Raw genomic sequence first — 72,089 nt, 5'->3', positions numbered from 1 at the left:
TTGTTGCTAGGGAAGAAATAAACACATTACGAGTTCAGTTGGAGACACAGGAATCTGAGGCTGCTAGAGCAACAGATTTAGCTAATCAAGATCTTTTAAGATTACAAGCCCTGTTAGAAAAATATCAATCTAAAGCACTAGAAACTGCTGTTACCAGTCTTATCATAGCCTCAGCAGGTTTTTCTGCTGAAGTTTATCATCAATTTAGGATGTTAGAAACTCTCCCTAAGTGGGATGAACAGAAGGGTATTTTTAATAACATGATTACATTTGAAGCTTGGGTTCTTAAAACTGTAGGCACTGTATGGAATGATACACTTGAACGTTATTTCTGGAATTTTATTCCTCGGGGTTTTATGGCTTATATTCAGCAAAAGCAGTATCCAATACAAACTAAACACCTAAGAATGACAACAGTATTGTTAGCATACACAAGGGCCAATCTCTCACACCAACACTTTTAGATCAGTTTCAAATGACAGTTTGTGATTCTTTAGAAGAACAAACAGACCATTATCAGCTGGCATATATGCTAGTCAATGGCAGTGATGAAAAAGATATGAAAGATGTCAATTTTCAAATAGCTGTTATGGTCTCCTTTTTGGACCATTTGGAAGGTGTCCCGGGGATATCAAACTTATTTATGAGGAATCTTCAAACACGCTCACAGAGTTAGTAGATAAATTTCTGCGAGCACGTATTATGTGTAAAGATAATGTTATTCATAAGCAAAAGATTTACACTCCCCGTTCTGCACCCATTGTTAGTGAAGTAAGGGGAAGGTGGTGTGGGAGATGGATTAATCAAGGATAGCAAGTCCCACAGCAGGTAGCAGGATAATCATGTTAAGGGCAAGTTATACAGGGGCAACAATGGGCAGCCTCAGCTCCCCCAGCTACTCAGTTAAATTCTCAAGTTACTCAATCTATAGAGGGTCCTCAAAAGAGACAGCCTGTTAGTCCTGTAAACAGGTAGGTCATACTAAAAATGATTGTAAATATTATCGTAGATGGCACCAGGAACAAGAGGCAAAGGGTAAGTTTCTTACCGTAAAAAATTTTGATAAGCCACGTGCACCATGACAGCAACAGGTAATGCAGCCATAAGTACAAACACAACAGTACACTTCACAGCTATATGTGACAGAGGGTAATAGGGGACTACAGCAACAACCCCTATATACCACAAACACTCAACAATCAGTATTCCCAGTACAGCAAAGGGATGGTGTGATACCTAGTGTCAATGTACAAGGTAATATTGTAAGCACACAGGATACAACTGTCCCTTCTGACTTTGTTCTTGATGGTCCAGTAAATCCAGTAAATCCCAATTATCAGCAGCAAACAGCCTTACATCATGAACTTAGCCGATTTTCTTATGTTGACTGTGAAGAGGTCGAGGAAACACTGCAGTTATGTCCTCTGCAATCCAATACCACTGATGATTCAGGGTGGGAAGTAGATCTACTATAGGGGTGTGACCCCTCTACCCAAGTCTCTTTCTTGACTAACTTCAAGAAAGGGAAAGATAGATGACCACTTATCAACATTTGGGTAGAGGGAAACCTGTGGGTAGATGTTCTTCTAGATACAGGAGTGGCTGTCTCAGTGACAGGTAGGCATTTGCCTCCTGACTTGTCTAAACATACATGTATTTCATGTTTTAATGGCTTTGGATGTCTAGCCATAGGCAGTAAAACTGTACAAGTACAATTCTCTTCTCAAGGGGAACCTGTGAAAGGTGTATTTTTTGATACATAATTCTTGCACTTCAACAATCTTGGGAATGGATATATTGTCCAAAATGGGAATTGTCATAGACCTTCCTAATGGCATTATATGGCAAGGACAAGGTCTCATGTTATGTATGAATGAGGCAATACAGGTATCAAACAGTTCTGAAAAGGGCTGTACTGTCAGCCCTACTGAAAATTAAGTATGGTTAAAAGTAAAACAACAGTTCCCTATGTTGTGGTCCCATGGGCTCACAGACTGAGGGAAGCTACAGGAAGTAGTTTCTGTAGGTAGTGATGAGGATTTTATTACACCATTTCAAAAACAGTATCTGATCCCAAAAGAGGCAGAGACAGACATGCAAAATTGCATACAATGATGGCTTGATGTGGGAATAATTCAAAAGGGAAATAGCCCTACAAATGCACCCATATGGCCAGTTAAAAAGAAAGATGGCACTTACTGATTGGTTATTGATTTACGAAAAGTGAACCAATTCACTAGTCCCCAGGCTCATCTGATTCCAGGGGTCCCAGAGGTAGCAGCAAGAATAAAACCACAAAGTCAGTGGTTTACGGTCATAGACTTAGCTAATAGTTTCTCTGCAGTACCACTGCAGGAAAAAGATTGGCAAAGGTTTGCCTTTACTTTTCAAAATGAACAGTATGAGATGACGTGGTTACCACAGGGATTTTACAACAGTTCAGTTATATTTCAGCAAATAGTTTGACAAATACTACAAGATCTAGAATCTGATGATTCTGTTCTGCATTACATTGATGACATACTAATACAGTATGAAACAAAAGAACAGCATTTAGCTAAAGTGACACAGATCCTTCAAACAATGCAGGAGGCAGGGTTTAAGGTTAAAAGTGAAAGGTACAATTCACGTCATCTGAAGTAAAATTTCTAGGTACTATTTTACATCCTTCCAGGCGTACTCCTTGTTCGGAGTGGGTGCAGGGAATTTTGCAAATGGATAAACCAGTTACCATTCTGGATTTGCACAAATTTCTGGGTATCATGAATTATAATCGAGAATTTATAGAGGATTATGCCAGCATGGCGGTTCCTCTGTATGACATGCTTTCTAGTCAGAAAGAATTACCCTTTCTGAAGTGGGGACCAAAGGAAAATATGGCTTTTTGTGATTTAAAGGCAGCATTGGCCAAGGCTACAGAATTATTAGCTCCAAGTCTAACATGTCCTTTTGTATTAACAGGCAGCAGCTGGACCCAACACACTCTCTGTTGTGCTTTTACAGGAGTGGCCTCAGGGCTCTGATTCTAGAATGGAAAAGACTTTACACCCCATTACATTTTTCAGTAGGAATATGACACATGTTGAGAGGCAATATCACCCGTGTCTTCAGCAACTTTTGGCCATTTACTGGGTTTTAAAAAAAACTGAATACCTAACAGCTTTTTCTAAAGACATTATAGTACAGACACAGCATTATGCCATACAGGCTTTGGTAAATGAGACTCAGCTAAATAAACTAATTAATGACATCAGTCAAGCAGTGTTTGCAAAATGGTTGGCATTATTTAGTGTCAAGCAAGTTACAATAAAGACAGGAGATAAGTATTACTTATCTAATTTCATGGAATATGAAAAAAACAACATAAATGCATTAGGCACATTTCAAATCTAGAAAAGCCCATTCTGGCTCCTGATTTTCAGGAAGATAGGCCATCTGTCTTTGTTGATGGTGCTCGATTTTGGGACAATGAACAATATCAGACTGGATTTGTAGTAGTACCAGAAAACCCTTCTATGGGTCAGCCGACTCTGATTCAGTTACCAGGACATATGTCTGTTCAGCGAGCTGAACTGGAAGCAGTTCTTTATGTGTTACAACATTTTCCACCTGTCAATATTTTGTCAGACAGTGCATATGTAGTTAATTCTCTGCAGCTGCATATGTCTACATGGGCAAGGAGAGGGTTTGTTGATAACATGGGCAAACCACTCAAGCATGCTTCTGTGTTACAGACTGTTTGAAATTTGGTTTGTAGTCAGTCCCTTGTGGGTTGCTACAGTATCTTAAAGTAAAATCCCAACAAAAAGCTACAAATGAAAATTTCCAGTTAAATAACTATGCTGATCAGATAGCAAAAAAGGCAGCAAAGGAAGGAATGCAATTGTATCCTACAGAGCACCTTTCTAGTGTACCAGATAAAACCACTGCAGTACATGCCATACAGACATTTTCAGTTCAGAATTTGCAACATGATTTGCTGCAGATCCAAACTAAGTTTGGACTGCATAAAGAGTTAGAAAAATGTACTCTTGTAGGAGAAAGTCCAGAGCAATCTTATACAAAATGTTTTGAAGACGGTTCTAGTCTTCCTTATATACTGTACCAACAGGCACGACAGTTAGTGAAATTTAATCATCAGGTATTGGGACATTTGGGTACACAAAAGTTATGGCCCATTGTAAAGAACAAGTACTGGTATCCACAGTTAAAGAAAGTCTGTGATTTAGTGCATGCTGAATGCTTAATATGTTTGCAGGTTAATGCTCAATTGAAACAAATGCACTTACTAAGGGTAACTCTAGTGACTGGACCTTGGTATGCCATCCAAATTGACTTTGCAGGTCCATTACCCCAGCTAAAGGTGGGTACGGGTATCTTCTAGTGGTAGTTGATGTTTTTTCAAAATGGATAAAAGCAATTCCTACAAAAATAATGATGGCTAAGGCTACAGCAGAAGCCTTATGGAAAAACATTTTTGTCATTGGGGATGGCCACAAGTTATCGAATCCAATAACGGGCCACAATTTGTCAGTAAACTGATGAAAGCTTTGTGCGATTTGCTTGGTATCCAGCAATAATTTCATGTTCCTTACCATCTCCAGTCTGATGGGATAGTTAAAAGAATGAACAGAACTCTTAAAAAATGCCTTAAGAAAGCCTGCTTGGAAAAAGGCATAAATTGGGTAAAACATTTGCCTGGAATCTTGCTGGGTAGTCAGAGCAGCCCCACATAGTAAAACAGGAATCTCACCTTTTGAAGTCATGACAGGTAGAACAATGCTTGTACAATTGCCATTTGATCCTACTGTTAGTACAAACAGACCATTATTAGAAATTGCACAGCATCAACAACGGTTAAAAGATATTTCTGAATTGTGTCAAAGCCTATCAGAAATGCAAGCATTCAAGTTACGGTCAAAGGATCCTGAAATGCCAGAAGAAAACCTTCCCTCTGGGACACAGGTATTGATCAAGATGTTCCAGACGGATGGTCCGTAGGATAGTAATTGGCAAGGACCTTTTGAAGTAATTGCTCAGTTAGGACCTCTAGTGCACAAAGTTAAAGGAAAGAAAAAGAGCAAAATAATTCTTGTTCATAGAGATCAGTTGAAAGTCATTAAGTGACTTCATGTTTTGTGGGGTTTTTTTTTTTGCAGACTCACTGCAAATGCCAAGCCTGAAACAGTTGAAAAAGCATCTATCAAAACAACTTTTCAGATTAATACCACTTACGTGTAAAGGTTATATTATTGTACATAATGAAGATTCTGTTTGTTATTGTACTGACTGTACTCATTGGAGCCCTTGGGGTAGGGTGTCAAACAAGAGAAATGCAAGTTTGGAAAATAAACAATGACAATAATACTGTAGAGCTAGGTTGGAATGTAAATCATTTTCATGAACAAAGACAGCAGAACAATTTTATTTGTCCATATAATGCTACTTGTATCGTCGGCTACATAAGGATTTCCAGAAATGTTACCTTTTGGTCCACGGTTGAGGATCATCATTATATTCAACCAAACAGTCCTAAAGTAACCCTTGAATTTAATTCCAAAGTTTCTATTAAATGTTGTCAATTTCTGATATTTTATTTGGGAAAAGGAGAAAATTCAAATAAATATCCACCATCAATACAATGGCTAATCTTCACCTACGTGAAGAAGTATGGTAATCATAGTATACAGGGAATTAGTATTCCTCCCAATAATACGAAAATACAACTAAATTTTACTACTGGAGTTTCTGTAATATGTACTAATTTCACAGTCATTACAGGCTACATACATTGGCCATTTGTTCTATCAATATTAACAGGTAAACCTACCTCTGTTTATACAGAACATTTAGTTAAAATCCCTTCTACCTGAACAATGGTAGGTAGACAGTATCAAAAGGTTGTAGTACATTTTAACATCACATTCACAGACACAGGCAGGTGCCAATATAAAAGGGCATGGTATGATACTCTGCTAGGAAGCCTAGGTACAGGCATTGGAGCTATTAATGCAGTTGACATTGAAATTCTATAGGTACAGGCATGGGAGCTATTAATACAGTTGACATTGAAATTCTAACTAATCGTTTAAAAGTAGTGGGGAAGATATCTCTCAGATTGTGCATTTACAAGCATCATGGAATCCAGAAATATGGAAGACACACCTGCACAATATATATTACCATCAGCAATGTTTAGACAGTTATGATGCTATGCAGCTACATCAGTTGAAATTTGATGGTAACATGACAGTTTTTGTAAATTGGACAAAATGCACTATGCAATCTTTGTATGTGAAAATTCAGAAAAATAGAGTACAAACTGAACTGATGTTACAAAATGAAAATGTTTGGCAACAATTGTTTAACAAATGGATACCTGATACTGTTTGGATTAAATTATTTACTGAAGTAACATACTGTACTGCACAATATTGTACTGGAAAGTTTATGCATTATAATGTTACTGATACCACTATTATGTGTCAATTTACTGTGTTACCTATGATATTTCTCATACCAGAAGGGTATGAGTATTGGTTGCCACAATTTGAAGGTAATTATATAGATATGAGAGGAAAAACACATAAAATTGACTATTGTACACAGACTCAAAATGGACTAATTTGTGGACATCATTCGCCTGTCTATGAACCATGCTTATTGCAGCATTCTGTTAATTTGTGTAAATGGACTATTATGCCTTCTTCTTTTCGAATGTTTATAGAAGTGGCTCCTCAGTATATTTGTCTGGTTACAGATCAAGATGTAGGTCATAATTTAAAATGACCTTTTGTAGGATGTTTATCACATGTTGATTTCCTTACATGGAATAATAAGAGCTATGTGTTTATTGAACTCATAGAAGTAAATATTTCCAAGAACCAGAATTATGCCTTAATACAGCTTCCCAATATATCTATAGCTTTGGATAATTTAAAAAACATAATGAACAATACTAAAATTCTCAGAGAGTATTTAGAAAAAATAAATAAAAGTATTCTGTATTAGGAAGCATTACGCACCATTACAAAAGATGAACTACTTAGTTTCTCTGAAAAGACCAAAAAAGACACTGTTCACAATTGGTGGGATATCTTTACTGGTTGCTCAAAATCAGGGATAAACCTGTTAAATTGGTTGATACATCCTGTATTAGTAGTGTTAGGCATTATAGTCATACTAACTATCTGGAATTGCTACCTAAGTTGCCATTTGCAAAAACTTACAGAATTAAACAGATCATGATGGTTAACCTAGATAAACTGGAAAAGGTTTCAATGTATACAGCTGAAGTAGAAAATGAACAGTCATTTTCTGCTTTTTAAATGAAAAGAGGGTAAAACGAAAAAACGTTGCTGGATACTGCTAGCTGAATGAAACACTATTTATTGTCATACAAAACAAACAATAAAATATTAGCGCTTTCGGGCTACGGCCCTTCATCAGATAAAACATCACCATTAAACATTTCTATTTAAAAAACAGTGTAACCAATCACGGTTTAGTAAAAAACCCGCCTTTTACTGAGAACTGGCTTAAGGGGGACCACATCATTTAACCCTGGATCCCTATGCGATGTCATTTCCAGGATCCATCTAGATTCTGCCAACTCTGTTAATTGTTTGATATCACCCCCCCCTACTGGTTAATTGTAAATTCACTATTACCCTGAACTTAAATTTGTGTGTTGGATTATCTCTTATATGCCTGTATAGAGCATTGTGCTCATCACTATTTCTCATGCAAGACAAATGTTGTAGGACTCTAACTTTTAACATGTTGTTTGTCTTCCCTATGTAAAAACTGGGACAGAAAGAGCACTCTGCTATATATACAACATCAGTTGTCCTGCATGTCGCCGTACCCTTTAATAGAAATATTTTCCCATTAACCGGATGTTTAAATTCTTTTCCTTTCTTAATATGGCCACAAGCCTTACAAGAACCACATGGAATGGTGCCTGCAGATTGCATATACAGGCAGGTGCAGGGGATAGCAATGGGCACCCCCTGTGCCAACACATATGCAAATCTTGTTCTCTCTTATTGGGAAAAGGCTTTTGTGTTAGTTGAAAGTAGATGGATTTAAGTTCAGGGTAATAGTGAATTTACAATTAACCAGTAGGGGGGGTGATATCAAACAATTAACAGAGTTGGCAGAATCTAGATGGATCCTGGAAATGACATCGCATAGGGATCCAGGGTTAAATGATGTGGTCCCCCTTAAGCCAGTTCTCAGTAAAAGGCAGGTTTTTTACTGAACCGTGATTGGTTACACTGTTTTTTAAATAGAAATGTTTAATGGTGATGTTTTATCTGATGAAGGGCCGTAGCCCGAAAGCGCTAATATTTTATTGTTTGTTTTGTATGACAATAAATAGTGTTTCATTCAACTAGCAGTATCCAGCAACGTTTTTTCGTTTTACTTTGGATTGCACTTTGGTAACGTTTAGCTGGATTTTGGCATAGCTCTGACCTCTTGCTTTGCTCTTTTAAATGAAAAGAGGGAATTGTAAGAGTAAAGAACAGGTTAAAATAAATTTCAGTGGATTTTTTCTGAAAATGTAAAATAAATGTTCTGCATTAAAGTCTGTAGAGTGCACTCAGCTTGAACTCGGCTAACTAACTTGGTAAAAACATACAGCTTGACATTCATTGTTAATAAGAATCAGAAATAAAATATTTTAGCTCTTATAAACTATGTAGCTTGTAAAATTTATTAACAACAAGCAGGTCAAGAGGAACTCTTGTATGCAGTATGCAGTACGTTTTTGATGTATATACATTTCATTGTTAAGCTAGATGTAAACCTTGTGTGCAGTAAATGAATGTCGTAACAGCAGAACTGTCTCAGTGTCTTCATTGAGTAAAGGTACAGACTACCTGAACAATGTAGTATAACTTTAACATTGAGGGTGGGATATTAGTATCCAATCTAAGGTTGATTCAGATACTGTTGATAGACCATGGGTAGGAGTAGTGATAAGTTGTGTGAAGCTATGCTGGTTTATACTATTAGCTGGAGAGGGGAAAATTAGGTTTAGCCAATTAATGTTCGTTTCTCCTAGGATTATGGTTTCATGTGAGACATTCTGACTTATCCAGGATAGAAAATCTTCTAGTTTGGGGATATTTTGGCCTGGAGGAATGTAGACTACTGCAATACATAGATGTATGTTGCTATTAATATGAAGGGATGCTCTAATTTTCCGAAATTGGGGACTGGTTTGGAGTAGGTTGTTATTTGTAGGGAGTTTTGATAGATTAATGCTATGCCACCAGCCATTTTATAGAGTCTATCAGAGCAAATAATGTTATATCCCAGAGGGAGAATCTCAGTATCAGCAATATATGGTTTTAGCCATGTCTCTGTTACTGCTACAATATTTGGAGTTTGGGTAGTTAGCCAGGCATGAAATTCAGTGATTTTATTACAAATGCTACTTGTGTTTATTGTTGCTATGCACATGGAGTCAGGGTGTCATAATTTAGATATCATGCAAGCTAAAAATGAGAATGAACTGAAGCTGTTTGTTGCAACTATGGAAATGGAGAGGCATGATGCACTACAGACTGATTCAAAGCAACATTGTACTGAAAGCGATTATTTGATTAAAAAGGTAATTACTAGTGGCAAAACACTGAATATAAGCCAAATATGGGGGATTAATGCAATATTTGACAGAATTTACATTTAAATATTTGAAAATACAAGATACAGTAAGTCATTTAGATCATACCTTACTGCTAAATTCAGGACATAAAACAAAGTAAATAGATCAAGCACTACTGTCATATAAACACAAGAATAAGTAATATAAAGATTTTAAGCTATGTCTTTGGATCAGACTAAGAATCAACCAAATATATGGAGTCATTTAACTCACAGCACGCTTGGTATGATAAAACTAATGTGTAATGTATAAGCACATGGACATTTACACATTTATGGGAGGGTAATTAAACATTTCAATGAATATTGTTAAGGAATATAGAAAGTAGAATGTAATCCATTCAGGGAATATGAATAGTGCCAAGGCAGTCAGGAAACATTATGTCCACCCATACTGTTTGACTGATTCATCATTAAAATTAGGGCAGAAAACAGATATTACTAGTCAGAAAGACAGTGACGTAGTCGAACAATGTCTTTTTGCAGAAATATGCATAATTGTTTACTTAGTAAATATAAAACTCTCTTCCTCTCCTTAAGGACTCACTTGCCAATAAACCAATGTAACTGAAGAAAAACAGTTGTGTCCCAAACAGGCTGTCTCGAACTTTTATTGCATAAAAACATAAAATAATTGTAAAACTGTGAGCGCTTTCGGGATAACCCTTTGTTGGACAATAAAACAACTCATGAAAAGTCACTTTTATATTCACATTTAAAAACTGTCAACCAATCATTTCACTGCCCTTCTCTTTCTTAGGGCTGGTTTTAAAGGTATACTAGTGTTTAATCCTGGTGGGTGATATGCTGCTAATTCCATAATCCAATGCTGCTCTTTATATTCTGTAAAGTTCACTATGTCTCCCCCTCTTTTATTTATGTGGATAACCTGTACAACTATAAAATTAAAAACATGTTCTGGATTTTTAGAAATGTGTATATATAAAGCATTGCATTCATCCTTCTCCCTTATACTGGACATATGATAAAGTATCCTAGTCTTTAATTTACAGCTTTTTTTTCCACATAGAAACTGGGGCATGATTGACACACTGCTAAATACATCACATTTTCTGTGTGGCAATCAGCATACAACTTAAAAACATATTCTCTCTTGGTTACAGGATATACAAAACAATTCTTATTGTTAATCATTGGACATACCTTGCAATGCCTGCAAGGGAGAGTACATATTCCATTTGTAACTAACCCTGTTTTGATTTTCATGCCAGGTTCCTTACACAGCAAATCTTTCAGATTGCTGTTACGTCTGAAACCAAAACTTGTTTTTTCTTCTAGCATATCTTTAAACTTGTCTTCACTTAACAGGATTTTCCAATTGTGTTTAATTATTTCATGGATAACATTTATATTGTTACTATACTGTAACATTACCCTATGTTTATTTCTTACTTGTAATCGTGTATTGTTCTCATTGTTTTGTAGCCTGGGGGCCATTAAACCATGGTCTAGCTATCTCTCTTCACTGACTCGAGTCCCTCTTCCATTATTTTGTGTGTATATCCCCTCTGTAACATGTGATTATGTAGGTTTTCTAATTCCTTTTCAAAGGTGATTTCCTCTGTACATAATCTTGATGTACGTAAGCCCTGTCCCACTACTATATTTTTAACTTTACTTAGGTAGTTTACTTTCCAGGAGAGTATCACAATAAAATATTCTCAAGTATAGCAACCCTAGTACAGGTACCTAGAAGAATAGCTATGGCTCCAGGAGAAAGAATAGAACCACGGGGCAAAAAGTGAAAGGCTTGGTATGACTGCAAAATAATCAGATTCTACAGAATAGATTAGCAAAATGGTAACTGGTGAAATATGATAAACTTAGAATCTATGTTTCACACAAATAAGTCAGTGTTTACAATGGGGGAAGTTGGGACCATTATGCATAATACAAACTATTGTTCAGTTGTGGATGCTTATCAGAGTTTCCAGCAAATGAAGCTACATAAGGAAAGCCCAAAGCTTTGTAGATATACAGTGTCATTAGGAAGATGTAAATTTTTGTTTACACTCTGGCATTTCATCATGTCTGAACTGTTCTAAAAAGGCATAGCAAAGAAACTAGGAGGCCTGGATGGTGTATTCTGATGATTTGGTGATATGGAGTCCATGACATGACATGAGACTGTTCAAGCCTCAGGACAGTTTAAGGCACTCCAATCTGAAATTACGTAAAACACTGGAAGATCTGTACACCAGTCTTAAGTATATGGATCACAATTCTAACCTCAGAAGGACTAAACCCAAGTATTGTGAAAGTGAAATCCCTAGCTAAAATGCTTAAATCAGTGGATAAGCAGTTACAATGAGATTCCTGGGAATGGTATGGAACTTAGCCAAGTTCATGCCAACATTTTGGTCCCTGCAATGCTTTTGAGAAAATTTTAAGAACATAATACAGAATGAGAAGGTCACTGTAGTATGACAAGAATGTTGGAATATTAAGAAAGCTTGTGACTGAGGCACCAACATTGAGGTAATTGTTACACTGGAACTGTAGCTGTACTAATGCAGGAGAAAAGTGCTACTGTATACTGATCAAACTATTGATGCATATACCAGATATATTCAAACTGAGAAACAAATGCTAACCATTACGTTTTGGTGTGAAAAATGTTATGAGTACATTTATGGAAGGTGCATGCTGGTTGAGATTAATCATATACCTGCACGACTCCAAAGAATGTTATTTAATGTACACAGATATGATCTGACAGTATAATATAAGCTGTGAAAGCAGGCAAGGTTTGTATGTATATATATATATATATATATATATATATATATATATATATATATATATATATGCTGACCAGTACCACTCTAACTAGGAGAGCAAAATGAAGATCTGTAGAATGAAATTTAAGAAATATTATGGGCCATACTGTACTTACCAGTGATAGAATAAAAAGCCAAATACGTGAAAGATTTTAAGAAGTGTATACAAGAAAAGAAAGAACTGTAATTACTTAGATCTCCATGAAATCATGACCACATTAGTTATCAGAATCTCCTAAAGCTTGGCAAGTATATTACCCATTATAGTGTCAAAATCAGCTATGTATACAGACATAGATACACATAAAATCATAGTGCCAAATTAGGCTTGACGTTGCAAAACTAAATGAATCTCTTTTTTATTGTTTTTATTCATAAGACAAATACAAATAATGGTACTTACGTATTATCGCAACCAGATTTTCGTGGTTGCAAAATTTGCATACTGGAATCGAAATGAGTGCAAGAAACACTGTAAGGTGTTATTGTAAGTCATTACTGCTAAAAAATAAGTTTGAATTACCTTCAGGATGAAAAATAACTGAAAAATTCCGCTTCCTCTTTTGCATGCATTACACACACGCGGCGTGAATTGTCAAGGCTGCTCTCTTATCGAAGAAAGGAATGTTTTCACTGTGAGGAATGAATCCTAACAATTTGAAGACAGACACAAGAATCATGCTTTTGGTAAACTATTTATTTCTGACTCATGCTTGAATATAACCATTTCGATGAGAAACTTGCAGTAAGTGATGCTTTTCTAAAGGGAGGTGGATTATGTGTACAGCTTATTCTGGGGCTGTTTTTCATGGAAGAAGTTGGCATTAGTAGTTTGGTTCGGTTTTGTGCTGGTGGCATGTTCAGACAGGATATTGGTAGATATGTGGGTGAATCACTGAGCATTTCTAGCAACTCTTGGTAGTTGGTGGAACTGCGTGCTGTAAGTAAACATCTTCAGATTTGCCGAACTGTGTGTGAAGTGGCATAATGTTTAACTCCCTTGTCCCAGGGGTCCCTCAGGGGAGAAAGGCAGCAGTCCCTGAGCAATCAATGTCTCCTTACTCACTACTTGCAGCAGCAATCAGCTTGGGTTTTGATGACTACTGGCCATGAACATTCCGATGGTCTATTCCTCAATAACTTGCCTTTGCTGCGCTTGTAATCAGCAAGGAAGTATTTGTGATGCGGTGTAGCAGTGTGGAGTTCGCTGCAAAAGTGAGACATAGCAGGTAGGAGTCGAAATATTTACAGTTATTCCTCTCCCTGCCTCATATCGTGTGTGGCACATTATTACTTACTTACTTACACTCCCCTTTCCAGTTTAATAAACCAGTTTTCTCAGAAACATTACAAATTATGTGAGTTCGAAAATCTGGTTGCGATAATACGTAAGTACCCAAATAATTAATAAAATAAAAGAAGTGAAAAGGAATAAAAAGGGGAAAATAATAGAAACTGACCCACAATGACACCTGAGAAGAAAAAGAAGAAAATAAGCCAACTTAATAACTAGATAATAATCCACGAGAAAGGTAATACTGTGTACATAATTCATTCACTTTTAACTCAGGAAATGTACAGTTATCCAGTTATCCAAAATATGTCTTTTAACAACCATGGTAACCAAAATAGATTTATTCAGCTGGATGTTTGTGTAATCAACCAATATATCAATCAAAAAGGTTCAATTCTTCAGTGTAACATCAACCTTAATGTTTATAGCCAATTCTGTGTTATTTTTCAACATTCTTGCATGGGTGGCTATAGCCACCAACAATGTAGCAAATCAGCTTCAGAAGAGTTACATTACCAGACATTAGAACTCATAGATCTATTCATAGTTCATCTCTGTCCACTTTTAAGCACAACTTCAATCTATGGATTGGAAACAGAAAGTTTACTCAGGACTCCCCACTGTATTACTGATGGACAGAAGCAGCTCATAAATCCTTTATCCCATGCATGGGTTCCCTCAATTATCTATGATATGATCCCAGTTATTCTTACTAGGTGTACTATATAATTATCACCATGGGATGGGTAAGGGCAATCTATAGCCAAATGAGATAGCTTATCTTAAGCACAAAAAGAAAAATCAGCCAAGCTTAAAACTGGCCCACAGGAGCAGATAGCCTAGTATTTACCTATGAACCCATGAACCTAAAAAAGACAATTGCTTAGATGTATAGTGAATATCATAAAAGTTTTATACAGTAAAGAAACACTCCTTACATATGATACTTGGAGAAATGTTCCATATTTTTCCAAACTTCTGACTGAAGTTGTTTACTGATGGGCGTTTCCTATTTAGATTTTCCAGGAAAAATGCCATTAGAATAAGTATTCATTTTGGCATTATAAGCATGGTAAATTTGTTTCTTTTTCTCAGTATTTCATATTTACTAGGTTTTATTAAATATCTGCTAAGCCATCTAATACAACTTTGCAATAATATCTGGCTAATTAATTGCCTTATTAATATAGTCACTCCAAGTATAAGATTCAATACCTGCAAAAAATCTCAGAAAAATAAAAAAATGCTTGCAATTATTATATTTGTCCATGGAAAACTTAATTCTGTATTAAGGGAATGATTTGTTTTCCTTATATGGTCGAAATGTACAAGGAGATGTTTTAAATCTGAGTAGTTATTCAATATTCATAACAAAAATCTGTTAAGGGTTATTGACTAAACAATTAATAATACAGTAAACATTTTTATCACAAAAAAAAGAATGTTAAGTAAGTTAATAAAATAACAAGTCACAATATATGTAATGACATTATGCATTGCTAGTCCACCTTGGTTTCTGGAAGCACTAACTACTTTCCAAGGTATATGAGGGGATCCACCTCACCATAAAAACTTAGAAAGAGTTCTCTTCATTTTATTATACCATGGCAACTTAGGTGGAGTTAATACATTTTGCAATAGGAATAGACTAATTGGAAGCTTTATCATTTTAATAATACTAGCCCTACATATCATTGAGGCAGAATTAACACTGATGGACTCTAATTTGGGCATTATTTTTACATACAATTATTATACATCTCACATGCCAGTTCATCATATTCTTTACTATAATTAATGCCAAAAAATGAATTTTTGTCCTTAGGAACTAAATTAAAAATATTGGCCTCATACACTGTTTCTTGTTTTTATAACACTAATCTTTCCAACTTATTATAATTAATTTTATATCCATCTGTGACTTCAGCTATTAGGACAAAGTTATAAACATTCTAAACATCTTAGTTATATTTTGGTAACAGTTACTGTATCATGAGTATAAGAAATATGAGTACTAATGTGGCCATTAATATTAAGTCCAGCTATTAATCTATAAACTTTAGCTAAAACTAGATTTATAGCCAGCACAAATATAGATACAGAGAGAGGGCATCATTGTCTTGCTCCTGGTGTCAATTCAAAAATGTTCAGACTTTTCCCCATTTATTTTAAGACAGCACATGTTTTATTACATACATTTTAATTATCACTTTTATACTAGCTGATAATTTATAAAAATCTAGGACTTACCAAATATGAGCTCAGTTAAGAAATTCAAAAACCTTGAAAGCATCTAATTTTATTAAATCAACTTTGTTAACCCTGTTTTATTATTCCTCATTATAATAGCTTGGAGAAGATGGTTAACCTGCTTTTTTGATCTATCTGGGAAAAACACAAACTGAAATTTATCTAATACAGAATTATTATTAATAATACAGTAAATTTCTTAGTCCATGCTTTATTGATAATATAATAATCTATGTTAAGTATAGATTTAGGTCTGTAATGTTCCTGTATTGTACCACCTTTCCTATCTTTTCTAATCAGGATAATCTTAGCATCTTATAGATTTAGGGATGTTCCAACCAGGAATAGTTAAGTAATTGACTAAATGTAGCAAGTAAGGTGCTAATATATCTTTAAATTGAATACAAAGTTCTGCAATGAGCCCATTTGGCCCTACGATATCTATTGTATTTTCAGTTTTATTAAAGGAGTATCTAAAATCCATTCCTTTATTACTTCATCATTTTCCAACCAAACAGTATTATATAAATTTGTGAAATATTCTGTAAAAATGTTGAGTCCATCCAGTGCAGTTGTTTCAGTCCCATCATTTTTTTTTATGTTTTTAACAGAATTATTATATGGACAAATTTTAACCTGAGATGCCAAAATCTTACCTATTTTGTCATCAAACCAATAGCAATTCTTAAAATATTCAGCCCATCTAAGGACTTATATTGTCTTTCTTCTTTCATTATTTTAAGAGTATCTTACAATAATACAGTATACGTGACATAATTTACAGCTAACAGTTTAATTAAAGTTAACAACTGTCCATCTAAATGCTCTATAGTATTATGCATCTTTCTTCTGCTCATAATTTGCCATATTATTTTATAACTATAGATAACACTTTTAAAAGTATCCTATTTATATCTAAAATAGGTTGCTGCACAAGAACTTATCTGCCAATGGTTAATAATATTATCCTTCACTAATGTACAAAATACAGGAGTCTTAAACCAACTGGCAAATAAAATCTTTCAGCGGTTGGCACAGAATTTTAAGGCTATAAGATGTAGTTCCTGTGGTACATGGTTTGATTCTGTCAGCCCTCATTTGCCTACTGTGTTACCCTGAGCAAATCATTTAACCAGACAGAGCTCCTGGGTCTCCCTTCAAAATGGACTGTGCGTCCAGTGGGCCTACATTGTTAATAATTGGGTATTATAGTGTTTTTGTAAGGTGGAAAAATGTTAAAGCGAACTGCTAAAGGATCAGAAAACAGAATAATAGCAAACTGATCAAAATTATCAGTAGAAAAAATATCATAAGACAATAAAAACAAATCTATCCTAGAATAAAGTTTAACAAAATGTGATATATGTGTAAAATCTTTGGAATTCGAATTATGATCATGACAACCATCAATTCTCTTCAATCAAATAAGATTTTTTATATGATATGCATTTCTTCTAGGCAAATAGGAACAATCTAACAATGAATCTAAAATGGCATTCCAGTCACCACCTGTAATTATTGTGAAATTTATGAGTTTGTGTAAAACTGAACAAATATTTTCTAAAAAGATCAGGTATTCCACAAAAAGACCAGAGACCGAAACAATGGTCATCACACACATATCTTTTTTTTCAAGGAAGCAGTAATTATACATCCTTTCATACCATAATAAATAACATTAATATAATGCTTGTTTTTTAATAATAACACAATCACGATTAGTACTATCAAAGGTAAGTGCAGCTTTAATCCAGTTAGGTTTGTTACGTATATAAGAACATTGTATGTCACAAAAATGCATCTCTTACATTTTGAATATATCTTCTTTGCATCTTTCAATAACTTTCAGTAAAGTCATTATGACTACCAATTATGTTAACTGACAAAATACTAACATTGCACTGCAAATAAGAAAAATAAAGAACATTTTTCTACAGCCTTTATTCTCAAGAAGTAAGAGCTCCACTTAAAGGAATTTAGAAAAAATCCTCTACCATGCCTGTCTAAAGAAAAAAAAATGTGCAAAGAGAGAAAAAAAGGGAAAAGAAAAAAAATCAGTCCAGATCAATGTCCAAAATATAAAGTACATTTTGCCAAACCTTGGCGAAAGGAGGAAACAGACTTCTAGACTATTAAAAGGGTAAATAAAAGTATATTTAATATGCTTCTGCTATAACATCTGTCATATCTGTAAAGGCTCTGTGTTGTTTAATAACATCATAAAATAAATCATCAATAAAGCAATGAAGCAGCTACTATATAAACAGTTTTTTTTATTACTGCAGCAGTAAGTATCCATTCTTTGTCCATACTTTTCATGAACGTACACAGGATGGGATGTAGAGAACTCTTTTGAGCATAGTAAGAGGACGTTTTGTGATATCTATCAAGTTCATTTCCAGCAACATCTTCATTGCTAAGAATAAAAAATATTTTATGAAAGCTTTATCCAGCTCCTGATGTTCCGTTCATGAGGGATGCCCACGATCTTTAATTTTTTTTCTTCAGCATCTGGCTTTAAAGTCTGCCAACTTATTTTGTAAGGCAGCTTTCCCCTTTTCCATTAAATCTAGTTTACTTTTAGGACATCTGTCTCAAATTCTTAAGTAGCTAACTCATCTTGTGTCAGTTAACTGAGTGACATGGTTGTTTTGTTGCTCTTCAATTGTCTTGATAGTTGCAATACTACTTACCACTCTTTCCAGATTCTCCATTTTATTATAAGTAAAATGGAGTTGCTCTGCAAAAGAGCTAATATTAAAGCCATTGTTTTCACTAAAAAAAAATACAAGAAGTAGCTACATCCTTTGAACCAGTCATAGCTATTACTGCACTGTTACCTTTCTTGTGCACTATGCCATCTTCCTACATTTGTGTTGAAAAGTTTGACATTTGTATGTTAATTTTCCGTAAACCATATTGGAATTCAACAAATAATGTGCCACAAATTTTGTGTAAGGAAACAGTGTCTTCTCTGTCAGTAGACTTTAGATGTGGTGTCATGTAATCAAGCTCTAACCACATTGTACTTTCCTTAAAAAGTGATTCTATTTCCTCCTAGACTTTAGGAGCATGGTTATTCTTACTAGTCCTATACTGATTGGAGGAAGCTGCTTTTACACCTTTTTAAGGTCTGGACTGTTTTCAACAGAGAGCTTAAGTAAAGATTGAATGTATTTAGGACCAGACAGATTAACAGAATAATGCTTTTCCCAATGTTTTACACATAACCTAATAATATCCTTCTGTTCTATAGTATTGTGTAAGGCTCAGCTGGCTAGCTCACATCTGGCTTGCTTACTATCACACACAAATATCTGATAACTTCTCTACAGAGCAATCTTATCTAAGAATAATAAAATACAAAGAAAGAAAGAACATGATAAAGTCTATATTGGCCAGAATGTTAGAAAAAATCAGGAAGGTAGTGCAAAGATGAATAGTTTGAAACATAGATTCATAGGTTAATAGGCAAGCAGTAGGCTAACAGCCCTTGAGGGCCATTTTAAGCTTAGCCACATTCTCATTTTGTGCTCAAAATAACCTATCCCATCTGGTTATAGATTGGCCTTTTCCATCCCTTGGTTGATAATTATACATTACCCCTAATGGGAATAACTAGGATCATACCATAGATAATTAGAGGGGACCCAGGCATGTGAAAAAGTATTTAAGAGCTAACTCTCTCCTCTAGTAGTACTGGAGACAGTCCTGGGGTAAATTTTCTGTTTCCCATTCATAAATTTAAGTTACACTTAAATATGGACAGGGATGAACTTTCTTTTATGTGGATAAGAGGGTCTACTCCAGAGCAGCAGTGCCATCTGTGCGATATGGTTGTCCTTCCAAACTGTTCTGTTGATTGCAAAAGAGGTTTAGATCCCTAGACTGAGTATTTCTGATGTCATTTGACTTGCTGAAGTGCAATAAATCCATCAAAAATGGATCAGAGGATGCCTTGCATGCCACACTCAGGTCACTTCTTAGCAGTCTGTAGGACACTGACTATAATAACAGGACTTTGAGTTGGTCCACATAGGACATGTTGTTTAATCCTTGTATCTTTTTAGTAAAGTATCTCTGTGGATGTTCCAGTTGTTGCATGTGTCTGGGCAGATACATGCCAGACGGGGGGCATTATGTTCAATGATTGGCCTAATGAGGGATGAGTAAAGGGGGACAATGACATCCCTAGATCTAGACATAATCACTTTGTTTATAAGCTGTGCCATATAGAAGGACATTCTTACAGCATGTTGGTCAAATGTTAGGTCACAGTCCACATAAGTGCCTACATCCCAAACAACTGGGTGAACCCTCAGAGGCATACTGTCAATGTAGTATTTTGCTGGGGGTAGATGACTTCTGAAAGGATGCAATAATGCATTTTTTGGCATTTAGCTTCAGTCCATGATTTTGGCACCAGTTATTTAATTTGGATAAAACTTCCTGCAGGATGGATAACTTATTTGTGGATTCAATGACTGCTCCTAGCTTGCAGTCATCTGCAAACTTAGTCAGCCAAAACCTTTTGGTATTGATTTTTACTTGAGAAAAGTAGATGCCAAACAGAAGATGTCCCAGCATTGAACCCTGGGGGCTCCACTGGTGCTCGATCTCTTCATAGAGGTAACTTCCCCTATTTTTATTATTGGTGTCCTATCTGTTAGCCAACAGGTGACATAGGTGGTTATTCCAAGTTTATTTAGCTTTTCTAATATGCCTGAGAGAGAAATTTTCTCAAAAGTTTTGTCCAGGTCAAGGTATGCAGTGTGTACCATTTTTCCTTCATACAGTGCTTTGGTGACCTTTTAAAAAAAGTCTTGTCAGGTTGAGTAAGCATGACCTGTCCTTGATGAATCCAAACTGAGATGGGTCTAGTGTTTGGATGTTCCTTTCTTCTTCTTCTTCTTCTTTTGGCTTTTCCCAGTTAGGGGTCGCCACAGCGGATCATCCATCCATTCATGATTGGCAGTGGAGTTTCACAGTGTTGAGTTGCCAGCCCGGCACCCAACCTTCCACAGAAGGCACACACACATGCATACGCTCACACCTAGGGCCAATTTAGAGTGTCCAATCCACCTACTGTATGTCTTTGGGATGTGGGAGGAAACCGGAGCACCTGGAGGAAACCCATGCAACCACAGGGAGGACATGCAGACTCTGCACAGAAGGCACCCCAGCCGAGAATCGAATTGGAGAACCTCTTGCTGTAAGGTGGCAATGCTAACCACTGCACCACGTTTGGATGTTCCCTATGTCCTGATTAATTAGTTCCATGATAATAGCATACATCATAACCAAAACCCTCATGCAGAGATGATACCCCATGAGCTCCTAACTTGTTATGGAATAAAGCTGGGATAGACATTTCAATTCAAGAAAGCTCATGATCGGATATGTGCTGATTACTAGTTATAGTATTCAGAAACTATTAAGTTAGGAGATGATACCATAGGTTCCCATTGTATATATGTGCATCCTTTAAAAGTGCACAAACTCAAGTGCAATTACAGGCAAATATACTAAGTCCAAAACTTCAGAAATGGTATGGGGTGTGTAGCCCTCATGTCAGGGGATGGAGAGTAGCTTGCCCCCTGGAAAAAAAGAAACACTTTTTAAGTGATTTTCATATTTTGATATTGTATTCCGAGGGTCGCACGTCTTTTTTGAGTTTCAGAACTCACATTGTAAGTCTTAAACTTTAGATAGGGCACTGATACCAAAAGTATGAGCATTATTAATGTGTTTAAAATGATATGTGTAAAACATGAGATACCTGATTCCTTAATTTCAAATCAAAGTCCACAGTTTGAGAGTCAAGAATTCAAAAAGCCTGTGAATACACGGGAGTTCAAACATATAACTGCAAGTTCTATATATCCATAGAATAATAGTTAAGTGGAGAGAATAGCACTATTAAAGAATCAGATGAAGAAGCATACAGGACATGAATTAGAGCATATTGCTTATCTATGCTGGAATGCAGGATTACTTTGTTCCAAGGTAATAATGGGTAAAATGTTAAGATGTAAATTTCCAGTCACTATGACACTACTGGTACTAGACAAGCAAAGCTCTGTTCCTCGGCTGCTGAAAAGAAACACATTTACTGTGAGAAATATGCATATTACCAAGTGATCACTACCAAGTCATGAACCCAGGACCCTGTGAACTACAATCACAGCAACGTACCTCTACACCATCTGAGCTGTGAGCTATTCATTGTCTTCCTTGAAGAAATGACATATAATGAAGATTCAAATGTTAATAAATCTGCAAGAAGGATGGTAAGAAAATGTTGTGATATGAGCAGTATGAGGAGTGAAATCATGCTATGAGTAAGGAACAGACTGCCAGATCTAGAGAAGAAACAAGAGGCATTTGTACAAGACTAAATCAAGTAATCAAGTTTACCTCTTGAAGTAATAAAGCAAAAGATGCCAGTAGCTTTACCAACATGTCAGAGAATGGCAGCCCAAGCCATTATTAGTACATGTCAATGGTACCCCAAGATACGTCCATGAAGATCAGAAGTGTGTGCTAGAACTAAGAATCAAGCAATAAACCAAGCAATGCCAGACAAATAATCTAATAAGTCCAAGAATGATCAGAAATCCAGAATGAGACAAAGTACCGAACTATATTAAATCCTACACGTATCAGCTTTACAGGTGTTGAGGAATACAGTCCTATGATCCAGGTGACCAGAGTTCAGTTAGCACCTCAAGTAGTTGCTAGAGCTAGCAAAAAAGAAGACAGGAATGATGACGTTTTATCTCCTCACCATTTTCAGGAAGAAGGATGGATGTATGTCCATGACAGAATCCTAGTTCTAAAATATGAAGTGCACAGAGGCCCTTGTCTTGAGAAGGTCAGGGCCACTTGACCACTTCATGCCTGCATGGATATGTGCCACAAAGGATCAAAGCATACCATACCATTAGACACCAAAGAGCATGCACATGGGAGAAGGGCATAACAGAACCCTCCCCCCTCCATGCATCTCATTTGGTTCATGCCTCAGTGGCTTGACATGCTTTACACTAGAAGCACTGCAGTTAACAGCAGCCTATTTCAGTCTCTTCATCACTTAGCCATTCTGAAAACTAGTAATAAAGCTACTAAAATAAATGTAAAATATATTTTATTCATACCTCTCAATTGTCCAGATTGTCATAGAATGTCCAGATTTTTTGCCTCATATTTTTGGCCTATTCATCATAAAATTTGTGGCTTTCTGGAAAATCACTGAGGATTGAAATAATTAAATAATGTTATACATTTGAGTCTCAGACTTCATTTCCTTCAGAAAATGCATGTTAAGACAAATAATGTTATTCTAGCAACTTTCTATGTGTATAAGAGCAATATTTAAAATTTGTCTCTATCTTTGGGCCTTTGTCCCTCCATTATTTTAAGTTTTGTCCAGATTTCTTGTGCTAAGAGATTGAGAGGTATGACTTTATTTGAAAATATGTTAACATACTTATTAAAAAAAAGATGGGTGGAAGTAAATAGCAGTGAAAGATGAACCATTATTAATCTTGTGTGAAGCAGAAAAAACTTTGTTTTTTAAAAAAATCTCTATATATATTTTCAAAGATTTTATGAAATCTGCACCTACTTAAAAATAAAATTAATCTTATTTGCACAGTAAATTTGAAAAAAATATATATATACAGATTATATGTTTCATGGAAAAGTATTTTAACTTTGGAACCAGTTATAAACAACATTTTCTGACAATATTGCCCCAGACTTGATAATTTCCCCAAAATACTTTAACAAACAAACTTTATTGGCACTATTTCACTAGAATTCTTAATGGGAAACATAATAGACATCTTTTATATATGGTTGCCTTTGTATATGTGCGCGGGCGTATATGCATGTGGGTGTGTGTATTTGTATCTGTTTCCAAGTACTCCAATAACCACTGCGAAAGGGAAGAAATGTTGTTTCTCCAAGAAGATGTATGTGAGAGGTACTGCCCCACCACAGAAAACACTTTTCCTGCTTGCAAACTGAAAACAGTTGGCTTTCAGAAAAACATTTACCAGCACAAAGTTTCATCTAAATGAATATCAGTGAGCCTCTCTTCAGTTAAACAACCAACAAACTTGTGCATAGATTTAAACATATAAACACAAATATGCATAAAGGGTAACCTACTGGTGGATAAAGCTTGACTTCTTGAGCTTTGACTGCCTAATCTTTCGGAGTTTGTCCACAGGAAATCAGTGCGAGTGATTTATGCGTGAAGTGATTCTCGTTTTAGGGGAATATTCCCCTTCTTCGAGTTGGTGCAATTGTGCAGTTGGTCCATATGAATTTGGGGATGAGGGGTTTGTACCCCACATCAGGAGGTGCAGGGGGCTTGCCCCCCTGCAAAAACACTTAAGTGTTTCAGTTTTTCGTAAGATATCTTTGGCAAATGCAGTTCAGGGGGTCTATATTATATGAACGAATGTTCATAATTTTGAACACTCTAAAGAGTGAAAATGTCAGACCTCTAAGTACTTCTTGTGGGATCACAGTACAGTGACGGTCAGAATATTTGCCCATTCCTCACTGTAGTGCGATCTCGGAGTTGGTGTATATATATATATATTTATATATGTAGCAGGTGGTGTGGGGGGGAGCAGCCCACCACAATAACGAGTTTGAGGTCTGACATTTTCGCTCTTTAGAGTATTCGATATCATGAACATTCTATAATATAGACCCGTTCAGGGATTCAGATCTTCAGTGCATTCGATTTCATCTACTCAGTGTGGAAGCATTTACAAATACATGGATATACCAGTGCTAAAGATTTATGACAGCTTAGCATTTTTAATTTTGGTTGACTACTCTACCATCAAATAAAGCTGGAAAATACTTCAATTTGTTAATTCCAAGGCATAAAATCAGTAATTTTTGTTCTGCTGGAAGTGACATTCATGTGATGGTGTAAACAACATTTTTATTTCATATGTAATTCCTGCTAACATTCTACGCTGTTTTCCAAATTAATACTTTATGAGTCTCTTATCTGAGGCAGTGCTAAAATAAACAGTCATTCTCATGAAAGAATGACCTAAGCTGCTGGGAAGCTGTAAATCAGGGACTTGTGCCAGACTTGTTACGATAGCTGAAATGAAAACATAGAGAGCCCCCTGTGACCCTTGGCCACTGACTCTGGGACTGGGTTTTATCTGAAAAGGATGTAGCAGCTCAGTCCTCTTACCTGGTAAACAAATAGTTAAATAAATCAAATGAAATTTAAACATAAACAGACCTTGAGTATGTCAATTATTTAAACTCCACTCTCAAGTTACAGATAAAATAAGCTTCTGAATAATGTCTTTCCTTAAAATAAAGTTCCCTTCCTAAAATGTATATGTTAAAAAGGCAACTAAATTTAAAGTCAGAGTGTTTTATTCGGACAAAAAAAACTTCATTTTTAGAAATGAAGTCTGTGTATCGAACAGAAAGCATCAGCAGTCTAGTCTTACATCGCACACGGGACCGTCTCCATGTAATATAATCTCTAGAATCAGCGCAGTACAGAGCTACCAAGAAAATAATCTACTAATCATTTAAGAGCATCCTGCACTCTGCTTTAGGTCATTTCAAGATATTTTAGGTAAACTAGACATTCTGTCTGCTATATGGCAGCACAAAAAAATTAGTATGCTGAAATCACAGTGGAGGTCTATTTTCAGTACAATGAAATGAGCAGCTTTTATATCCATCAGGCTGCAGAAACACATTATTAAACTAAAACAAACCATGTATTGTATTGCATGCCCTTTCATTGTAAGGTGAGTCTCGAGTCTCATAGGGGCATTTACAGATGGAGATATATAGAGGACTGCAGTTCTTTGGATGAAAACTAAGGTCTTGTGAACTCAGTGAGGCATGTACTGTAGACGTAAGTGAACCCTGCAGTTTAAGTCTTGAAAGAGCTAGTAAAACTCATAGTTCAGAAAACAATCTCACCACTGTCAGGGAAACTCTTTTCATGTTTTTTTTTTTTTAATTACAAACACACCACGTGAGTACAGGTTGGTTTCTAAAGTTTCAGGAAACCTGGAGGCCTGTAACAGGTTAGATGCACCTCAGTGCATAAGATATGACTGTCTATGAATTACATCAAGACATCTACACACTAGTCAGTGTGTGTGTGTGTGTGTGTGTGTGTGTGTGTGTGTGTGTGTGTGTGTGTGTGTGTGTGTGTGTGTGTGTGTGTGTGTGTGTGTGTGTCTGTGTATGTTCGCTTCCATGCGCGTGTGCACAAGTGTGCATGTGTGCTCCCATTAAACTGTCTTAGCTAAAGGAAATGTGCAGTGATTTTCAACAATTGTACGGATTTCCTTTCACCATTTTAAATGCATATCTGAAGCAGAAAATGTAGCTGAGCCTGTTCATAGTCTTCACATTACATAAAAAGTATAAGCACAATGTAACATAATTGTCAAAAGGTACAGTTCTAGAAAGGAAAGTATCTATAACTCTTTATATCGATATCCATCTATCTGTAATATTACCTCATCAAAAGCAAAGCTGTCTTCTCTGAACACAGGCACATGCACAGGCCTGCTGGTATATGTTGCATATCCCTTACATAAACCATAAATAATTCTGAGTATGCAATGGAGAAACACTATAGGACATTACACAATTTATCAATTGCTACAGTCAAGTGAACAACAGATAAGGCTGTGTAACTTTAATGAGTTACAAAATCTAAATCTGACAGTTTAACCTTCAAGTGCTAAATCTTCTAGTGATATTATAAATAAGATTCAGATGAAAATATATGATTTACAATTTGATGAAGGAATCATCAGAAATATGCAAAGTACCTATTATGTTGTTAAGAATTTACAAGTGTTCCAGCACATTGGCTTTTGAATGCACAATGACTCATAAGCTTTTATTAATACATTCAGACCAGGAGGGGAGATGACAATTCTATTGAAGAGAAATAAGCACAATTACCTTTTTCCCAGTTATACATTCTCAGGACCTAGCTGGATGGTCATGCCGAACTTCTGGTTGCTTCTATGCTTGTTCTAAGTGCGCCTCTGCCAACCCCATGAGCCCCTTAAGCCTAGTCCTAAAGTGTAACACATCCTTACTCAGCAGGTTCCTTGTGGGAATCACATTGCAACTCACAGTTATTACGAATCAAGCCCAGGAGTCCTCTCACACTATGACTATAAAACAGTACAATGATCATACACCTCTGGATTCTTGGGGTTCCTTCCTGTATGCAAAAAAGTACATGGGGAAGGTACTCCACTCACTCCTACTTAAACTCTTCAATGAATGCTTTCAGTATGGTCTTAACAGTAGAGGTAAAGCTCTCCACCAAGCCAAGTGTTTATGGATGGTAGGGGATAGTATTTATGTGTGCTATCTCAAATCAAATTTGACATTAGCACCTCTTTCTGAATTTCCTAAGCACAGCCTACCCTGATGAAAGTATTTAAAAGAGCATTTGGTTGACACCTTTTCTGATCCAAAAGAGTATGAAACCACTGCCTCAAAGTACTTATCAGAATAATCTCCCACCACTTAAATACACCTCTTACCTGTGATGCTTAAAGTGTTAAAAGAGGCCTCACAATATCCATAACTATTGTCTGAACTGGTTCTTCAAAAACGCGCAAACACATGAAAACAGCCTTAGCTTTGTCTCCTGCCTAGCCAATGTTTTTGGTGCTGCTCAGACATCTTGCAGTACGATCTCAAGTCTTTTTCAGTCCGTGGCTAACAGGAATGTTGCATAAGCTTCCGTTTTCTGCTTGTCTTGTCTAGACTGCATGGGAAGGGAATATCATGGTCAATATCCAGAAGTTTCTAATGGCCAGCCCTTTGAATTACCAACTACTGCACTACTTTACCCTCTAGGCCTCTCAGGATTCCACTGACCAGACAATAATCATCCTTTGGGTATATAGAATTCTCTTACCCTTGAAAGTCAGGAGCCTCCTTTGTTACCTTCCGCAGTTCCTGTAAGCTGGTATCTCAGAGTTATGCTTGTCTTATTTCATTTTTTATGATCCTCCCCAGTTCCTCTTCCAAAGTCTAGAAACTTTCAAAAGCAAAGCTGAGATTCAACTCATCACTAGTACTTATTTCAGATCATAAAATAGCCACATTAGCAGACTTTGTTGGAGGTGTAGACATTGGCTGTGCTGTCACTGGTTATCTTCTCCATGAGCTTGTCTGCATGCTTTGTTGCATATTTACAGCATAAACACGATGCAATATATCACCAAAAGCATTTCCTGTTAAAGTATCTGCCAGAATATAATCAGAACACTGCCACTAGCTTGTTTCTCTTCCTTCTTCCCATTTAAAGTGAATGATTTACACTGGTAGTTGAAAAGGCATTCTGGCCCTAACTGGAGTGGATAGCCCAGGCAAATAATGCTACTCATTAACAACTGCAGGCTTAACAGCAGTTATTCCTGATGCAATATCTACCTGAGCAACAGTTTATTTTCCCTCTATATGATAAGGTACAAACCCCCATAGTAATCTAGAGCAAGTATAGTTTCAAGGCAGCACTACTGTAGTGCCATCTATGTTATCTCCCTCATAAGGCTTTTGTTAGTCAACCTGTCTTTGTGAACATTTGGACTGTACATGCCCTATTTAGTTACACTGGAAGTATTCAATCCCAAGACCTTCACGTGTATTGGAACGAATGAAGATAATGGGCGGAAAAGTATTCGATGAGAGGAATGGCTTGATATATATTGGTGATTTAATTACAACATGTATCAGATGAGATTGAATATAGGAATATTCTCATACCTACTGAAATTGTACAACAGCTGACAATGGACAATGCCAATGATCCATTATAAAATTTAGAGTATAGAATGAGGGACCTTTACATGATGTAATACATAGAAGCAGTACAAATAAATTAGAGAAGATGAAGTGACAGTGTGCATTACTGCTCAATACCTGTGTTGTTTGGCTTCTGCTACATACCTACAATCAACTGCATTACTAGCTGAGTTAAGTACAAACTTGCAGTGTTAAAGATTGTGTTGCATTTCATTTTTCTGTCTATTTAGTTGTTTCATTGAATATTGTGTCTGTGTCTCTCTGTAGTTATTTATTTTTCTATTTAATTGTTTCATAGAATACTGTGGTCTCTCTCTCTGTCTCTGCAGTTAGTGGAGGCTGTTGTGTTACACTTCATTGATATTCAGTGTTAAACTCTTAGCCTAGAGGGTTTCTCTGTATTTATAAGTGAGTCACATATCTTTGAATTTATTACTGCTAAATACCTGTGTTGTTTGGCTTCTGCTACATACCTACAATCAACTGCATTACTAGCTGAGTTAAGTACAAACTTGCAGTGTTAAAGATTGTACTGCATTTCATTTTTCTGTCTATTTAATTGTTTCATTGAATATTGTGTCTGTGTCTCTCTGTAGTTATTTATTTTTCTATTTGTTTCATAGAATACTGTGGTGTCTCTCTGTCTCTGTCATTAGATTACCGACCACCCTCTCTGTTCTTGTTCTGGTATTAATCTTGGTGGCTTTGGAATTACCCACCCCTCCTGTAAATTTGTGTTTGAACACTCCTCCTGGGTCTATCTCATTTGCTCACTCAACTGAGTACAGTGAGATCATATTTTGACTTCAGACACTCCTACCACTCCCATCTGTTCAGCTCTATCCCAGCTCTATTCCAGTCTGGTGTCACTAGCTCACTCTACCTAATACAGAGAGAACATTTGTGAAGGGCAAACCACTTAGGTCCTTAATTTTGAATTATCTTCTGTTTCTCCTTTCTTCCTTTCTACTTTCCCAAAACAATAAATAAATAAATAAATAAAATAAAATAAAATGTCTAAGCTTGTTTCCTGCCTTTCCTGTAACTAGTCTAGTCCAGATACAGATTTGCTGTAACCAGGACTGTGTGTAAACATCTGTGCCCCCAAAGCCTTTCTATGTTGGAGGGAAGCCTTCTAGCTTATCAGTGAGAGTGGTAATCACTAGGTAGCCTATCTACCACAAGAGTGGTTTCTGGCCCAGAAATTGTAGTTTATTGGCGGTTTGGACAGTTTTTCCATCTCTTTCAACTTCCTCGTTTAAAAGCCTGTGTTTGCGCTTGTTTTCCACCTTTCCCGTAATTAGTCTAGTCCAGATACAGATTTGCTGTATCCAGGACTGTTTGCAAGCTTCTGAGCCCCCCAAAGCCTTTCTGTGCTGGAGGGAATCCTTCTAGCTTATCAGTGGGAGTGGTAAGCACTAGGGAGCCTATCTACCACAAGAGTGGTTTCTGGCCCAGAAATTGTAGTTTATTGGCCGTTTGGGCAGTTTTTCCATCTCTTTCAACTTTCTAGTTTAAAAGCCTGCATTTGCACTTGTTTCTCACCTTTCCTGTAACTAGTCTAGTCCAGACACAGATTTGCTGTATCCAGGACTGTGTGTAAGCTTCTGAGCCCCCAAAGCCTGTCTGTGTTGGAGGGAAGCCTTCTAGCTTATCAGTGGGAGTGGTAAGCACTAGGTAGCCTATCAACCACAGGAGTGGTTTCTGGCCCAGAAATTGTAATTTACTGGCCGTTTGGCAGTTTCTCCATCTCTTTCAACTTCTGGTTTAAAAGCCTGCATTTGCGCTTGTTTCTCACGTTTCCTGTAACTAGGCTTGTCCAGATAAAGATTTGCTGTATCCAGGACTGTTTGTAAGCTTCTGAGCCCCCAAGCCTTTTTGTGTTGGAGGGAAACCTTCTAGCTTATAAGTTGGAGTGGTAAGCACTAGGTAGCCTATCTACCATAAGAGTGGTTTCTGGCCCAGAAATTGTGGTTTATTGGCTGTTTGGCAGTTTCTCCATCTCTTTCAACTTTCTGGTTTCAAAGCCCGCATTTGCGCTTGTTCCCCATTTTTCATGTAACTAGTCTAGTCCAGATACAGATTTGCTGTATCCAGGACTGCTTGTAAGCTTCTGAGCCCCCCCAAGCCTTTCTGTGTTTGAGGGAAGCATTCTAGCTTATCAGTGGGAGTGATAAGCACTAGGTAGCCTATCTACCACAAGATCCAGGTACAGAGTCTTAGTTTTAGCACTTGAATTTGCTTATTCATGCTCAGCACTTGTTCAGAACTTGTTGTTAGCACTAAATAAGCTACAAATTACTACGGCACTCAGTCTTCCTCTTTACCTAGAGGAAAACAGTTTTTGTACTTACTTTCCTCACTTGCTTAGAAAAAAAGCTCTTTTACTCAATTTCCTCACTTGTCTAGAGGAAAGTAGTTTTTTATTCAGGCATGTCCAAAGGTCAGCTCCCAGTCTTCTCTCCTGTCTATCTGACGAATCTGGGCATCTTGGGGCAATGTAGAAATTGCCTCATGTACACAGACAACCCTCTTCTCCTACCACCCAACACCACAACCTGTGAGAGATGCACTTATCTAGCCAAACTGGAGGTAAAGCTCTCTCCAACCAAGACTGAACTTGGCATTCAAGAGGAGAAGGTAAACACTTGCACCACACCACACTCATCACATAGTCCCACTAAACTTACACCACCAAAATCCCCACATAGAAACATAAAAACATTCACAGAGGCTCTCAGTAATAATCTGCTCAAGCAACAGAGACCTCCAAAGCAGAAACGCAACCAACCTCCACCCCCCAACACAACCCAAATGACACATAGACCACAGACTCAGTGTGCCACTCAGCCACAGCCCATAAGACAAAACAACATACCCAACACAATAGACATAGCTGACTCTATAGTCAGGCAAACTTATGTCCCACTCACCAGGCTAAACAAGGAGAAGGTTACTGTCAGCTGCCTGTCACGTGCCAGGATCCACCACATAACACACGCACTCAGGTCATGCCACAACAAGTACAAATATGACTCTGTCATTGTCCATGTTGGTGTGAATGACCTGAGACGTACCTCCCTGGACTACATGAAAAAAGACATGGAAGAGCTTTCTGATCTTGTAGCCCAGGCAGGTATGACCCTAGCCCTGAGTAGCATCCTGCTATCACCCAGAATGATACCGCAGTACAAGGACAAAATGATTGACTTCAACAATTGGCTAAGCCTCTGGTGTCATTCTAAGGGGATCCAGTATCTGTCTGCCTGGGACGAAATGGTCGACAGACCATGATATTTTGCCAGAGATGGCATGCACCTGTCACCCCTGGGATTCCGGACTGAGACTGGGTTCAAGGCTCCAGACAGTACCCCTGCATTACCAGGCTATAACTCATACCACACTTTTCAGCCACCTAACCTGGACCAGAACACCAAAGGTGGAGGTGTGTCCATATTCATTAAGGATATCCACACCTCCAGGCTAGTTGCTCAGCATAATGCATCCGAGGTTATCCAAGTGCAAGGATTCCCACTCCTGTTTTGTCTATATACTGGAAAATATTAGGGTTCAACCAAACACCCTAATAACGGGCAATTTCAACTACCCCACCATTAACTGGGAAAACTACTCATGTACCAACTCCTTTGCTCAACGCTTTCTGGAATTCATAAATTCCAATGCCGTGGATCAACTTATCCACACCCCCACCAGGGGCAACAATATCCTAGACCTAGTCATTACCAACATGCGTGACCGGTGTTCCACACCTAAAGTCAACTCCTCATTGGTCAGATCCGACCATAAGCTTATCACCCTAGATATTCACATCCTGCCACTCCCCCCATTAAGGAAATCATGGTAAAAATTTCCTCCAAAGCCGACTTCATGCTTCTTAAGACAGAAGTGGCTAACTTCATGACACCCATGCAGATGGACAATACAGTTACGACTGCTGAATCTATAAGCACTTACATGAGTGCATGGATCATGCTATCCCAAACAGAACCAAGACGCTATCCTCCAAAAAAAGGAAGCCAATCTGGTGGTCCCCTGCCATAAACAAACTCTACAACAGAAGGAAGAAACTGTTGCAAAAGAGAGTAAAATCCCATGAGTGGAGGAGTTCCCTGGTCAGCCTCAGTAAGAAGCTGAGATCCTTTATAAGATCCTCCAAAGCTAGCTACAAAAACAAAATTGCCACCAATTCTAGGGACAACCACAAAGCATTCTATAGCTATGTCAAGAATCTCAATGGCAACACCCAGATCTGCTCTGAGTTACAGCACAACGGTATGAAAATTACAGAACCAACTGATATTGCCAACGTCCTGGCAGATAGGTTCAATGCTAACTTTACCCCCCTCTCACCCACTAAAGGGCCCATAACTATACAGAAAGAATGCAGAGTCCCTGTAATCACAACTACGCAGGTAAAAGCTGTACTCTCTAAAGCCAAAAACACAGCATCCATGGGACTGGACAACATCCCAGGCTACGTTTTACACGAACTTCAGAACGAACTGGCTCCCCACCTAAGCACCATGTTCAGTCAGTGTCTTACATCAGGCTTTGTGCCCACTGAATGGCAAACAGCAACAGTTATCCCACTCCACAAAGGGGAAGCCACCACTGATCCTGGGAACTATTGCCCTATTAGCCTGATGAGCCTGGTCTGTAAGGCCACGGAATGTATCATTATGGAATTCATAAACAAAGACATTGGTAACCTCCAAACTCTGTACCCCACCCAGTTCAGGTTTGTGAAAGGCAGATCATGCCTCCTGAACCTGATCGACTTCTTTGAGACAGTCACCAAAGCTGTAGATGAGGGTAAGATGGTTCACACAGCCTATCTTGACCTCACCAAAGCTTTCAAAACCATCCCCCATTCTGGAATTATAGCTAAACTCACTAAACTAGGTATAAAGCCCTATGTCACAAGATGGGTTGTCAATTGGCTTACTGACAGAACCCACACTGTAAAAGTTGCAGACTCCAAATCTGACTTCAAACCAGTGACAAGTGGAGTACCACAGGGTTCAGTCCTGGGACCTCTCCTGTTTGGTATCTACTTCTTTGAAGTACAGGCTAAACAGAAGGCCTTTGGCTAATGAAGTTCGCAGATGACTGCAAACTATAAGCTATAGTTGAGCCCCCAAATTATGTGGACATCCTACAGAAGGGCCTCACTGAGACAGATGCATGGTGTCAGAGCCATGGCCTCAACCTCAATGCCAAAAAGTGCATTGTCATCCCCTTTAGTAAAAACTCTGTACCCATGAACAACCACATATGTGGCAGTCGATTTAATGCCAAATGTGTGATAAGAGACCTGGGGAGCCAGGTGGACAGTAGTCTCTCATTTGATAATCACATCACCACAGTAGTCATGAAATCCTTCTACATGGCACACCTCATCACAAAAGGGTTCTCATCTAGGAAAAAGGAGGTCATTGTTCCCCTCTACTCGACACTCATTAGACCCATTATAGAGTACAATGCCCTTCTTGGAATGTACCTCACAAGACATCTGCAGCAGTTGGAAAGGCCACAGAAGTAACTCACAAAGAGGATTACTGGCCTCAAATGGATGCCCTACACTGACAGTCTCAAAAATCTCCAGCTTTAATCCGTAGCATATCACCTACTCTGAGGTGATCTCTGCCTAACATATAAAGCTATGTCAAACCCAGAGCTGTTGGACATGCTACATCTAAAGAAATCCCAATCCCTCTGAACTACACACTCTAGGGACCTAAACCTTGTCACCACAATAAACAGGACATGCTGGAGGGATAGATTCCTGTCACAGAGACTTCCCATACTGTGGAACAAGTTACCCATCTATGTCAAGCAAAGTTCCTCATTAGCACTCTTCAAGAAAAATCTTGATAAGTGGATGGGAAATAGAAAATACATCCTGGGGATCACTTCTGTGGCTCTGCTCAACAGGGGCACAGGAAAATAACTTTCTTGGGTGGCATAAGCCAGGGAACCAGGGAACCTTGTTGGTTAGGCTTATGTAGACCCTTGGGTCGATAGCCTAGTACCTACCTATGAACCTATGAACTATATTCACATTTCTTCCTATTGGCTTTCAGGATGGAGTTGTAGAAGGTCTTATTATTGCTTAATTTGATTGCAAGTTTTACCTCAAATGACAATTTTATAATGAGCTATTTTTTGGGTAGAGTTGACATTAGACGTATTATATTTAGGAAAGTTTCTAATGCGCAAAAGCAACTGTGTAGCCTCTTCAACTTTTCCATCTATATCACTGACATTATTCCTGAGCTGACTCACCAACCAATGAATGTGTGCTATTCTACAGCTATGGCTTATCTGAAATTCAGTCTCAGATTATCTAAGCCATGGCAGCTTCCTTACCTAGTGCTTGCTCAGTAAACTTTGGCTGTGGTAAAAGTGCTTGCTTTTGTTTGTAAATATTCATTAGACGTTTTAGCCATCATCAAATATGCTTTTTTATTTTTAAATTTATAATATGTCTTTAAGATTATTAGAGTAGTACTGGCTAGGGTAGTAGGTTACTTGTAAATAGACAGTTTGGTCAGCAGCAATTTGGGTGAGCCATTTCAGCTGAATCTGATCTGTGCAATTGTTCCATTGCATAAGAATTTGGTTATGTATCAATATTACATTGAATGAAATGTCATGCCCTTGAATATGATTGCTAGCGTGCCCATACATATCAGTGGCTGCTGATGCATTTTGAATTGCTGTTAGAATATAGGTCTTTCCCACCACAGAAGAAGGATTAGGGCTTAGAAACAGTGCTAGAGTTTAGCTAAGATAAAGATTTGGTTTAAGACTAGGGTTAGACTTGGATATAAAATTAAAGATAAGCTTATGGATATGATTGGGTTAGGGTATTAATTAGAGTTACTGGATATTTATGATGATTTATCCTGAATAAAGGGGAGGTTTTATCTCTCATAAAAGATATTAATTATGTGTTAGTACATTTTTGCTGACTGTCTATTTTGATTAAATTGTTTTTTTAAGTTTTTGATTGTTCAGCTATTCAGCCTGACTATGCCTTCCTTTTTAATGAGATGCTCTTTGAAAAGTGACAACCATTTTATTAATAACTAAGAGCATGCATAGTCTAGCTTTATTAAAAACATTCCATTTCATTTATTTTCATCCATTTATTATTCTTCTAAGACATTGTTCAATCTTTATTTAATACTCTCATTTGCTTTGTAATCCCTATTGCTTTCTTATCCTGCTCTCACTTATATAGTTACATGTTGTTTGTTTAACTGGGAAGGAAAACTAATCCATGTAGACAGTTTAGAACTATGACCTAGACCAAAGACAAAATATGGAGAAAATAATAATGTGAATATTTGCTATGTTTTACAAATGGCAACAAAATCAAGCTGCCCACATTAATTCTCTCTGTCTCACTCTGAGAGCAAATGTGTTTCAACCAGAGTGAAATACGTTATATTCTACCCATCTGATTATATGACCAAGGTCACTGAGTAGTAAATCTCCTTCCACGTTCCATTGTTGCATATGTCACAAAGAAGTCACCTTAAAGAACCAATTTTGTTTTCATATGTTTTGAAACATTCAGTTGTGTAGTCTAGTGTCTTTATGAGAAAAGTTCAGTTGACAACAACTGTAAGGAAAATTACAAAATTAAGAAAAATGTTGAATTGCTATGTAAAATAAAACAGCAAGACAATAGTCATATTTCTTTTAAAGATATCAGCATCATATAGCATGAAAAATAAGTAGTAAGGATAAGCATAAGGAAGTTCGTTTCATATGCTAGCAAAAATTAAAGGGGAAAATATGGGCAGAGCGAAGGCAAAGGCAAAGAAGTGGATAAAAAAGATGATGCACTAAAACATTGCAATTTATGAAAAAAATGAAGGGAGTCATACCAAAATTACATTTTTCCTCATCCTCTCACCCTGGTCATGTTGTGTTTTTAAACTTAACTGTCTATCTAGTTGTCCACCCCTTATGTTAATTTCACCATATATTTCCTTTCTCTCCTCTTTCATTGGCTATTGTCAATAAAGACAAAATTATCATTTTGTATAATCACTCCCCTTTAGCTATTTAAATTTATTGGCCATCCCTCTGTATTCCATAGAGCCAGAATACTAAGTGCCCACCCCCTCCCAGTATATCCTGCTCTGTTAAAAATAGTGGCTGTCCCCTTAGATAGCTAAAAAGTGAGTTAATCCATCCTCCATGTCTAACTTTTTAGTGCACACTGCAACTCTAAGGATTTTAACCCATTTTTCTATCTTATCTTTAAAATCTTCAACATTTAGTCCAAGACCACCAATTAACCAAAAACCAATTAAATTTAATTAATTAAATTAAGCAATTAGACCACCACAGCAACCTCTCTTTTGATCACCACATTGCCACTGTGGTCAGAAAGTCCTTCTATCTAGCACATCTCATTACTAAGGGTTTTGCATCCAGGAAGAAAGAGGTCATTGTTTCCCTCTACTCTTCCCTCATTAGACCAGTCATTGAGTACAATGCCCTATTTGGCATGTACCTCACTAAACACTGGCAACAACTGGAGAGGCCGCAAAAGTACCTCACAAAGAGGATCCTAGGCCTTAAACATGTGTCCTATATGGACAGACTAAAAAAACTCCAACTATTCTCTGTCTCATATTGCCTACTTAGAGACGATCTCTGCTTGACTTACAAAGCCATGTCTGACCCAGCTCTGTTAGAAATGCTACATCTAAAGAAATCCCAATCCCTCCACACCACATGCTCCAGAGACCTCAACATTACCATAATCAACAGAACATGCTGGAGGGACAGGTTCATAACCCGGAGACTGCCCATGCTACGGAATCGACTTCCCATACATGTCAAGCAGAGCACCTCACTGGCCCTCTTCAAGAGAAATCCAAATCCCTCCACACCACATGCTCCAGAGACCTCAACCTCATTACCACAATCAACAGAACATGCTGGAGGTACAGGTTCATAACCCAGAGACTGCCCATGCTCTGGAATAGACTTCCCATACATGTCAAGCAGAGCACCTCACTGGCCCTCTTCAAGAGAAATCTTGATGAGTGGATGGGAAATAGAAAATTCACCCCAGGGATCACGCCAGTTGCTTTACTCAACAGAGGCACTTGGAACTAAGGTTGGTTGGCACAATGCCAGGGTAATCCTATGAGCTAGACTTGTAAAGTCTCTCTCTCTCTCTCTCTATATATATATATATATATATAGTTCTATTGTGTATGACTGAACTAATTTAATGTTGAATTGAAAAAAAAAGTTCAAACATACACAGTACCAAAAACAAAAAAATATTGAATGAAATAATATAGAAAGAGAAAAACAATTTCCTGTCCTGATATTAACAATGAACCTCCTATAACACTACCCTCAAATTTGTCTAAATAGTGGCAGTGTTACTGAAAGGCTTTAATGATGTTAAGGTATAGGGTTAGGGTTGAAGGAAGGGACAGCATTAGGGTTAGGGTTAGCACCCATTATTAAAGAGGGTAGGGAGGCTCCCCTCAACATTAAAGCATACCCCCTGCATTTGTCAAAGAAATGGCATTCAGCAAAATGCAGGGGACCCATATAGATAGATAGATAGATAGATAGATAGATAGATAGATAGATAGATAGATAGATAGATAGATATAGAGGCAGTCAGGATGGTCAAGAGATGTTTAGTGGAATAGCACTTCATCAGTCACATTCGGTCTAGTTCCAATCCATAGTATGTAAGGAAAGTAGTGTTTAGGACCCATTATAGCATCCATTCAAGTCAGTTTACATTTCCTGATATGATTGTTTGGCATCAGAGTTATAGTGTTCTGAACTGATTGAGTGCTAATGCAAATTGTAGCTATACATAGATTTATACACAAACACACATATATTAACATGGTGATATGACAAAATGTGTATGTCCTTGTAAAAGCAATCAAAGTGTTAGGAATCTGTCTATATTAGCTAACTAACAAGATGCTACTTGACAATTATTGTGAAATATATGGAAGGCTAGAAGCAGACAACAGGAAATTGGTACCTCAAGCAGAAGGTTAATCTAAAGACCATGGATGTGAGAAATACAGCAGCCTTGTTAGAGCCTTTTATAAGGGTATAATCAGACAGGGATAGGTAACAATCAAAGCAGAAGTTTGGGCCTGGACAAAGCGTGTGCCCATGGACATTTCTCTCAAGTGCAGTCTAAAAAGACTCTCTCCTTCTGCATATATGTGTGTGTGTGTGTGTGTGTGTGTGTGTGTGTGTGTGTGTGTGTGTGTGTGTGTGTGTGTGTGTGTGTGTGTGTGTGTGTGTGTGTGTGTGTGTGTGCGTGTGTGCGTGCAGAGAACTATTGTTTGCAATTTCCTTTTGGGTGTATGGAACAAAATGTGGGATTCTGTTTTTTAAACATATATCTGCTTCCTGTACTTCTCTGAATTTACACAGTGAAAAATGTGGGCTGTTGGCCAAGCACTTCCCATATACTACCAAGTACATTTTATTTTGGGCTATTAATTCCTTGTGGAACTGTTAGCATTGTTTCATTGCTGGTTCAGTGTGACTACAAACAAGATTTTTTCTTCTGTGTTGCTGTTTCCTGACAACTCCAGTCATTGAAGACTTATTGAAAATTCTGTTTGTGGTTACTATAAAGGCTCATCTCAAGATGCTACAACTGTAGCAGTAACTGGTTATGTTACCAGTGTACTTTTTAATCCTAGGAATGTACCCACAATGAAAAATTAACCAAGAAAAATTATCTGGATCATAGTGTGTGAATGTTATGCCACCGTAGAGAACTGAGACTGGGCAAAATGGGCAACAAATTTATCAGTCCAGCTGACAAGAGAGGCACTGAAAACATATATAGACATGAAAGGATCTGATTACAGGACTATAATAAACTTAAAAAGGATTTTTTATTAAGACTAGAATAACTTTTGAAGTACAACCAATAAAGTTTTATAGCTGTATTTTAAACACTGACAAACCAGTGAAAACACAGATGCATGATTTAAAACATATTTTAAAGTTATGACTAGAACCTGACAGCAACAAGTAATTGTTAGAAATTTTAGCAGTAAATGGATTCATTTACTTCAAGTGGGGAAAACCATACTGCTATGTTCCGAGCTAATAATACTCAAGACAATAATAAAAATACTCATTTGTTAACCAGTTAGACCCAATGAACACACAGCCTCTCTTCAGGGGAGACCCAGGAGCAATATCTGGTTAAATGATTTGCTCAAGGTCACAAGGTAGTCAAATGAGGGCTGAGGTAATCAAACCCTGTACCACATGAACTACAGCTCACATCCATAGCCTTCTGCACCATCTCCCAGACTATGAGATTACTGGTAGTAGAAATGTGAAAACTGAAATGCATGCTGCAGTGAAGTTGTTCTTATGGCGTGTGACATGACTGTCACACGTCTCATGTATTCAAATGAGACACTGATGCACAAGATGAGTTCAAGTCATTTATTGTACATAAACACATCAGGAACTGTAATTAGAACATATATTTTGAACTTTGTATGTTTACTGACTCACTCATTACCTCCAACACACTCACATGTGCATCTCCATTCAAGCTAGCACTCTCTCTGAATGACTATACAAAATGGCACTGATCTCACGCGTGCTCAGTAACTTACATGCACATGTTCTCTGACTACAGTGGCTGAGTAGGTACAATATACATACTGATCTAAATCCTCCCTCTTTAATTTTGTTCGACATGCAAAATAGGAGAACAAATACATTTTTCTTAAGTCGGTAATATATGCTGCAATAGTTTCACCAGGCTTTTGATTTCTTATGTAAAATGTATGCCTTTCTATTATAATATTAATTTGAGGGTTACACATTTCTCTAAATTTATGCTTTAAGCACTCAGGGTCTTCTCGTGTTTCAGCCTGAATCATAATATGGCAGTTTCAAACATAAGCATAGACCTGGTACTTGTAATTTTCCTCAAATGCACAACTTCTCTGTAAATGCTTTATTTGAACACTGCCAATATCTCGAACACTCCGGACACTTCGAAAAATCTTAGTTACTGTGAAAAAGTCGTACATTGCAAAAAAATTGGACATTATAGCTTTTTCAAACATTTTAAACACTTTGGAGATTGTAAAAAAGTCATAAAGTTCAGGTGTGGTCCCCAAATGGCATACAACTCACTTATAAAACTCCAAACGAAAATCCAGCATCCAAAGTTGATCAAAAAACAAGTTTATTCCAGTAAGCGCTTTCACCCTTAGGCTTCTTCAGACTTTTTTATGTCACTATTTTAAACAGTTTGAATATATTGGAAATTATTCTGAACACTTCGAATGCTATGCCACATGTTTGGCTATTGAAAATCATTTAAACGAATGTAAGTACCTTCAAATAACCGCTGACCTGTATGTGAGTCTGCTCCTATATATTACTGCAGTTCCAACTGTATGCCTCATGTTTTGCGAACTACTTCAACTTCAAATCCCATTCTGACACCATGTCACATGTCTCATGTATTCAAATGAGACACTGAGGCATGAGATGGGTTCAAGTCATTTATTGTACATAAACACATCAGGAGCTGTAACTGAAACACATACTTCAGACTTCATATGCTTACTGACTGACATTACTTCTAACACACTCACGTGCATCTCCATTCAAGCTAGCACTCTCTCTGACTGACTATACAAAATGGCACTGATCTCGCCAGTGCTTAGTAACCTATATGCACATGCTCTCTGACTACAGTGGCTGACTAGATACAATATACATACTGATCTACAATGACTACCTCTAGAATAATTGAGTCAACATTATATTACTGTGTTACAACTAAGCTGGTGAAGCATACTCTATATCTAGAGGGAAGATAAGTAGGTCAAAACCTGATATACTCTGACATTATTAGCCCTGTCAAGAGTCCCATGATACGTAAGCATAAGACTAGTAACAGCCAAAACTGGAGGCATCCATGATGATAGAAAAGAATATCCTCTCACGTGTAAAAATTCAAGCATTTCTAGGAAAACTGTTACATCATGTGTCAGTAACCCTTGATTTGACTCATTCTGCAATATTGGGGTGAGAGGTTCCCCAATTTAAAGCACTATGGAAATGGAAATGGAATGGGAATCCATAGACATTACGTGCCAGGACGCTATACTTATAAACAAAATATGCAGAGCAGCAGCTTGACACACCCATTCAGTATAAGAATGGGGAGCAGCACCACATTGATAGTAAATTCAGTCTCTAACCTTCTTTTTCTTCTTTTTCTTTCAGCTGTTCCCGTTAGAGGTCACCACAGCGGATCATCTGTTTCCATTTCTTCCTGTCCTCTGCATCTTGCTCTATCACATCAACCACCTGCATATCCTCTCTCACGACATCCATAAACCTTATCTTAGGCCTTCTTATTTTCCACTTACCTGGCAGCTCCATCCTTAGCATCCTTTTCCCAATATACTCTGTATTCCTCTTCAGCACGTGCCCAAGCCAATGCAATCTCACCTCTCTGGCTGTGTCTCAAAAACTGTCCAACCTGAGCTGACCCTCTAATATACTTATTCCTAATCCTGTCCATCCACGTCACACCATCCACGTCCAGCTCTTTTTCCTGTTTTTATGTCAGTGCCACTGTCTTCACCCCATATAACATAGCTGGTCTCACTACCCTCTTGAAGACCTTCCCTTTCACTCTTACTGGTACCCATTTGTCACAAATCATTTCTGACACTCTTCTCCACCCACTCCATCCTGCCTGTACTCTCTTCTTCACCTCTCTTCCACACTCACCATTACTCCAAACTGTTGATCCCAAGTATTTAAACTCATCCACCTTTGCCAACTCTACTCCCTGCATCCTCACCATTCCTCTATCCTCCCTCTCATTCACACACATATATTCTTAGTCCTGCTGACCTTCATTCCTCTCCTGTCTAGAGCATATTCCACCTTTCCAGGGTCTCCTCAAACAGTTCCCTACTCTCACTACAGATCACAATGTCATCTGCAAACATCATAGTCCACGGGGACACCTGTCTGATCTCATCCATCAACCTGTCCATCACCATTCAAATAAGAAAGGGCTCAGAGCTGATCCTTGATGTAATCCCACCTCCACCTTAAATGCATCCGTCACTCCCACCACAGACCTCACCACTGTCACACTACCCTCGTACATATCCTGTACCACTCTTGCATACTTCTCTGCCACTCCTGACTTCCTCATACAATACCACAACTCCTCTCTAGGCACCATGTCATATGCTTTCTCTAAGTCCACAAAGACACAATGCAACTCCTTCTGACCTTCTCTGTACTTCTCCATCAACATCCTCAGAGCAAACATTGCATCTGTAGTGCTCTTCCCTGGCATGAAACCATACTGCTGATCACTAATCATCACCTCCCTTCTTAATCTAGCTTCCACTACTCTTTCCCATAACTTCAAGCTGTGACTGATCAATTTTATCCCTCTGTAATTACTGCAGCTCTGCACATTACCCTTAATCTTAAAAATCGGTACCAAAACACTTTTTCTCCACTCCTCAGGCATCCTCTCACTTTCCAAGATTTCATTAAACAATCTGGTAAAAAAACTCCACTGCCATTTCACCTAAACACCTCCATGCTTCCACAGGTATGTCATCTGGACCAACAGCACTTTCCATTCTTAATCCTCTACATAGCTGTCCTTACTTCCTCCTTGCTAATCTGTTGCACTTCCTGATTCACTATCCCCACATCATCCAACCTTTTCTCTCTCTCTCTCTCATTCTCTTCATTCATCAGCCCCTCAAAGTGCTCTTTCATCTGCTCAACACACTCTCCTCACTTGTGAGTACATTTCCCTCATTATCCTTTATCAAACTTACCTGCTTAACTTCTTTCCCAGCTTGGTCCCTCTGTCTAGTCAATCAGTACAGGTCATTTTCTCCCTCCTTAGTGTCCAACCTTTCATACAACTCTCCATATGCCTTAACCTTAGCCTTCACTACCTCTCTCTTTGCCATGCACCTCATCTCCTTATACTCCTGTCTGTCTACTTTCTTCATCTCTCTGACAATCCCACTTCTTCTTCACCAACTTCTTTCTCTGTATACTCTCCTGTACTTCCTCATTCCACCACCATGTCTCCTTGTCATCCTTCCTCTGTCCAGATGTCATACCAAGCACCTTTCTAGCCGTCTCCCTTACTAGCTCTGCTGTAGTTACCCAGCTATTTGGCAACTCTTCACTGCCACCCAGTGCCTGTCTTAAGTCTTCCCTGAACTCCACCTCAAGATCACCCTTTTTCACCTTCCACCATTTGATCCTTGGAACTGCCCTCACACTCCTCCTCCTCTTCTTGATCACCAACGTCATCCTACAAACCACCATCCTATGCTGCCTAACTACACTTTCCCCTCTCACTACTTTACAGTCTCCAGTCTCCTTCAGACTGGCCTCCTACATAGGATATAATCCACCTGTGTGCACCTTCCTCCACTTTTGTATGTCACCCTATGCTCTTCCCACTTCTTATAATATGTATTCACCACAGCCACGTCCATCCTTTTCACAAAATCCACTACCATCTGACCTTCTGCAGTCCTTTGCTTAACACCATAACTACCCATCACTTCCTCATCCCCTCTGTTCTCTTCACCAACATGCCCATTGAAATCTGTTCCAATCTCCACTCTCTTACCCTTGGGTACAGTCATCACCACTTCATCCAACTCACTCCAAAATTTTTCTTTCTCATCCATCGCACACCCAACTTTCAGAGCATATGCACTAACAACATTCATCATTACAACATCAATTTACAGCTTCATAAACATCACTCTATCAGATACTCTTTTCACCTCCAAAACACTCTTGGCTTACTGTTCCTTCAGAATAACCCCTACCCTATTTCTCCTCCCATCCACACCATGATAGAACAATTTCAACCACCTCCAATACACCTGGCCTTATTCCCCTTCCATCTGGTCTCTTGCACGCACAATGTATCAACCTTTCTTCTCTCCATCATATTCAGTTTCTAACCAAAGGGTGTAATGTGTACAAGGAAAGGGGCAAAACTGAAAGCAATGTTTGCTTTGACAGGATTTAGTCTACTCCCACTAAGACAGAGAGGAGTGCAACCCAAAGAAAACAACAACATTCAGGTAATTTGTACAGATAACAGAGACAGTAAAACAGAAGGTAATTTTTGTCTACAATTAACCTTTGTAGGGTAAGACATAGAAGAAACTGCAATGCTGTGTTTCTGAAGGAGGAAGCTACAACTTCCACTTCAAGACTTTAGTGAAGAAAGTAACCCTGGGCTAGCAGACTTACAAGTACACCTTTTGAAACATTAAAATGTACAACAGAAGGATTATACTTAAGTAAGGAAACAGAGAATCTAACCACCTAGTGAACAGGATGTTCCTATGACCTCTTACACCTATTTTGATTTGAATGCTGATATCCTGTTTAGAGTAAGTGAAGACAAGAAATAAATTCTACATCAGTAACTAGTGATAAAACTCTATAGGGACTAGTTATGTGTTAGGAGTTCATCTGAAGATGAATAAAGCTAAGGCAAACATACTAGCCAGATGTTACTAGTGAGGAATAATGAGACAGAGAGAGAGAAGGTGACAAGTAGAAAACTTCTGTGCTTCTTGTCCAAAATGTCAAAAACTGAACTCCATCTTGGATTTAAGAGTCCAATTGATTCCAGTTCCTATTATGCTGGTGACATTTGAGCATATTGAAATGGACATTGCAGGACCACTAGTAAACTCTAACAATGGATATCACTACATACCAGTAAAGGTGGGAATCACCCCTATAAATCAAATTTGAGGGTCACATTTGGGCTGCGTGGATAGGCTTTTAAGGGCCCTGGTGGTCGTTAGCTAAGTATACACATATGAACCAATGAAGCTATGTTACAAAGCTTCCAGAAGTAGTATCATTATACAAAGCTAATGCTAAGGCTATTGCCAGAGAACTCCTACTGCTCTTCTCTAGAGTGGGTATTCCCAAATATATACTACCCAAGGGATTCGCTTTATGTCACGAGAGCTACAGCAGTTATGCCAATGCTTTAAAATCAAAACAGTTGGACATCAATCTACCATCCTCAGACTGATGGAATAATACAGAGGTCCAATAAGACACTGAAATCTGAGCTAAGCAAAGTTATTGGATGCAGATCATAAAAACTAGGAACAGTTGCTACCCTACTTATTCATCGCAATCAGAGAAGGACCACACGGTTTGGCTTGGTTAGGCGCATTTGACCCTCTCTTTGTCTAGAATCCCAGAGGACTGCTTGATATTACTAAGGAAACTTGGGAAGAATAAAAGTCACTATTTAAAATTGTAATAGACCACTATGTTAGTTTGCAAGCTAGACTAGAGATGGTTAAGCCCATAGAAAGGAGAGGAAACAGAGAGCCCATCAGATGCAACAAGTCTATAATAAAAATGACTGACTAAAATAATTTATAATTTAACCCAGGAGATCAGATGTTAATAATAGCATACTCCATGGAAAACCAATTTCCAACCAAGAGACAAGGGCCAATTGAGGTGATTGAAACTACAAGATTAAGACAGGAAAGGGAAAAATATCACATTAATACACTGAAGCCATGGGAAGATGAAAATTATGCAGTGAGCTTGTAAGCTTGTAAGCAAAAGTTCATGCAAAAGAGACCAGAGAATTTCCACCTGAAGTACATTAGAGGAATCCTTGTCAAAATACAAAAGAGAGAAGTAAGAGAATTTCTCTATAGACATTAAGAAAAAGAAGTGCTCTCAAACAAGCCTAGGAAAACTAAAATGTCAGAACATAACGCAGAGATTTCACCTGGAATAAAAGTTAGACTGAGACCCTATAAAGGATCAGAGTCATAAAAACAAAAAGAGAAGTGTAAAAGATGTTCATGCAAAAAGTGACAGAACTTTGACAAGCTGAATGGAGTAGCTCAACAGTGGTATTTCTTAAACCTGGTGGAAGTATTTGATACTATAACTACTTACAAAACTAAATAGCATATGAAAGTTTGATAGCTACATCCTGGTCAAAATACATTATTTGATAGAGAACCTAGGAAAGGTCCGACACTTGACAGCACTAGACCTAATGAAGGAATAATGGCTGATAACACTTACCACTTGTTAAAGAAGAAAAAAATAACATCCTTTGTAACCCTTGATGGTCTGCTTCAGTACACAGTATTACCATCTGGCCTGCCTGAGGAACCAGCTACCTTTGTGAAGCCGATGGATAAAATACTGAATCTTAATATGCTGCAGTATGCCTGAATGATGTGCCCATTCAGTCAAAGAACCATGAATTTCACTTACCAAACATGAAGGTTCTATTAGAATCCATAACAGAGGCAGGCAGGCTTGGCTGTAGATGTTAGGAAATGTAAATTGGGTATAGTGAAAGCCAAATGCATAAGATACCTTAAAGGAAGATGGCTGGCAAGAATACAACATGAAAAAATAGAGAACATAAAACAATGGTTTGTAATTGTACCATTAACTAAAAGACAGGTCAATTCTTTTTTATTTTATTTTATTTTATTTTATTGGACTATCTAGATATTATACAAAGCTTGTTTCTTAGGTTCTGATTATTGCCTCTCCTTTGAAAAGATCTCACTATTTGGAAAGCTCCTGTCTAGGAGCAATACAATTGTTACTTGAAGCTAAAAAAAAGATCTTATGTTCTGAATCTGTAAAGAATTCAGCCCATATACTGGTAAGCCAGATGTAAGAATAGAGGCAGTTGTATCTCAAGACATTTAAAGTGAGAATCACCCTGTGTGCTAGCAGAAAATTGAGCATTGTGGAAAGAAGATAGCCATTCAAAGAGAGCATCTAGCAATAGTATTGCATCAGTAGTGAACGTAAACTCATCAAGTCAAAACAAAACAAAGAAAAAAATCATAATAGAAAATCCAAGCAAGGCAGGTAGTCTGTTTCCAGTCAAAAATCCTTTATTAAGTAAACAGACTGTCTGCCTTGCTTGGATTACTTTTGAATACTTAGTAATGCTGTACAATTATATATTTTCTATTATTATTTTTTGTTTTGTTTTGTTTTGACTTAAGACAAGTTTAAGTTCACTACTTCTACTACTATTGTCTGATCTGATTAACATACAGTGATTAACTAGAGATATATGGACTGAAAATCTTCCACACAGAGAATTTTCTTACACTGTTTTGTTTTTGGACCCAATACATTTGTTTAGTGGGTTGTTTTGAGACTTCGGGGATACCATGGAGAGTACTTGTTTTTTATTATCTAGCTAACAAAACACTTTAATAATCATTGTGGTACTCATGGAGAAAGTTGCAAGCAGATTGCAGGAATTTAGTCCCTCGAGTGGAGGAGGAACCAAAACGTAAGCAGGATCTTTCCTAAAAGTCCTGTTGCTGTGAAGAACAACAGCCCAGTCAGGGCCTGTTGTAGAAGTGCACTTAGTGTACCTGGCAGAGATGCCTGGCACTCAGAGCTTTAACCTGGGTCTGCAAGAGGCCTGCACAACTGGTCTCTTTCAGCTGCAACTTGTTACTGGAACAGCTATGTAGACTGTATATATGTTTGCAGGAGAAAACATAGAAAGTAGTGTTTCTGATCATTTTTAAAGCTAAGTGAACAATTGTTTTTGTTTTCCTTTTGGGGATGTACAACAAAAAAAGTAAAAAACAACATGAGTTTTATTATCTCCTGCATCTAGTGATTCCTTGAACTTACAACACACGCCCACAGACACACACACACACACACACACACACACACACACACACACACACACACACACACACACACACTCACACACACACACAGATGTATAATGTAAAGCTTTTATTATCTCCTGCATCTAGTGATTCCTTGAACTTACAACACACGCCCACACTCACACACACACACACACACACACACACACACACACACACACACACACACACACACACACAAACATACAAACACACACACACACACACACACACACACACACACACACACACTCACACACACACAGATGTATAATGTAAAGCATAGCATGGCGTGCCAAAACACACATGTCTGGGCACACGCACATACGCGCACATACACACACACATACAGTGCTACTTTCCCAACTGGGCATTATTAACAGGTTTCTGATGTTCTGGTGCATCTATTGGTGTAACTAGGCATATGTCACAGATGAAATGGTACAAACTGGGCATTATTAACAGGTTTTTGATGATCTGGTGCATCTATTGGTGTAACCAGACAAATGTCACAGATGAGATGATACAAACTGGGCATTAACAGGTTTCTGATGTTCTGGTGCATCTATTGGTGTAACCAGGCATATGTCACAGATGACATGGTACAAACTAGGCATTACTAACAGGTTTCTGATGTTCTGGTGCATCTATTGGTATAACCAGGCATATCACAGATGAGATGGTACAAACTGGGCATTCTTAACAGGTTTCTGAAGTTCTGGTGCATCTATTCGTGTAACCAGGCATATGTCACAGATGACACGGTACAAACTAGGCATTATTAACAGGTTTCTGATGTTCTGGTGCATCTATTGGTGTAACCAGGCATATGTCACAGATGACACGGTACAAACTAGGCATTATTAAGAGGTTTCTGAAGTTCTGGTGCATCAAATGGTGTAACCAGGCATATGTCACAGATGACATGGTATATACATTCATTTCTGTGGGCAACAACATTCCAGTCAGTTTAAGGACAGAAAGTGTTAAATTCTCAAACACAAATTAAATCAAAAGACTGCAAGTAATTCAGCAATGATTAATGTATCCAGTGTAATATATATTTATTTTATTACCTGCTTTCCAGTTTGAAGACTTTTAGTATAAGAATTTTGGTATGCATGCTGCATTTTACATCTAGATTTAGGATATATACAATAGAACAAAGGGAAGTTGTGTCTAGGGGTAGATGCATTGCAGTTTTGTGTTCAAATCAAAAATGTCTCCCCTTCCCTTCTTTGAGACATTACTAACGTACAGACATATGGTCCTGGCATAGCAAACATTTGTTTAATTCTTTGTTCTATTAGCTGCTGTGGCAGCTTTGCTTAAAAGTGCCTACCCAAAAGATGAAAGCTAATATCTACATTGGATATGTGGCATCGTCTTCTCAGAGTATTGCATTTCAGTTGTCAGTTAACCAGAATCACTCTGTAGTGCAAATTGAGGTATACACCACCATTCTTTTTAAAGATCAGAAGTGAAAGGATTGCATGTATAGCTAGCAGATAGAAACATGATGTTTTTGAACCACAACTTCCACTTTTGGACATGCTCAAATTATACTTGAAAATGACATGTCTTATTTTGGACTGCCATCATGGTTCGCTCATGCCGTGTTAACATTTTACCATGCATATGCTGGCAACAATATAAACTGTTTATTTTGACCTGACATGCCATATAATGATTATAATTTCTGACAGTCTTTTGCAGCTAAGATGTAGTCTCCAACAGTTCTATTTTTCTTTTAGAACTGTAGTGGCAGTTGTGCACTTTTCTGAGCTCACATTTCCATAGATCACTGTTATTAGTTACTGAAGTTTGGGTCTGAAGTGCATGTGGTTAGCAAATACCACATATCCATTCCCAAAAAATGAATGCATCAGATGATTTACAGACTTGTCTGTTATTTTATATATATATATATATATATATATATATATATATATATATATATATATATATATACATACACACAAGAAAATATCCAGAATCCAAAGGAAACCAAGTTTAGTAAAACCTCTAGTGCTCGGCAACTCTGCCTTCAAAGGAGTAGAAACACAAATCACACAAGCATGTCTCATATAAAACAGTAAAATTAGTTAATTACCTTCATCAAACTATTAATACCATGTTAATCAAATTAAAACTTTCCAGTTACATTCTACACTGATGCCAGTAGGGGTCAGGGTACCATACTTAAGTATATATAGGGTTCCTTATATAAACGTTTTTTCTTAATATCCATACCCTGTTCTAAAATAGTACCCTGAAGTCCCTTTGGATCACCATTATGACATAACTTAAAATGCATAGCAAGCGGGCTTTCAAGTTTACTATTTGTGTTTGTGTGATTTGTGTTTCTACTACTTTGAAGGCAGGTTTTATTTAACTTGGTTTCCTTTGGGTTCTGGACATTTTGTCGTATATATAGATTTTTCTATGTTCATTTGGTTGTTGCTCATTATATCTGCTGTGGATGAGTCATGTTGAGGCTCATTGCTCAGATGAATAGCTCTATGCAAATGGATTTTATGTTCTTCTACACTATATCCATCATACCTCCGAACCTTTTATTGCAAGAAATCTGGACAAAGCCAAAAATAATGGGTTAGACAAAGACCCAAAATCAGGGACTAATTTTAAGTATTGCTGTTATACACTTAAGTTTCTAAAATGACAGGTTTTGTATTGGTGTGCATTTTATGAAGGATATGAAGTCTGAAATTACAGTGCCTGCCATTATTTAATGTCTTCAGTCCTCAATGATTTCCTAGAAAACCCAAAATTTTATGGGAAACACGCGAAGAATATGAAGCAAAAATCTAGACATTCTGCGAAAATCTGAGCAGATAAAAGGAATGATCTCCACGGCGCAAGACTTTCTGCAGGGACAATAAAGTTACAGTCATATCATCCAGTGTCACCATTACTATGCTTTTAAGCAACTCAGAAGTTTTCATTACCATGTGTTATGGGCATGATGTCTTTGATGTCTTAGTTGTCATCAAGTACAAGGTCAACAAAAATATCTTGTAACATTCAGATGACAATGGAACATCTAAGAGCTTGATGTTAATTCCAGGGTTACCAGTGAATTTAAGGCCTCTGCCTGGTTATCACCCTCATAATGTCGAACGTTCTTTCTGGTTTTATGGGTGATATTCGATGTGTGACCCTTATGCAAAATATTAATAGTGCTGATCAACTGTCCTCAGTTTGAGGCTCACTGCCTTCTTCCACACTCATGCCTCCTATGGTCTTTGGGATATGAAGAACTACTACCTTTAGTCTATGTGTCTGATCATTGCATATATTATATGTGTGTGTTATGTACATTATCTGCTTCTTCTCTGTACAGACATTGCTGATGTTGTTGTATTAGGCATGCTTGTTCTAGTCTAAGGGGCTTTCATTGACTTTATTAATTTCTGAAAGTGGATTATTTTTCAAATCTATGGTACCTGTGTTAATGTGTTAAATCAAGCTTTACCCTTCTGCTCCATGGGAGGTTTCTGCCCTCCCTGAGCTTGCCTTAGGAAACCTGCATTGCTCTTTGACAGGTGTACTGCCCCAGTCAAACTCCCCATCTGACACTGTCCCCAGAGCGGGTCATGCCCAGTATCATTACATTTAGGCGGGATTCTGACTTAGAGGCATTCAGTCATAATCCCACATATGGTAGCTTCGCACCATTGGCTCCTCAGCCAAGCATATACACCAAATGTCTGAACCTGCAGTTCCTCTCGTACTGAGCAGGATTACTATTGCAACAACATATCATCAGTAGGGTATAACTAACCTGTCTCGTGATGGTCTAATGTTGTAGTAATGTGCACTAGCAGGTTTTGGAATTCTCATGGCTGTCTCCTGCATGCAGCAAGCATCATATACGTCATCTGTATCATTAAAGGCAAATTGCACCTTACCGGCTGCAACCTCACAAGAGTCACTATCTGCAAATATCTCCCCAGTGAAGTAACAATGGTAAGTTTCTTTGCAAGGCTTTAAAGATGCTGTCAACTTTACTTTATTTAGGTGTTCTTAATCAAAATGCAGTTTATAATTACATGTAATAAATGCAAACAATAAAGCATAAAAAATGCAATATAAACTGACAACACTGCTTCGAGGCAAAATTACAGATTAAAAAGTAAAATGCATAAAATGACACCAGCTACTCAACATTCTCAAAACTCGCCACCTCCAGAAGTCAGTTTGAGATAAAACTTTAATGACCAGCAGAAGCCAGCCCAAGTAGCAGCCCCCCTAAGCCAATATGGAAATACAGACCACAGGCAGGAGGGCATGGCAGAGGTATGACATTCACCAAGCACTACCTTTAAAAATAATAATAAATAACTTGAGAGAATATAAAACATGCATCTGTCCACTGGACCAAACCACAATTTAGTGTTTTGTAAACTAAATGCTTCACAATGCTTCTCTACTTCTTCACTCAAATCTCCAGCTCTTTGTGGAACTGACTTTGTTTCTTTTTTTTTCTTTTAAAGTTATGCATACATTATATATATTTGTTTTTCGTTTTCGACCAACTAGCAAAAATGCATCTGATGTTTTGTAGTCTACTCCCCCCAACACTCACTTAGTGCTTCTTAAAACAATTTCCAGTTACATTTTTGATGCAGTATCCAGCTGGCATACCTTCTGTGGAGTGTCTACATGCCTTTACTGTGTCCAAGTGTGTTTTCTCTAGATGCTCTGACTTCCCTTCACCCATTCATATCCCAAAGGCATGCTGGTATTTAAACTGGTGACCTTAGGAAATTGCCTATTGGTGTGTGTGTGTGTGTGTGTGTGTGTGTGTGTGTGTGTGTGTGTGTGTGTGTGTGTGTGTGTGTGTGTGTGTGTGTGTGTGTGTTTATCTTACACTGGAGTGCTATCCCATAGAGAGAGTTGTGTCTTATGCCTGTTGGCTAGCCAAATAGACTCCATCTACTATCGCCTGTGACTCCAAGATGCTGAAGATCTAGAAAATTAAAGAATGCATTTGTTTGTTTGTCTGTTACACAATGGGCAAGAAAAAGTTGTCAGTCATATCACTGACCACCTGGGAAACCTAATATGGTCCATCCATAGATGAAAATAAGTCCTCATTAAACATTAATTGCATCAGAAATAAAAAAATAACAGATTCCAAACAGCTCCTTCATCTTAAGCATGGCTTCTACCATTACCCTTAGTTGAGAATCTTGAACTAGGCCCTAAAACAAAAGCGGAACCAGATGAGTTGGCATAATGGTTACGGTGTTCACCTCCCCAGACAGACGGTACAAGGTTTGATTCTCACCTTTCAAGGAAATTGACTAGAATTAAAATGACTCAGAAGGGCAGCTAGCCTGAGTCATTTTAATTCTAGCCAATTTCCTTCAAAGGTGAGAATCAAACCTTGTACCATTTGTTAAAATGACTCAGAAGGGAAGCTAACCTGGGTGGCCACAGTGGTGTAGTGGTTAGCATTGTCGCCTCACAGCAAGAGGTTCTCTGGTTCGATCCTCGGCTGGGGTGCCTTCTGTGTGGAGTCTGCATGTCCTCCCTGTGGTCGTGTGGGTTTCCTCCGGGTGCTCCGGTTTCCTCCCACATCCCAAAGACATGCTGCAGGTGGATGGGACACTCTAAATTGGCCCTAGGTGTGAGTGTGTGTGTGTGTGTGTGTGTGTGTGTGTGTGTGTGTGTGTGTGTGTGTGTGTGTGTGTGTGTGTGTGTGTGTGTGTGTGTGTGTGCCTTCTGTGGAAGGTTGGGTGTTGGGCTGGCAACTTGACACTGTAAAACTCCACTGCCAATCATGAGCGGACAGGTGATCTGCTGTGGCTAACCGGGAAAAGCCGAAAGAAGAAGAAGGGCAGCTAGCCTAGTAGTAACCTGTAAACACTGTTTCTATAGACCAATGCATACAAGAAAAATTAGAGTTCATAGTCTTGACTGCCACTGGGAACACCTCCCCATATCTTTGCTTTCTCTTTAACAACAGGTCTCCTGTTTTCCCAGACAGTTATATAACTGAGACTCAGGCTGTTATATAGGCCTTTGCTACACAGTGTGCACAGAATTTTAAACAGCAGCATTATTGCTAGCAGAACTTAACAGCAGTGTTCTATGGCAGTTATTCAAAGGAGGGCATGCCATGCTTTTAATACAGGAACAACAGAGAAATATGAAATAAAAAATACAATAATCCTTTTGGGAAAACAGCCCTACAGAATACTAAAACCTGGTTGAACATATCTCAGAAATATTGGGTCATTAATTTTGCATTAAGCCCAATAAAAAAAACAAGAGATCTCAAAGTAGCTGTCAACTACAGCAGTCACAGTTCAAAGAAATTAAAAAAAAATACTAGCTGGCATCTTCAGTGTTGCCATGCAATGAATAACTAAAACATTTTGCTTAACTTACTTCTCAATTCATTGTTATAAAGTGCAGTGCAAAATGTCAAGCCACACGTCATATCAGCAGACAAAGAAATGCAATTTGCTAACAGTGCTTATTAACAAAAATAACACTTGACTATAGCATGTATAGGTCATCTTATAAAATGCAAAGCAGACTGTGACAGTTCTAGACCTGAAAAAAAGGTACTACAAAGCCACATATTGCTTTTCAATTTTACTTTTTAAAAGTATATGTTGTTACCCCAATATTGTAAAGTGTAGTATAAAATTTCCAAGCTCCACGTGGTTTCCCCATGTTACAAGTCCAGACAGTGAATTACAGATTGGGTGTTTCAACATACTATTTATTATTGCAAAGAAATATTAAGTTAAAATATATGTTCTATCTGTTAAAATACAAAGCAAAATGTCACAGCCCAGCCAGACACACACACACACACACACACACACACACACACACACACACACACACACACGCACACTCATGAATAGGCATGGAGATGGGATTCATTGAGCAAGGACCTGGGGAAGGGTTAAAAATATTTTGTACTGGACTCAGAAAAATAATTACATCTGCCAAACCTACACAGATGTGTTTTATGTTAATGAATACATGCCCTGTAACATTAAGCAGTTTACGGAATTTTTGACATGAAATGTACAACATACCCATTTCTTTAGACAGTATAATAAATGCAACAGCAATCTTATTTAAAATCAAGACAGAACTGTGTTTTTCACTGCCTATAAAGCATGTGCATCCTTTGGTGGAAGGACTGTTTTATATCAAAATGCTATTTTAAAAATGATTGTGCTACCTAAACTAGTTAATTTAAGTTTTAATATATTTAAAATAGTAATAAATAAACATTGTTAGGTCTCCTCCACAGGAACACAGAAAAATTGTAGATGCTTACATCATCACGGTACAGACTTTATTAGATAGAGACCTGCTGTTTTTTATTTATTTATGTATTTATTTATTTATTTGTTTATTTATTTATTTATTTATTGTCCTTTAGGGTGCTTGTGTAGTTTACACTCTTTAGCTGGGTTTATATTTAAAAACAGAGATGTTTATTTTAAGTAGACAGGGCACTTGAGGGGTGTATGGCACAGATATGTACCACACACCCAGTGTCTGTAGAATATTCCCTAGGATTCACTAATCTTTTGTGTAAGACTAGATTAGTCTTACGCGGAACTGCCAGTCTAGGAGTATGACGGCAGCGAGCCATGCATATTAATAAGGGAGCCCTGTAACGGAGCGTGGACGAGTGTAGGGGGCGTGTCGGACTGCCGAGCAGTCCAAACATCCACGCCCCTGCAATGAAGAAACTCGAGAAATGTCGACTTACATGAGCGAGTCCGCTCACATGTGTAAATTGTAACACTACACTCCTCCATATGTTAAACCACGTACAAATGTAAAAATTAAAAGAAATTTTTTTTTGTTTTATTTTCGATATAGCTGCCTGTATTTGCGCGTGTTTGCGTGGGTTTGCTTATTGCTTAGCTACAGTTAGCAGCTTAGACACCGAAGAGGATAATAAGAAAAATATATGCAAATTAAGCAAAATAGCAATAGCATAGTGGTTAGAGCCTTTGCACAAAGAGGAGCCATTCCCAGTTCAAGTCCCACTACTTCATGTTCCATTTTCTGTTGGAAATCTGTATACAAAATATTTCCTGACATTTGTTATGTATAAGTTTTGAAAAAAGCACTGAAATGTTAAATGTAGTAGTGAGCGAATTATATACATATGAAGGTAAAATAATTATGCATTCTGAGGCATGAGTACCTTATTTTAAGCAATATGTACCTTATTTTAAGCAATATAAAGTACTGATAAGCACATTTTACCAGTATTGAGCATATTTAAATTAAATTGCTCATAGCTGCGCACCGCGTTAACTAACGCAATGTCTTTGCGTGTAGCTGCACAGCGCGCCAACCAGCACAACCACAACTTATTTGCGCGAAGCTGCGCACCGCGCTAACCATTGGGTATATGCAGGAGCATTTTTGGAACTCTTTGCGGCAGTTTAAACTTGGATGTTTATGTTAGTAGGAACCTGAGCAACGCCACTATTGTGGGTGTGTAGTCTAGACGGGATGAATTACATGTTGCACGTCAGTAGGTGTACTGACGTGTCTTTTTGCAATAATATTTTTAATGGCATGATTCTACGTATTTTTACGTATACCTTTTAGTGAGGAGTTTACTTTATAAAATGCTTGGGAATGTACACATCAACAAGGGTTATGAAACAGTAAGCTTTAACAATGTTAACCATTGCGATCGTATGCTCTATGTTTTAACAACGGTTATGACAGCTTTGCATATCTTGTTTGGGATTACGAGCGTTTCTGCTGAATATATGCTTACTTGATATAATATAACTAGCGATTTCGCTTTAGAAGGTTTTTACTATATGAAAAGAGTTTTTTCAGCTAGTTACTTGTTTACAGTTTATGTCAATAACTATGTATGCAAGATATTATTAGAGCACTCAGAACTGTTGATGGCGATTCTATTGTTGATTTTCTCTATATGGTCAGCACATATATTTTAACGCACGTGAAAGATGCGACTTTTTGATTCATGAATGTTTTGGTTTTAATGTTTAACAAAAACGCTTTACTAGCACGATGATTAAGCGTAGTAATCATGCAGCCAGATTGACATTTGTTATGATCTTTGAGTATTTCATGTTTATATTTAGAAGGATGTCTTTGCTGTAGTTGTCATTTCGTCTTTAAATTTGAATAGCAGATGACTTAGATTGAATGATTGTTTAATTAATTGATGTACTTTTCCCGCCAGTTTGTGTTTAAAAATGGGAGAGTTTTAGATAGTTTTTATGTCTGAGGAAACGTAGGTGATCCTACGCGAAAGCGCTTACTCTTTTTTACGGATTAAATACGTTTTTACACTTTGGATACGCTGTGAGTGTGTTTTTCCTTCAACTGTTCATTGGTCAGCTGTGTACTGAATTTTGGAGACGTTGCAAGTGTCATACCTGAATTCTTCTGACTTGCTAAAAATACTATGTGGGTAGACTACCGTATATTGCTATCATACCATTTTCATCTTTTTACGGTGTGTCTATTTAGTATTGGGGCTGTTTCCTGTGCTTTTTGGATTCCGCTTGTTTGTTACAGCTCCATACCCACGATGGAAACACCAGACATTGAATTGCATTACAGACCAGAGACGAGGGACAGAACCAGCTCATGGGAGAGCATTTTACATCATGACAACAACCCTTTATTGACTCTGGATTTTGGGAATGTTAATGAGGCAGCCAGTGAACTTACAAATGGTGAGAATCTAAATGACTTTTTTGCTTTGAGTAAATCTTTAGAAGATGACCTGTATAAATTACAACATCTGGTATGGCAAAGGCTACACCTAGAAGCCAGCCTACATTTCAAGGTGGTCCCCAGGGGCATGCGGGTTTTCTGCATGCCCTCATATGGGGATAGCCACCCGATCCTGCTTAAACAATGGCAGGATCTAAATATAGATCTGGGTTTTAGGTACATGAAACTATTGATTCAATGTTTTCAGCCCATGGAAGTTGAGCTTTGTAGTAGAGCAGATGTGACTCATAAAGAAATAACTGAGCGCTTTAAGTCTGAGTTTTGTATCAATAAGTTAAAGAACATCTGCATGCAAGTCAACGCTTTCAGTTATAGGCTTAAAAATATTAAACAAAAGAAATTGATGAGAGACTATAATGATTTTCAGTGTGGCCAGATTTTTGTTTGGCCTAGAACACACAACAATGTCTACAACAATGATAGTGGTACTTCCACCAACAATGGCACAATGGTGAATGCAACTAACAGTGATCTATCTGGTGTTTCTGTGCCTGCTGTAGTGCCCCCTTTTACACCTAGAACATTGGACAACAGAGATGTCATGCCAACTAGATCCACTAGTGACATATATATCAATGAGTCTCTGGGGGCAGGCACTCCACCCCCCAACCAACTGGCTCTTTTAGACAAGAATACCACCTCTACACTTGGAGCCATCCCCAAAGTACCAATTAGTGATGGAAACCGTTTTTTTTTACCTTACCCGGTCAAACAGAACCATCAGAACAGAGGGCGATCCAACAGCAGAGGCCCACGAAAAAGGAAACCATCAGGAGAAAGGTTTGGACAGACAAGGAGAGCAAGGCATTGACTATTTTGGTATATAATGAGTCTGATGCTGATTTGGATGACACTGAAATCAGCATATTGAACAAAAGCCTTAACTTTATTCCTGCAACCACAGGCACCCTGACTGAGTCACTTATCGATCTAAGGTTGTTTTGTCGTAGACTGTCATTGAAACTATTGTTCAGAGATCAACCAAACAACAATACATATGACATTTCAAGTTCTCAATTTAGAACAAAGAGTACTTTTATACTGAATATGCCTAGTCATGTAGAGTGCTTCTTGAAAGCCTGTGACAATGATCTCTATGAGCTTTTTTCTTCCAAAGGCAATAAGTCTACGTATTATAACTTGACAATGCCTGAGAATAAGGCCTTGAACAGGCTCAAACGTAGGAGAGACATTATTGTGAAACCAGCTGATAAAGCTGGTGGGGTGGTGGTGATGAATACAATTGATTACACAACCACTATGTCATCCATGCTTTCTGATACCAATACATATAAAGAAATATACACGCAAGATGTAGATCGTATAGTTCACAATATACATGACGTTCTATACGATTTGGTCATGTGCAGACAGATTAGTAAGGAAATTCATGACTTCTTTTATGTTGAGAACCCCATCATTCCAATTATAAAGGGTTTGCCAAAGATACACAAGAACATCACCCCAATACCTATGAGACCAATTGTATCGGGGGAAGGATGGGCCACCTACAATATTTCAGCTTTCATTGAACATCCATTGAGACCTGTTGTAGAGTCCTTTTCCTCCATACTTAGGGACACGTACCAGCTTTTAGATAGTATAGGGAATATAGCACTTGATGTTGACCAACATGAATATTTGCTGATTACTCTAGATGTAAATAACTTGTTCACCTGCATACCAAATGAAGCAGGGATACAATCCATTCATGAGATACTTGCTAGGAAATCAACTTATAGCAGAGACAGGAGTATACTTATTTGTCAACTCCTAGATTTAGTATTGAACAATAATATCTTTATATTCCAAGATAAGAGTTATTTACAGAAATGGGGTGTTGCCATGGGCACACCCTGTGCTAACTCTTATGCTAATCTAGTGGTCCTAGAATGGGAGTTAAATCATGTATTCACACATATCATGTTTAAACAGGTGAAATTGTACAAACGTTTTGTAGATGACATCATCATTATTTGGGAAGGTACACAATCTGACTTTGAGTTGTTTTGGTCAGAAATAGAATCAACTAGTACTTTCCTAACATTCACACAAGAGCATTCTACTTCATCCATTCCCTTTTTAGATGTGACACTCAACTTCAATGGGAAGGGACAGGTCACATCAACCCTATATAGAAAACCCGTTTGGAGGAACTCGATACTTAGATATGAAAGCATGCACCCCAGGCATGTTTTCTTTGGCGTTGTTAAAAGCCAGTTCATCAGGTTGAGAAGGTTATGTAAAGATCAGTTTGAATTGGAGAAGGAAGCTGATTTGATGGAGTCATTATTTAGAGACAGAGGGTATAAGTCCAGTATGGTCAAGGACATCAGGAATACAGTTCTGGGTTCTGATACCAATGTAGCCACATGTACTTCACATCATGTGAACAGGGACATGGTTAAAGTACAAACACACGATACACTAAGGTATATTGTTAAATACACCAGTGATGTGAAATCTATTCAAGGGATAGTCATACGTACTTGGAATATGTTAACATTGGATATTGCCACTAGGGAAATTATAGGTAATAGACCACGGTTTCTGTACAGAAACTGAAATAACCTGAAGATGATTCTATGCAACAATTCATTATCTGGGGCCAATAGTATTAGTAACAGCTTGCAACTGGGAACATATCCATGCAACAATTGCAATAGATGCCAGCATATCACTTCCGTCCAGGATTATTTACATCCTTGCATGAATTTTAGGTTTTCGCCTAAATTTCATGCCACCTGTAAGACTACCAATGTGATATACCTTGCCCATTGTTTAAGTTGCACAGCCTTCTACATAGGTCTCACTAAAAGGAAACTTAGCGATAGGATTTACAATCATTTATATGATATCAGGAAGGGCAATGAGAACAATGCCCTAGCTAAGCATTCAAAAGAGTACCCTACACATCGGTCTTTCCAGTTTCGGGTGTTAGAAATAGTGAAGTTGAACCCCAGAGGTGGTGATTCAGCCAACATGTTAGCTAAGGCTGAATTAAATTGGATCCTGAGAATGAGGGCACACTTATATCCAGGCTTGAATAACTTTATTACCATCAAGCCTATATTATAAATATACTCGATCGTATGCCTTGTAGGTTTTTCATCACTTGTGATGAGGCAGGGGTTGAAACCCCATTTTTTCTATACCTTTCAGTATTTTCGATAGTCATCTTACATCCCTATCACTGTTTAGATGGAATGGTGGATTTTAATTTGGTCATTTTGAAAATTTTGAGAGCTAGCTGCATTGTGTCAGCATATCAGAACCCTTTGGAATGATAATTTCGATAATGTTTTTTGCTTTAGAGTGACTGTTGGAATTTTGTTGTTCATCACATGGTTGTGTATTGGAGATCTCTAATGATATAGATAAATAGGAGCCTATTTTAATATAGCTGATATATGCCCACATATCTTATCCTGTTCTATGTTTAATCAGGAAATGTTGGTTCTGCATGTAGAGCGTTCATGACAGCTTAGCTCTTGTATATACTTTTATATGATAGTATATACATTGATATTGTCGACATATTTGTTTAGATATCATTTCAGGTCTCTATGGACAGTCTACACTACATATCTCATCAGAGCTGACCCCAATGATGACGTAGAGATTTGCCTACAAATAGGTCTAGTTATAGTGCCCACTCACCTTAGTTATCTATTAGCATTTATGCATCCAACATTTTAGTTACGCCATGCGTTTAGTTTTATTTACTAGAGTTATGTTTCATACACTGACTTGCATCTACATGGCTAGTATTTAGTTTGTTTAATATTGTATGTGATATTCATTCCATGGTTCCCCTTGGAAGCAGGAATTAAACAATTGATGAAGTTAATGATTTAGCTGCCTGCTATTGGCATCAGTGTATCTGCCTGCTAATACAGGCTCAATACAAAAATGTATATACTTTCAGTATATATATACATTTTTAAACATGATGGATATAGTGAGAGCATGTTTTATTACCCAGAATGCTGCAGCTCGCTAACAAGAGCCGTTCGACTAAGCATTGGGTATATGCAGGAGCATTTTTGGAACTCTTTGCGGCAGTTTAAACTTGGATGTTTATGTTAGTAGGAACCTGAGCAACGCCACTATTGTGGGCGTGTAGTCTAGACGGGATGAATTACATGTTGCATGTCAGTAGGTGTACTGACGTGTCTTTTTGCAATAATATTTTTAATGGCATGATTCTACGTATTTTTACGTATACCTTTTAGTGAGGAGTTTACTTTATAAAATGCTTGGGAATGTACACATCAACAAGGGTTATGAAACAGTAAGCTTTAACAATGTTAACCATTGCGATCGTACGCTCTACGTTTTAACAACGGTTATGACAGCTTTGCATATCTTGTTTGGGATTACGAGCGTTTCTGCTGAATATATGCTTACTTGATATAATATAACTAGCGATTTCGCTTTAGAAGGTTTTTACTATATGAAAAGAGTTTTTTCAGCTAGTTACTTGTTTACAGTTTATGTCAATAACTATGTATGCAAGATATTATTAGAGCACTCAGAACTGTTGATGGCGATTCTATTGTTGATTTTCTCTATATGGTCAGCACATATATTTTAACGCACGTGAAAGATGCGACTTTTTGATTCATGAATGTTTTGGTTTTAATGTTTAACAAAAACACCTTACTAGCACGATGATTAAGCGTAGTAATCATGCAGCCAGATTGACATTTGTTATGATCTTTGAGTATGTCATGTTTATATTTAGGAGGATGTCTTTGCTGTAGTTGTCATTTCGTCTTTAAATTTGAATAGCAGATGACTTAGATTGAATGATTGTTTAATTAATTGATGTACTTTTCCCGCCAGTTTGTGTTTAAAAATGGGAGAGTTTTAGATAGTTTTTATGTCTGAGGAAGCGTAGGTGATCCTACGCAAAAGCGCTTACTCTTTTTTACGGATTAAATACGTTTTTACACTTTGGATACGCTGTGAGTGTGTTTTTCCTTCAACTGTTCATTGGTCAGCTGTGTACTGAATTTTGGAGACGTTGCAAGTGTCATACCTGAATTCTTCTGACTTGCTGAAAATACTACGTGGTTAGACTACCGTATATTGCTATCATACATATGAAGGTAAAATAATTATGCATTCTGAGGCATGAGTACCTTATTTTAAGCAATATGTACCTTATTTTAAGCAATATAAAGTACTGCTAAGCACATTTTACCAGTATTGAGCATATTTAAATTAAATTGCTCGTAGCTGCGCACCGCGTTAACTAACGCAATGTCTTTGCGTGTAGCTGCACACCGTGCCAACCAGCGCAACCACAACTTATTTGCGTGAAGCTGCGCACCGCGCTAACCAGTGCAACATTGAGCAATGTCGAGCAATGTCGGGTAACATTGAGCAATGTTGGGCAAAGTTGGGCAAAGTTGAGCAAAGTTGGCTAAACACAGCCACATCTCCTTTACTGTACCTTAACCAGTCAGGTCTGCCCAGTAGGAAAATAAAAAGCAGTGACAGGGCTCGAACTCAGGATACTGTGCATTATAGTCACAGTACTGAACCACTAAGCCATGACAGCATTTTATAACCATGCACTTTCAAGAGACACATATCTATCAAAGGAATTTTAAACATTGCCAACATCAACTAAGCAGGTGTGCCTACAGCTGAGTTTTTTCAAAACTGGCCAATCACAAATAAGTGTGGGAAATGAGGCATATTTCAGCTCCACAGGCAGGAATACTTGCTATAACTGGTTGTAGCTCCCTTCTGCAGTCAGCATGGCCGGTGTTGGAGAAGACACTCCATTTACAGCACAACGCTGGGACATTGAGGAGTCCAAAGTAATGGTTTGGCTCCTTGTCCACAATCATGAGGAAATACTCCTGTGGGGCTAGTACCAGGGTACCCAATATAAAACGGAGGCTTGGAACAGTCTTGCTCATGATGTCACCAGTACCACTAGTGTTCCCCGAACTGGTGAGCAGGTCAGGCACCATTATTCTGACCTGAAGTGATGTAAGGAGGATCAACTGGACCAGTGGATCCAGGAATCCCGTGCGATGCCTAATGCCCCAGTAATGAGTAAGTAGCCATTGTATTAAGTAGTTAAGAAATGCTATGCTTATCCATACTATGGATAAGTATGTCTCAATATCACTGCATTTACTTCACAGCTGCAGGTGTCTGGGCTATGAATCAGCAAGCCCACGAAGATAGGCTGCAAAGGCTGGGTCATCAGGCAGGTTAGTAATTATTCTGCATGTACTGTTATATAAAATAAATGAGAGAGCCTTCAAAAAGTGTTTTAACCCAATAAATAAAGGTGTAATAATCCTTTAATAAATGTATAATTCCTGGAGTGCGTCTGTGTCATTTTCTATGATATGTTGTTGTACTGTTGCTTTCTAGAAATAGTAGTGTTGTATTAAGCAGTGTTAACCCACACTTGGGTAGGCCCATGTAACATGGATGAAGGGAGTGCCAGTAGCTTTTATGCATATTTACAGCCCTCAACTGTTGGCTCATGCCCAGCATGTACAGGTTAATCTGGCACATGAGTAGCTTGGTATTGTGTCCCCCAGAAATATCAGTGTGCTGCCAGAAATGTAGGGAACTGTTGAAAATCTGGTGTGTTGGGTTAATGGGAATACTTCTGCATGCTGTTATAACTAATTGGGAATGCTGTTGACTGTTACTAACCCATATCTTTATTAAACTCTCCAAAACATATAGTTCGTATGGGAAGGCCGGTCCCAGCGGACCCACCTGTCCCACCTCAGCTGGCCATGGCACCTGGCACCAGCAGGTCCGGTGCCCAGCCTGAGATCTCCTCCTCCATTGGCCCTGTGCCACCTTCAGGTGGAAGCACTGCAGGGAATGGGGCTTGGCCCCCCTGTGCAAGCGTGGGCGGAGGAGGGCCACCTATCACCCTTCGAATGGTCCAGGTGGTGGTGTGTAGAGAGATTGAACGTTCTGTTGCAGAACCTCTACGCCAGCTTGAGGCACGAGTGGTGCAACCCCCAGGTCAGCCTGCCCCTCCTACACAGCCCCCAGCACAGCCACTCCCTGGTCTGTGAAGGTGCAGTGGTGACTGCCCATGGGTGGGGACCTCAGTCCCACTGTTTCCATCTGGGGGCTCATGGGCTTGCGATTTCCAAACATCCCTCCCCGTCAAAGATGTTCACCCACCACATGTGCCATATACCACTCCTGTATGAGTCTTGTTTGTCTTGTCTGTTTACCTCCCCAACCTACCTCCACAAATATACCTACTTCCCCTACCCCACATTCCACTCTCACCTGAAAGAAAAAGGGCAATCTGTTCCCAAAAAAAAAGACGCCCCATACATAGCTGCCCATTTTGCATAAATGTCCACTGGACACATAAAATGTTATTTAAATGGCATTACAACATACTTTGCTGTCCTCACCCCTCTCTCAGGGGTTGAAGGTTTCATATCTACCTCCAGATTTATTCCATATGCACAGCTGTTGCTGTTAAAGAAACGGGAAGCTATGGACCTTCCCTACACCTGTCCTGCACATCCCGAGCTATTTTCCATACTGTCTTTCCCTGTTTGTTCCCCTTTTTAACCACTCCCCATTTTTCTTTTCTTTCAAAGAAATGAGCACGGGGGTTAGTGGGAGTAAGCACTATTAAGCAGTAGTTAGCAGGTTTGCGCAAGTTTGCGCTTGTTTGAGCTTAGCTAAGCATCGCGCAAACTAGGAATACCATACCACACAACTTGTTCTGTGGATGTTTACCAACAGTTGTTGTGGGATTACATTACATGACTGTGATAAGAGAGGCAGCCATTCTAGCAGGTAATAATGTTACACCATCACTTTACAATCCCACACAGTATCACAGCAGGACAAACACTGGCATATCTGTTTAGGGCAGAGGCCATACCTCCCAAATTTCCCTAATTTTCAGGGATGTCTCTGATTTTGCAACAAATTTTAGCTCTGTCCCTCTGAATCCCTCCGAAAACTACTGACTTTGGCCAGAAAGGTGGTGAATTACACTTAATGAATAATGACAATAATTAAGAGTTAGACACTTCTTTTACTTCAGAAAAGGTGTATTAATTCATATGCTCTGATTCTCTCAATGTCTCAACTTAATGGCACTAATATTTTAAAGGTGTCCCTGACTGTCCCTGACTTTTTCTTTACTTTTCCCTGAGTCTGTTCAAATATGTACCTGAGTGGTTGAGAGGTCTGGCAGATGCAGAAACACAGAGGCATATCAGCCTTTCTGCTGTTACATACTGTGCAAATAGCTTTGGAAGGAGTTTCGGAAGCATACCCTTATGAAGGAATACAACACTGAAATACAAATGGATGTAGCCATGTACTGGTAGCAACCAACTGTAAGAATGCCATTGCTCTATTGCTGAAAAGACCTGTGTGGTGCACAGACAAAAATAACAGGCTATTCTCTGACTATCATGTGGATAGGTCCACAGTTGGAAGTTATGCAGCTAGACTACTTGCCTTGATAAACTAACATGTACACAGCAACCCTGTAAGTCCAGCAAGATAAAATCCACACAATACTACTTAGGTTCTCCGTACTTCTGCAACCCTACACAAATGTAGAATATACCTGTGTGTGCAGGGTCTGCCAAGGATGTAGGTAAGCATACTCACAGTTCTGAAATGTGTCCAGTTTTCTGAGCAGCTTGTGCTAATGTCAACACAAAAAAGCACAAACTGTTTAGAATTGAGTAAATGGATATTCACAGTATAGCAGTTCATAAACAATTCTTGTGCCAAAGGAATACATCTCAATAACTAGCTTTGTATGGCAGTTAATTGTAAAAGTTGAAAAGAAAGTACATCTTTCCATGTATCTTGGGGTAGCATTTTGAAGGGTGAGTACATTTCTATACTGACAAGTGGGTACTGGAAGCAGCAACATTAGGTCTGAGTACAAAATGTAAATCTCTGGCTACACCCCTGGCTTCTTATATAAGAACTATACCAACCTTCTGTCTTAAACAATGATGTCCACAACAAACAAGGATGATCTCCATCTTGGAAAGCTGAAAGGGCCATGCCTACATGAGTTAGCAATTTATAGTACTGGGTTGCTATGACAGTGATTACTGCAATTACTACACAGCAGGCTGAATGCAATTAGCAAATGGTGGTCACTAATTGGTGCAGAGGGCATCACATGCTCATGTGCAAATTCCTACAAATGCAGGCTGCAATCTATGCCAACAAACTCAATCACTCTATTGCAGAGACTGACAGAGAGAGAGAGACAAACAGAGAGAGAGAGAGAGAGAGAGAGAGTGAGAGAGAGAGAGAGAGACAGAAAAAAGGAAAAAGAAAAAGAAATATTACCAAATCATACAAAGGAAAGGTATGTGACACATATGTATTTACTGGCATGTAGTAGATGTTATTGAAGAATAGTCTACATAATGTGAACCATTCATATGTGGCAGCAGTACTTATTTATGCACAGATGTTCTGCTTAACTACTGCTATGGACAATACTGTGTGTACCTGTGGGCAGTGGGACATACCTGTGAAATGTATAGCTCAGCATTAAATGTCAAAGATCTGATCCATGTTATCTGTGTTCTGTACAGTAGTGTGGCCAATGGCTGTTGGGGGGATTAGCGCTGACATTATATAAACATGGGTGTGACAGAACAACACATGCTAGTCATATTAAAGTGTAGCTTAGCATTGGCAACTGCTGTAGCAGTCTAGTATGCTTATCTAGCATCTGTAGCCATATATACCCCCCAAATGTTAGTGTGTGTTCATATGTGACATCTGTTTGTGTTGCAGCAAGGCCCAACAGTTCAGCTGTGAGGTCCAGGGACTTACAGCAGTGTGGACCTTGTGTGTGTATGCCACACACATACGGAGAAATATATATGTGTCATATATATTCACATCTGTATATGTGCATAGAGCAGGGGGCATATTGCAACTGTTTGTGAAGGGTGGAGATATATATGTTGGTGAAGGTTAGTATGCGCATATTTGTATGTAGGTTTTAGTGTGTGACAAACAAGACAGCATACAGTGCTGGTATATGACATGTGGTGGTTAAACACTGTGGATGGTTTGTTCAGTTTGCAATGTTGAAGCCAGTGAGTCCTGCTAAAGCTACCTGGGCTGTGAACACCTTCAATGCATTTATCCCAAGACTGTGCGATTTTATTACATTACTGTACACCTTACATCCTTTGTATAATTGATATTCTCACTATGAAAAGTGAAATGTATATGTGCCTACATATATATGTATATGTACACCAATGGATGTGTATATGTATATACACACACACACACACACACACACACACACACATATATATATATATATATATATATATATATATATATATATATATATAGTTATATATATACTCATACACATCTACATCTACTTGTTGCAATAGATTCTCTGTACTGTTGACTGACTGTGGTGGTCAGTATGTTTGTGAATACGTCAAAGATATGTATCTGTGGGATAGCTTACTAGGAAACTGTTTATGTCATGATATTATGGGTCCTTGCTTTGATCCTAGCAAAAGCTGTGTATTCTGTTGTTAGGCAGAACAAGTGCTATTGCATACAGTGTGATTAAGTCCCTTGGTTTTAACTAGGGTGTGTCATTGGAGGCTAAAGCACTACATCTATGATTATTGATTGGTACCGATGTTGAATCCAAATCCTGTGTGTACTGTAGTACTACTTGAAGCTCTGGACCTGTACAGCAAAGTATGGTGTATGTCCACATTGCTTGCATCCACTGTTTTGTGTGGTCCCTGTATTCATCACAGATTACATTTCTCAAGATTAAGGTTGTGCAAGTACTGACACACAGTACTGTATAGTACACACTGAAAGCTTATCTGAGTTGTCATAGCTTTGTGTCCTGTAATTATGTCTGATGTGTGTGTGGCTATGTCTGTAACATGTCCTTTGACATATGTGTGGTAAAACATATAACTACATATCTAGCAACATTCATAGTGTACTACAGCAGTATGCGACCTATATTCCCAATTGTGAACATATTTTGGCTACGGGTTTCCCATTAACAAGTTGTGTGGTACAATAGTAATATATTTACTGGACCTTACACTCATTGTGATGGATGATATATTTCTTTACACATCAGCTTGATGTGTATATGCTGTGGCTAGGTGGTGCATCGTGTTGCATACAGTGTGCCAGGTACTCTTGTATAGTCTTATATAGTGATTTTATTTTGTTGCTGTGCAGAACATGGTTCATTAGATAGAGCGTGAGCAGGGCACTTTCAAGCAGTTGTGGGGTGAGCAGTGATAAGTGGCAGTTAAAGTGTTTCACTCTCGGTTAGCTAATAGGTTGCTATATATGGCAGTTCAGTAATATCTGTACTGTATAATGTTAAATGGGCCATATGACTTGCTCAGACATATTTTCATATTTATGTCTTCCAGGGATCATGACGCATCACAGGAACCCCAGTGACAGTAGTGCTGAAGATGATATAATTACTAGCAGTATGATTCAGCACTACCATCTCATGTTCTCACGAACCAGCCAGGACCAGCAGGAGCGTACTGCAATGTGGCAAGATGTTGTCTGCAGGGTAAATGAGGTAGGCCCGCATAACCGGACATATGAGCAGGTACGCCACCACTGCAGTGATCTTCTCAGACATGTCCGTCAGTGTGCTGCTGATGTGCGGAGACAACAGCTTGCAACAGGATGTGGTGTTAATATCCATCCCCCCCTCACCAGAGTGGAGGAGCTGCTCCTGAGCCTGGTGCCACCTGCCCAACAACAACAGCAGCAGACATACACCATGATGGAGGTTGGGGCCACCCAGCAAGCACACATGGAGCATGCAGGTAACATGGCATATCTGTAGACTACTGTTATCTGTATTGGTAGATCATGCATATGTGAGATGTGGAGTGTGTCGTTCAAAGATGTGGAGCCTGTTGTTGTGCAATACTGATCATTTGGAACATAATCTGTAGCCCTGTGAATGTAAACTGCTGTTCTACTGTAAGATTGCAAACACACAGTAGCAACACCACAGGTGTGGCCACTAACAAACTGTCTCATCTCTATGTAGGTCCCTCTGGGGTGACATCAAAACAGCGGACAGATGCTGGTGAGTGTGTTCTACATTTATTATTGTAAATAAAAAGTGCATGTCACTACCCATAATGCATGCTGTGCATGTTTGGTGTAAGAGCAAGCACATCTCACTACTGTGATTAGCTGCCTCAAACACATGCAATACCCAGACCATCTCAAACAAATGTGGCTAGACTGTAATGACCATTGGATAGGCAGAGTTGATACTCAACATGCACATAACATCTATGTCATACACAGAGCATTTTAACATGCTACACATAAAGGATTCCCAAACCCTCTATAAAGACACACTCCAGTATCCAAAATCTCATCCACACATTACACATAATATACCTGAGGGGTAGATGCCCATCATGCTGCATTTAAACACTCTACAACACACTACACATTCATGTCAGGGAATGCTTCTTATTGGCCTCCTTACACACTCATGCAACAACTGGTTGTGAAATGGTGAATGTAGCCAAGGTAGTACAGTTCCAGTACAGCATGATTAGTGCTGGTTTGGGAAACATTTGTAGCCTTGAGTGACCATATGATGCTTCATGATGATGGCTTATGGTACTATAACCCATCCAGTTATTGTAACCACAGTACTACACATAGCTTTCATTGCTATACACCTTAATGTTGCATGTGTGCACACATATGCACCTCTAAACAATATGCATACCAATCACCATTTGCACAACTGACACTTATATGTGATGCTATTGAGTGGCTAGGTCATATGACACACATTGGGCATGTGTAGTGTTTAAATACGCAGTTGTGTTTTAGCATGCCATGTCATGGATGAGACTGGCATGTCCACAATATGATCTACACTCACCATAAGTACCGTACATTGGGTATGTGGCCGAATGGTATTCCATCAATTATCCATGCTCCACTGATGATGTTGTGTGAATACTCATCATGCACATGCTAAAAATGTGTCCACAATTATTTTCTAAAGACACAGAGGCTGTAATCAGCATTGGATCCCTATCTGACACACAGATACACATCCAGCAATGGTATGTACACCTGTGAGTTATGGTGCACAGTACATTACAGGGTTATGAATACCTGCACAGCAATGTTGTCTCCATGTATGCATCATGTTCCAGGGGGAGGCCCATCACCTAATAACAAAACACATGCATCAAATCCATGTATACTGTTAGTAACAAGGACTGTCTACACTTGCACAGCATGCTGTTCAGCAACACATGTCCTGCCTGCTGACGTGTGATATGACTGTTTTGCTTGTGATACTGTACCCTACCATCACCTGCTATTGTGTATGTTCTGAGATTGCTGGTGTTGTGTGTGTCTGCTTTAGGGAGGAGTGTATTTTTGTGTGTGTGTGTGCATGTGTGCATGTGCACATGTGTGCATGTGTGCATGTGCGCATGTCATCTGAAGTCATGTTCAGGTCTAAAAGTGTGTTTCCTGTTTTCCTCTCACAGGTGCCGA

Source organism: Protopterus annectens, chromosome 1.part0 (genome assembly GCF_019279795.1).
Source record: "Protopterus annectens isolate FY-2018-M chromosome 1.part0, PAN1.0, whole genome shotgun sequence".
Classification (NCBI taxonomy): Eukaryota; Metazoa; Chordata; order Ceratodontiformes; family Protopteridae; genus Protopterus; species Protopterus annectens.
Note: the sequence above shows the minus strand (reverse complement) of the source record.